This window comes from Camelus ferus, chromosome 12, assembly GCF_009834535.1.
Source record: "Camelus ferus isolate YT-003-E chromosome 12, BCGSAC_Cfer_1.0, whole genome shotgun sequence".
Classification (NCBI taxonomy): domain Eukaryota; kingdom Metazoa; phylum Chordata; class Mammalia; order Artiodactyla; family Camelidae; genus Camelus; species Camelus ferus.
Genome location: NC_045707.1, coordinates 65,524,546 through 65,590,264, shown reverse-complemented (window position 1 = coordinate 65,590,264; position 65,719 = coordinate 65,524,546). Strand labels below are relative to the sequence as shown.

Sequence of the window (65,719 nt, the reverse complement as noted above, 5' to 3'; positions counted from 1 at the left end):
AAAATATCTGGGAATAAATCTAACCAAGGAGGTGAAAGAATTATACACAGAAAACTATAAACCATTGATGAAGGAAATTAAAGAAGACTTTAAAAAATGGAAAGATATTCCATGCTCTTGGATTGGAAGAATCAATATTGTTAAAATGGTCACACTGCCCAAGGCAATCTACAGATTTAATGCAATCCCTATCCAATTACCCAGGACATATTTCACAGAACTAGAAAAAATCATATAAAATTCATATGGAACCATCAAAGACCTAGAATTGCCAAAGCATTACTGAAGAGAAAGAAAGAGGCTGGAGGAATAACTCTCCCAGACTTCAGACAATACTATAGAGCTACAGTCATCAAGACAGCATGGTATTGGTACCAAAACAGACATATAGACCAATGGAATAGAATAGACAGCCCAGAAATGAACCCACAAACTTTTGGTCAACTCATCTTTGACAAAGGAGGCAAGAATATACATTGGAATAAAGACAGTCTCTTCAGCAAATGGTGTTGGGAAAATTGGACAGCAGCATGTAAAACAATGAAGCTAGAACACTCCCTTACACCATATACAAAAATCAACTCAAAATGGATCAAAGACTTAAACATAAGACAAGATACAATAAACCTCCTAGAGGAAAACATAGGCAAAACATTATCTGACATACATTTAAAATTTTTCTCCTAGAAGAAATAAAAGCAAGAATATACAAATGGGACCTAATGAAACTTACAAGCTTCTGCACAGCAAAGGAAACCAGAAATAAAACAAGAAGAAAACCTACGGAATGGGAGAAAATTTTTGCAAGTGAAACCGACAAAGGCTTGATCTCCAGATATATAAGCAGCTCATACGACTCAATAAGAAAAAAATAAACAACCCAATCCAAAAATGGGCAGAAGACCTAAACAAGCAATTCTCCAAGGAAGACATACAAATGATCAAAAAGCACCTGAAAAAATGCTCAGTATCACTAATTATCAGAGAAATGCAAATCAAAACTACAATGAGGTATCACCTCACACCAGTCAGAATGGCCGTCATTCAAAAGTCCACAAATGACAAATGCTGGAGAGGCTGTGGAGAAAGGGGAACCCTCCTACACTGCTGGTGGGAATGCAGTTTGGTGCAGCCACTATGGAAAACAGTGTGGAGATTCCTCAAAAGACTAGGAATAGACTTACCATGTGACCCAGCAATCCCACTCCTGGGCTGGTATCCAGAAGGAAATCTACTTCAGGATGACACCTGCACCCCAATGTTCATAGCAGCACTATTTACAATAGCCAAAACATGGAAACAGCCTAAATGTCCATCAACAGGTGACTGGATAAAGAAGAGGTGGTATATTTATTCAATGGAATACTACTCAGCCATAAAAACCGACAACATAATGCCATTTGCAGCAACATGGATGCTCCTAGAGAATGTCATTCTAAGTGAAGTAAGCAAGAAAGAGAAAGAAAAATACCATATGAGATCGCTCATATGTGGAATCTAAAAAACAAAAACAAAAACAAACAAACAAACAAAAACAAAGTGTAAATAAAGGACAGAAATAGACTCACAGACAGAGAATACAGACTTGTGGTTACCGGGGGGGTGGAGGGTGGGAAGGGATAGACTGGGATTTCAAAATTGTAGAATAGACTACACTGTATAGCACAGGGAAATATACACAAAATGTTATGATAACTCACAGAGAAAAAAATGTGACAATGAGTGTGTATATGTCCATGAATAACTGAAAAATTGTGCTGAACACTGGAATTTGACACAACATTGTAAAATGATTATAAATCAATAAAAAATGTTAAAAAAAATAATAGTTTTATAATGTGATCTAGGGGCCTATGAGTACAATGTCATGCGGGGGAGACCTTAACCAAGGTTGGAGACCCAGAAACTATTAAAAACATGTAAATATATTTGAGCCTCTAAAATTAAAATCTCATGGCAATGAAACCAAAGAAAAGTTGAAAAAAATGGTCAGTTCAGTGATTAATATCTATCATTTAAAAATGAGCTCTAAGAAGTGGATAAGAAAGATAAATAACCCCAAAGGAAAATTAATTTAAAAAAATGAAACTGGCAACTTAAGTAAGTGCAAATCACAAGAAACGTATGAAGATGATACATTTCACAGAAATATGAGAATGCATATTAAAATAATAATACAATCTCTTTTCTTCCAAAGAGGCTGGAAAAATTTCTAGCCCTATCTTTAATTGTTATTTGGATTTGGGAGATACACACTCCCAAATGTTGCTGATGGTGATAGGAATATGCTGTAACCTTTTAGAAATAAATCATTGAATAACTATTAAAATCAATATATATAATTTATAATTTTTAAACTGTAATCTATATAAATGCATAGTGTGCATTGTTTATATTTATAGTATGTATATTTGAAAAAAAGAGAAACCACATGGCAAGCAAAGAAACCAAACAGAACACAGCAGGAGCTTTTCTCCAGTTGGTGACTGAGGAAAAGAGGGCAGAGATGCGGTCCCGCTGGGCCTGGAAGAAGAAGCAACAGCATGTTGTGAACTACCCTATGGGGGCCACGTGGCAAGGAATGATGGTGACTTCTAGGAGCTAAGAGAAACCCTTGACAAGGAAGTTGAGACCTCAGCCTGACAACCATTGGAACTGATCCTGACCAGCAACTTCAATGTGTTTGAAGTGGATTTTTCCCCCAGAGCATCCAGAAGGGAGCACGGCCTGGTTGACACTTTGATTTCAGCCTCATCAGACCCTGATAAGAGACCTCACCGTACCTTGGCTGGACATCTGACCTAGAGAATTGTGGGGCTGGTAAGTGGGTGCTGTTTTAAGTCTCTAAGTCTGCAGTAATTTTTCACCAGGCAACTAGCCTAGAAAACTAACACAGAGGGAGAGTGAGGACAGGTGAGAAAGCTCAGACATGAATACCTCGTGTTTCTGTTCATAAATAATAGAAAGATTAGTGGTCACACAGTGCACAGGCTAAGGGCTGAATGGAGCGCTGATGGAGAGGGCTGCCGGAGGCCAGGCGAGGGGACCTGTGGCCTGGGGCAATGAGAAAACGTGCCCTAGGAGAGGTGGACCATGTGTTTCCAATAATGGAAGGTGGAGTTTGGTAGCTAGAGAGAACAGGGAAAGCCTGCACAGCTTTCCAGACCACCGTGGAAAGAAGGATCTTCTTACGTCCTATTGGTGGTCCCATTCCATCAACAGCTTTTACAGTATTTTGTTGGTTCCTTGTTTACCCCAACTATTTTCAAGATCTCAGACTAGCTGTGATGTTGGCCTTTCCTGGTCATTGGATACTTAAAGCACTATTATTTTGACAGTGCCCTGAGCATGAACTTTTCCATTTACTGCTCAATGTTAAGGCAACCCCACCTGATACCAGCCCTCCTTGCCTGCCCTACCTTGGCCGAACGTCTGGCCACAGAGTTGAGGGTTAGATGGCAGGAGCCCCTGGTGAAGATGCCATAGGTTGTCACTGTTCTTACTGAGATTCGGTGGACTTTTTGGAATAAATATTTCTTAGTTAACTTTTCTTACTTTGTTTTATACTTTGGTCATTTCCCAGAATTTTAATTGTTTGCTTTTTGGCAATTTGGTCCAGTTTTATGTTGCTTTTTAAAGATTGCCAAACTATTCCCAAGGTCTCACTCTCAATTAAATTTTTAACTTCGGTTCACCTTGGCAAGCAGAGAGCTTGGTGGGCACATACAAGGATGTCGGTAGGTTGTGTGAACGAAAATACTGCAACCATATCAGTAAACAAAGAATGCTGAAACTAAGTCATCAGCGGCTGCCGCCACCCCCCAGTGGGGATGGGCCTGCAGCCCAGCCTCTGCAGCCACTTACAATGGTGCACTCTGAGCGGACTCAGAATAAGAAAGGACAGGATACTGGCCCTAGATGGCTAGATGCTTGTCAAAGGAATGAATTCAATGAGCCCAAATGTTTGCTTCTTCCCATACGTAGAAAAGCACTAAATTCTTTAACTTTAGATGCCTGGTTTTCTTTAGATAACAAGCAATCTTTTATTGTTCCAACTACCTGGTCTTTGTTGTAAAGCTCCTATATATCCTAGCTCCTCCCCTACCTCTTCGGAGCAGTCCCTCAGAGCCATCTGAGAGGCTATCATCCCGGCTCAAGTCCTCCCGCCAAATAAGACGTAACTCTCAACTTTTAGGCTGTGCATTTATTTCAGTCGACAGCTGACTATTATGGCAAAGCAAGAATTTATTGGATATACTGATAGTAAGGGAGAAAAGTTGAAGAAAAAGACGCATAATTCCACATATTTCATTTGCATATACAAAAAGAATTAATTATTAAAGATCACCTAAGTGAGGTACTAAGGATTACTGAAATTTTGTATTAATTAACTAAAATTAGCACATTAATAGGATTTACTGATTAAACTATACCCTACAAGGAAGTCTGGCTGAATGCAGTGTTACTTTACATAAATAGTTAGAATTACCTCAATGTTCTGAAAAGATGCCTTGTTGTCAGGGTCACAGTTTTCAGTTCCTGCTTTTTTTCTTTTTAATTATAATTTCCCATATATGTCCATTTATATCACAGTGCTTTAGGTTTATTTTATTTAAAGATCTTATATTTGTCTTATATTTAAAGATACATACATATTTTGATTCAAGTAGTAATCATTCACAACCCTAATGATCAAGAAGATGTGTATAGAATCCAATCAAATTTTGGTTTTAAAAAAATGACATTTCATCCTAAAAGCTCAGTACTTTTTTCTCGGGAAAGCAGCAATGGTAGGATGAGGTAAGTTCTGGGGTCATTTCTCCCCCCTGCAAAGTGGAGCACAGTCAAGAGAGCTGGAAGATCACCACCCCTCTTACGTCTTGGCATTAAGTCCTCGTTTCCTTCTCCCTCCCCAGCCAGTTTTTACAATTTAAAATGGAATTCCCTTTGAATAGCTTAAAAATTCTTTCCCCCACTTGCCAAACTCTTCACTTACTCCCCACTTGAAAGGGAATTTCCAGAACATACCATGATCTCTCATATATCTCCCTTAAAAAAAAAAATCTCTGGAAGATTTTGCCCCAGCATTACATGTCTCGGTTTAGAAGTGACTCACATCATGTCCGCCCACAGCTCATTGACCAAAGTTAGCTACACAGCTCTCTCCCAGGTTCAAGGGACTAGGGAATTACAATCCTCCATGTGCCCAGAAGGAGAACCAAACGTGGGAAGCCCCTGTCACAAGTCTCCCACCCAACTGCCCACAAAAACAAAATCTGTTCTTCCCCTAGTTCTCATTTAGGCTGACATGCTGGGAAGCTTTCACTGTCTCTCCCCCACGGACTTCAGGTCCCCTCCATGCCCCATCAGCCCTCTGTGCAGACCAACATTAAAACAACTATTATATTGAATTGTAATTGTCGCTTTGAACGTCCTATAAAGGGAAACAGTCATGCCCTTTCACCTTGGTATCCTCAGCCTCAATACAGTGCATCTTACATAGAAAATATTCAATCAGCTATTATTATTTATTGGATTAATTAATGAACAAATTCCTAATGTTTATAACTAAATGTGACAGGGACCTCCTTCCACAATACAGCCATTCGTGTAGAATTCCTTGACCATTACACTACACTCCCACCAACAGTGTAGCGGGTTCCCTTTTCTGCACACCCTCTCCGGCCTTTGTCATTTGTGGACTTTGTAATGATGGCCGTTCTGACTGGTGTGAGGTCATGCCTCATTGTAGTTTGGATTTGCACTTCTCTGATAATTAGCGATATAGAATGCACTTTTTACATGGTGAATTACCAACTTTATTGAATGTCTACGTTGTACACATGAATGTGTTTCTTTCTGAGAAGGCAGAGGGGAAGCCTTAAAGGACCATAAGCCTTCAAAGAGCTCATCAGGGTGAATATGAGGACAATGTGACAGCTCAGCACAGGACAGACAATGAAGTCGTACATGCCATGCGATCGGCATCTGTGTGTTACAAACCACGAGTCCTCTGCGTTCAAGGTTGGCGTGCTCTGGATGCAGGGTGGGCTGGAGGGGAGACAAGCCGGAGGTAAGACCATGTCAGTAGTTCCACCACGAAATTCAGGTCTAAAGCAGATTTCATTCACCAGAGTACATGGAGGATATTTGACTTGCAGAATTTCTTACACAAGGAAGATATTTTCAGTGCAGTGTTTCTGTATTCAGGTTTCTTTTATTCTCATTGTTTTTCACAAAAATTAGTAGTCATATGTGTATGTATATGTGTGTGTGTAAATTTTTCTATTTTAGAAGATAGTATACTTCTTAGCAAACTTAAAATTATCTTAACTTCCTAGGTGCTAATATATCCATTCATTTCTTAGAAGGTTAGCACTTACCATTCAATGTCTGTATAACATTTCTAGCATGCTAAGTTACTCTTCACCTGAAAATCATTTTGAATCAGCCGTCAAGGAAACTATTTTCTAAGATGAATGTGTAGACACTGACACCAGCCCTCACTGTCTCTGGGTTGGGACATTGTGAGATCCAGGTGTCAATGGTGCCGTGTGTGTGAGTTCAGCTCCTATTTGACTGAGTTGGAAATAGACCATTCCCATGCCAGCGAGCAGCCAGCTCACAGAGCTGTCACAGCGACGGGAGGTGGGGGGCTGCTGGGGAGAGGACGTGTGGCGACATCTGCAACAGCCTGGAGTGATGCCACAGGGAGAGCGGCAGCACCTGCAGGTCACTGTGCGCTGAAATTGTTCTGAGTAAGAGGGTGAGTGTATTATCTCATTTACTTGCTAAGGGCAGCAATAAATTGTGTGTCGAGAGGGCAAAAAATACAACCCAAGTACATGACCTTACTCCTCTCTTTGCAACAGTTTCTTCTCTCCTCACCCAACATTTTGTGCTGTTACCAGAACTCATATATACATTGAAATCACTGTTTTCTAGCCCAGTGAAGGAAATTTAACAAATACACAGTTGCATTGGCACAAATAAAAAGACCATACTGTACCTTAAACCAAAGTCACACTTAATAGAGAAATGAAATCAGAATACTCTTCTGGAAAGCGGTCACTAAAAAGGGAACACTTCTGTCTCTTTGCAAACAAGATTATGTTTCATCACATGTTTGAGAAATCAGTTACACTTCATGTAATTTCTCAGTGTTGAATGCCCAATGGTTGTGTTGGGGCTTGACCAAAATGGGAAGAGAAGTATTTGTTCATACTGTGAAAAGGGGAAATGAGATGCAGCTTAAGCTCTAACTGCATTGACCCTGGAAGTTTAAAGATGACAGAAAGAATGGTACTCAGAAAGAATTCACAAAGGTGTCGCAAGCTTTCCACAACCATCCGTCGTTTACACATCCAGCATATGGATTGTTTCTCAGTGCTGCTTGTATTCTTTTCTTTTCAATTGAAGTCCAGTCAGATTACTATGCTATGTTGATTTCTGGTGTACAGCCCAGTGGTTCAGTTATACATGTACATGTTCCTTTTCATATTCTTTTTCATTACAGGCCCTTACAGTATATTGAATATAGTTCCCTGTGCTCTGCAGTAGGACCTTGTGGTGTATGTATTTTATGTATAGTCGTGAGTGTCTACAAATCTCAAACTCCCAATTTACCCCTCCACACGTTTACCCCTGGTGACCAGTAAGTTTGTTTTCTGTGTCTGTGAATCTGTTTCTGTTTTGTAAATAAGTTCATTTTAATGCTGCTCCTGAAGCTCAGGGAAAATTAATATTTAACTTTATTCCACTGAAATCTGAGAAACCACTGATGGGGTACAGTATTTCTACATAGGGGAAAGATCAAGTTAAATGACAGAATATTCCTACTTATACGGCTGAGTTGATTCATACAGAGGAATGTTGAGGACTTCCAATAATCACCCTGTTTTTTCACTAATTATGCACATTCCTCTGTGTGTGCATAATTATTTATTATTTTGCTAATTGCAGAAGTGATTATTTATATATGCTGAGAGAAGAAAATTTGGAAAATGCCAAAAAATGCAGAGTAAATAAAACTTCTGAAAAGTATTCATGAATAACCACTGTAAACATTTCAGTGTATGTTTTTTAGTTTTTTTTCTTACATAATATATTTTTAAACTTTTAAAATCACAAAATACATGTGTATAGTTTAAAAGTCATACAAAATGTTATAAATTTAAGGATGAAAAATAGCCCTAATCTTTCTTATCTAATTCCCGACACCAGAGGTAACACCTTTTTAACTTCTTTAGCTATTTTTAGCTTCTTTAACTACACTCTAGTGTTACTGCCGTATGGCTCAGGAACAGCATTATTCTATTACTTCTTGGTTTTCAACCATGGGTATTTTCTGTTTATTTCTACCCAGGAAAATGCAGGTTTAGCTCTCTCTCACCTCCCGCTGCCCTGTTTTTCCCCTTTACACGCAGGCACAAACACTCCCAGATGAGTCTAATATGATGGTACAATTTGGTTGTATTTCCACTCAAGGCTTTTGGTTTTCTCAGAATTAATAATTGCCTTAGTTTTCTGTTTGCTTAGTTTTCCATATACTTATTTATGTTTTAATTCATTACCAGAAGTCTCAGCCAAGCTCCCTTCAATAGGTGCAGACACTCCAGGCCATCTTTAAGTTTGGATTTCCCCAGCGTCCACATGGAGCCCATCCCCTCCTGCTACAAGACGGATTGGCTTCGATTAGCCTGTAGCACAGGTGTCAGTGTCAGGCTTCACTCCTCCCTACACGTGTGTGATTCCTTCTCCTCTCTCCTGTGCTAGAGCCGTGTTTCCTGGAACCCACATCTTCTGTCTTATTGGCTCTGTTTTAAATGGAAAGTGTCCTTCAGAGGCTTCGTGAGAAACGGTGCAGAAGGAAGTTTTTTTGGTCCCTGAGAATGTCTTTGTTTTTTTCTTCTCACACTTGACAGATTGTATATAAGAATCTAGGTTTAACACTGTTGGCCTTAAATTTTAAAATTCTCTTTATCCCTGAAATTCTAAAATTTCACAGATAGTGTGCATGATATGGATTTTATTCTATAGCATTGTGCTGGGTCCTTGGTGGTCATTTCTGTCTGGAAACCTGTGTCCCTCAGTTTTGTGAATTTATTTTATATTTCCTTTTTTTGTGTATTTTTTTTTAAGAATTCTTATTAATTGGATGTTTGATCTATTTATTCTCCAGTTTATTTTTTTTCATATTTTCTCTCCTGTTTTTAATCTCTGTCTTTTTATTCTATTTCTGGGAATATTTCTCTAATTTTTCTCTTCACTTTTCTATTAAATGTTTTATGAATGAGGTAATATTTTTACATCACAAGGGCTCCTCTTTTCTTCTCTGATTGTTTATTATACAGCATTCTTGCATGTTCCATGGATGTGATATTTTCTCTTACTTCTCTGAGATATTCATTATAATTATATTTCCTTCTTTCTTCTTTCTTCTTTTCTTGCCTCTGTTTCCTTTGAGTTCCTCTTCTCGAAGTGTTTATTTTGATCTGTCTTCCACAATAGCGGCTTTCATCAAGTATCTGGCAACTGTTGCTGACTATGTATAATTAAGAGATAGGCACCAAGAAGCTGAGTGGAAAATGTCAAAAGGTTTGAACACTGATTAAATAGGATCACAAACTGTTATGAAACAATACTTAGTTATGTATTTAACCAAAGTGACAATAGAAGATATAAAAGGCAAATACAGGAAGTAACGCACCTGGAAAAAAATACTTATCTCTTTAGGTTTTGAGAAGACGTGGGTTTTTAAAGTAATCAATACCTGATGAATACCATAAAGCATGTGTAATTAATGATGTTGATAAGACCCAGAATCTTGTTTCCCAGGCAAATTACTTAACAGGTAAATGAAAATCTTTCACAATAATCCAGGGACAATTTTGTTCTTTTAACCAAGAGAAAAAATTAAATTCTCGTTTAGCATCGGCACAGTATTACTGTTAAAGCTCATTTAAAAACCCATGTCATAAATTCATTCCATTTTCATTCGCTTGACCACACAAGACAGGAATCCCTCCTCTCTCTTTCTTTCTCTCACTCATTTTCTCTCTTTTCCTAACTTGCTATATTCATGTAGGTTTGGCCCTTTATTTTCTTTTTACCTGGTCTAACATAACCTCCAAATAACCTCTAACTTAGGACAAAATGATTCTACTTTCCTTTAACAAAACTTCATCCTGATACCTCATGCCTTTACCTACAAAATATATCTCACTTCCCTTGGATACTTTGCACACAGTTTTTTCCTTTACCCTTATTATTTCTAGTAGTTTCCATTACATATATTGTTTAGAATGCTTAACCTTTAGTAACACAAATTTCCAAAAAAGTTGGGAGTAAGCAGTTGTGAACTGTCCGCCACATATTGGTACTGTGTAATAAATTAGCAAATTGAGGAATATATCATTTTGTAATGTCTAGAGACATATATGCCTTTTTATACTACAGTTTTTTAAAGTGGCAAAAAGAACATGTTATTAATGGACCTAAATGTCTTTAGTCTCTATAATAAGAAGCCAAAAGTAGGTAAACTTAAACCTATGTTTAACAATTAGTGTTTCAGTATTTTCTCTGATTTAGAAATGATATCAATATTTATGAAAAGCCATCATTTAAGGTTAAGGTTACAAAAAGGATTTGGGAACTCTCTTTAGGCAGCCTTATTTTATGAAACATGATCATGGCTGCAAAATTCATTCACAAAGTTTTCTCCCACTTTCATCCATTTAATTCATGGGTTCTTGACAATTGCTCTGGAATTGCCATGAGGATTTCATGAGATTTAAAAAATTAACCATCATTTTAAGTTATTTTTCTCGTTGACAAACCAGGCAAGAAGCACAAATCACAGAAACAAAGAATCTAAAAAGTTAAGCGTGGGTTTTGTTTTCCTGCCGTGTTGACATACATTGAGCAAATCATTTTTATTGTACACTTTGGTCTTAGGTTGAATTTACAATTACATAATGTCAAACACCTCGTAGAGATAACATGAATTTATTTGACTAGTCTTAACTGATATGTGCTTACATTTCCTTTAAGCCAATTAAATTAAGCTTTTTTACAAGTTAGTTATTAAGAATACCATCCAGAGTGAGAAATATATCACATATACATAACATATACACATAGACGTACAGACAGATGCAAACAGATTTTATAGCTTTCATTTAAACATTTTAGCCACATGTCAGGTACAACAGTACAAAACTCAGTAGCTTATAAAATAAGAGTTGGATCTAAATGGTGTTTCTGGCAGATGGAACAAGTTAAGGTTACCCACTCAGATAGCTGAAGCCTTTTACCATATCCAGGGAGAAGAGTTTTTAAGATTTTTATTTGTCTTTAATAGAAATATACGAAGGCTCTAGACAAAACTGGGGAAAAGAGAGCTTACAGAATAAATAGCAGTTTACTTTTTTAAAATCTCTCTTTTCTTTTTCTTTTTTTTTTTTTTTCCCCTGTTCCATGGTTGCTTTTGCCAACAATTCTCTCTTTGGATGCTTACATTTCAAAGATAAATTATGATTAATAGTTCCAACGGACTGAGGGAGAACTGTAGGTTTTACTTAAGAATGAACTCAGGGGATATTTGCCTAGTCTTAGATGTCTAGTGTAATTACTATAAAGTTTTTCTTTCCTGTAAGAGAAGGGTAGTCCAAGAAATTTTTTTTGGTAGAACAGGCCCAATGTGTGGGAAGGTCTGGAACCAGTGGGGTGTGGTTACAGAGTAAGGGACAACAAATCAAAATTTTCTGTGTATCTTCTGAGTCTTTGTCAAATCTATTTCCTGGTTATCAATATTTAGCTAAGTTTTACATCTGCTTCAGTGCCATCTGCGGTTCCTGACCTTTTTTCTAAGTCTCATCACCTCCTAATCTTCTTAAAGAAGTGTTTTGTTTTGTTTTTTTCTCTTTTCTCACAAGATGTTCTTCTGTATCAATTTCTCTCTCTTCTCTCTCTCTTTCTTTTTTTTCAACCTAGTCTTCCCATAGGTACCAATAAGGCATTTGTTTAAGACGAGAGCTCTCTTACTGGTGACTCCAAACAAGTAGGTCTTTTTTATGCTTAAAACCAATAAGCCAGGGAGGAGGGTAAAGCTCAGTGGTAGAGCATGTGCTTAGCATGCACAAGGTCCTGGGTTCAATCCCCAGTACCTCCATTAAAAATAAATAAACCGAATAACCTCCAGCCACACACACACACACACACACACACATACACACACACAAAACAAACCCAAAACAATAAGCTGTTTATGGCTTAACCATGTCCACAAGAAGTGTCCTTGTGAGCCCTCTCAATGCAGAGCCAGTCTGAAGATAGCTTAAAAAGCAAAGACGTTCATTGGCACAGGTGGCAAAGAAACCTCTACCTCCCACAAGTGAGACACCGTAAATCATGGACCCGCTAATCTGTGTTACCAGGAGGGTGATACTGGGATGAGAATTTTCCCAGCACAAGCAAGGCAAGAAGGCAAAGAGATGACACAGGCCCCTTATGGTCGGTGACCCTTTATTAAGACACACTTCCCTGAGAGCTGCCATGCTTGGACAAAGTTGCCTGTCACTTCATGTCTCAGGCTGCTAGCTGGCTCAGGACATAACACAAGACAAATGCGGATTCTCATCTTATGATTTCTCATCCTTATGACAAATGACACAAAAGAGACAAAGGAAAATATGACTCTTTCTGGGAGGGTAAGAATCAACACCCATAGGCATGGATTACCAAAACCAAATTCACCAAAGTCAGGATTCGAGAGCTATTTGTACAAATGTTTCCTCCTGCCATTGTGAATTTGGAGAAGAGGAGACAAGGAGAAATGTTTATCCTCCTCTTGACCATGCACTGCAAACAGAGATCTGGGAGACTGATGTGCTTCAGAACTCTCACCTTCTGCGGGTCTGCTCTCAGTTGCCCCATATCTCAGCTGTGGTCTCGCAGGAGAGTGGATTGTTCCAGCCTTTACTGTCCCATCCTCACCACCAGGAACTGTACAGGAGGGAAAAATAACTGTTCCTCTTACCCTTTTAGGTTTTTGGTGGGCTCTATAACAGAAGAGAAAAATAAACAAGTGTATTAACATGCGTGTCTCATATATACTTGGGAGAAATGCAAGGATGAGTAACTCAAAGAGATGGCTGGAGCTCAGACCTACATAGTATTTTAACCAAAGAACAACATATTTTTACAAGAGTGACGTGACAGAAGAAGGGTCTTAAGCTTCAAAGGGGGGCAAATTGTAGGCAGATAAATCTGTAAGAAACCAGTGGAAGATACTAGCTAGTCAGTCCAGGCTGTTAGGTCGTGTCCTGCAGGGCTATCTTGGGGCCGATACACGTCTAGGCTTGTAGGTGTTTGACATTTGTACAAATCTATGTTCTGCATTCGGGCAAATAGCGGGTAGACAGAGAAATTTTCTTGGATCTGCTTCTTTTCAATTGCCTTCAGTTCAAAATAATCCTTATGCTGAAGGGGTGTATTTTTTGGTGGCATTTGGTGCTATTCATCTGTAGGTTTTATTACAAGTTTCCTTGCCTTATAAGGACCCCCTTATGTTCTAACACAGAAAGGTGAAGTAAGGCTTTGTCAACAAGGAGTTGTTAGGATTGCTGTTCCCATGAGCCATATTTACAACAGTAAAACATTAATTTAGAAATTAAAACTCTACAATAGTAAACAAAGAAGTTAGTATAGGAATCTGGCTGAGCAGCGTGCTGCTGCGCTATGTCCGTATTGAAACAACAGGCAGGGTGTCATGTTCTTTTGTTTAAAGTGTATTTAAGGAAAGTTTAATTGAAAAAGATGAAGACCCCAGAGCGAAGGCACATAAAACAATTTAATGAGAATGAGTGTTAATCAAAGATTGGAACTCGTTTTCAGTTGCGTAAAATGTTCGTTCCATTTTTTTTAATTTATAGTTGCTCAAATTCATTACAAAACAGGAGGAAGTTTCTCTTTTGGCAGCAGTGCTAATCCAGATTGTTCCTGAGCAATAACTTTAAACAAGCTCATTTCATTATTTTCTGGCAGGTAAAGTCTTAGGATGTGAGAATATCCCTCTTCAAACATAAGAAAGAAAACGTGTTAAGGCAGTGGGCCAATAAACAGCTCCTGTTTTCCCCCGTATCTCAAGGGGTGGAGCTCCCGAACCCCCAGGAGTAAGGGAAGTCCAAAGGAGTTAAATACTGGGGCCGGCTCTGCCCCGGGCAGACTGCAGTCCGGGCACCTCAGTCACCATGAAGGCTCTCCTTGTGCTGGGGCTCGTCCTCCTCGCCGTCGCTGTGCAGGGCAAGGTCTGGGAGAGATGCGCGCTGGCCCGAAAGCTGAAGGAACTCGGAATGGATGGCTACAGGGGAGTCAGCCTGGCCAACTGTAAGTCATCTCTTGTTCATCCTTCCAAATAGCTGCTGCGGGCGGAACGGATAGTAATGCAGGATGAATAATGAGAAAGGGACTTTGAGCGAATGGACTTTTTAAAAACTCTCTTGGAAGGTTTGTACACTTAACAATGTTTAAAAATGTCAACTTGTTCCTTTAGAATCAGATGTAACAAGTGAAGGTTTGAGGGTATGGGAGGGCAAAACTCTATACCGCTCTAAGTAGGCCGGGACCCATGCTTCCAGTGCCACTAAATTTGCGGGATTCGGTTCCCTCAGCGGCCCATGTAAGGCTGGCTGAAAGGTACTTTTGGGCACCTGGGATGCCTCTGTCAGGCCCTTGGCATTTGACTCCAGCCACGTCTAGTTTGGAACTTGGGTTCTGCAAGCCTAGAGTAATGCAGTATTTTTCTCCTTTCTAATCATGATGTTGGGGTTTTAACAGCAAATTTTAAAAATTCTGTGGAACTCTTTTTTGGGGCGGGGTAATTAGGCTTATTTATTTTTAATGGAGGTACTGATGACTGAACCCACAACCTCGTGCGTGCTAAGGACGCGCTCTACCACCGAGCTCTACCCTCCCCGCTGAACTAACACAGGGGCTGGTAGGACCCAACTTCCCCTCAGTCAGTGTTTGTATGAGGATCCCTGAAATGCAGCAGGAAAGGACGTTTCATTATTCTTACTCACTCTAGTTGATGAAGTAGTTTTCATTTTCTTCCACAGAATTCAAGCTGTGCCCGAAGTAAAAGTTACCCTTAATTTTACGTCCAATTTTGTCGATGTAGTTACTGTATTTTTCAGGTTGAATTCAGACATTTCCCCTCAATAAGTATTTCTGAGCGATTGAGTAAATGTGTGGTTGGATGCATGGATGGGTGGATGGAATAGTCTTCTGCATTTTACAGCTCTTGTCTGGGGTCTAATTTGACATCCAAATTCACCTTTAGATATCGTAAGAAAATTCTTTCTCCCAGAAATTCCTTACTTTTCCTACTAAAAAGCAGTTTTCCATCAGCGATGTGTATCTACTGCTAAGCACAAATCCATGCTAGAACTCTGTTGATTTTTCTCTTCTAGGCGGAATCTTACCTGAGGGATGGGAGCAGGGGAAGCATAATAGAAAAAACAGCTAGTTTCATATTTTCTAAAGTATGTTATCTTATTTCATTAGTATTACAAAATGATTTGATAGCAAAAGAATTCTCTTAAGGGCCCTTTAGCACTAAGGTGTTAAAATGCTTTACACGTAAAAGTTATCTTTATAAGTACAAAGGCGTCAGTCATTAGTAAAACTGAATTTGCCTAATAGAACGTGCTTTGCCACGTAAGTCACGTGGTGTTCCTATTTACTACTGAAAATAAGTTCTTTTCAGGGATGTGTTTGACCAAATGGGAAAGTGATTATAATACGGATGCTACAAACTACAACCCCTCCAGCGAAAGCACCGATTATGGGATATTTCAGATCAACAGCCGCTACTGGTGTAACAACGGCAAAACTCCAGATGCAGTGAACGGCTGTGGCATCAACTGCGACGGTAAGACAAGATGACACTGAGTGCGGCCCAGGGGTGTCCTGTCATGTTTACAAGAACAGAGATTCAGAACAAATGATAAAGCCTTGATGGGGTCATCAGGGACCTAGGAAACCTCCATCTCAACTTCCAGAAACTCTTTATTACCCTCCTCCTGATTCCTGAAGTAAGAACGTAAAGCGCTCCTATCATGAAAGGTTGCTGTTCTCTAATACAGAGAAGTTTCTGGAGGGATCCATCAATTTACTGTGGCTGGACTGTCTGACTCTCTGTGCAGAACTATGCACTCCTCTGACTTACTCTGAGGAGCTTTAGGGATAATTTGGCGGTTCGTTTTTTTTGTTTTTTTGTTTTTGTTTTGTTTTGTTTTGTTTTAATCTATGGTCCTTTATTAGAAAATGAAAGGATTAGTAGTTAACTAATCAAGAAGGAGGAATATGTGTGGTCCTTTTGTAAACATTGTTTTTACTTTTTATCATGAAATGTTCTAAACATATAGAAAATAGAGAAATTAGTATAATACACAGAAATATATTCGTCATGTACTTTAACAGTTTTTAACATTTTGTCCTATTTACTTCTGTTATGTGTGTGTGTGTGTGTATATATATATACTTTTTGTTGAGTGATTTTAAAGTGAATTAGAAACATTATGACATTTAATTACTAAAATCTTTAGGTTACACGTTCAAAATCTACAGTTCCTATATAATCATAGTCATTCTAACAAGCTAATTTGATTAATCGGGGTGAAGCAAATATTCTATAGAATTTATTTTAAAATAGAGATAACATGTGGAATCTCTTTTGCATAAAGTATTGGGGAAATACTGCAAACTTTATATTGTTAGATTTTTAAATGTTAAAATTTCTAATAGAGAAGATTAAGATCTTAGAATATTCTTTTGTATTCAGTTAATTTATTTTTTAAAATATTTTGTATTATGTAATAATTTATGGTCATTGAGTGAAAATTCTTACTACCCAGCGATTTGTGACCACTGGTAACTTGGTATACACAAATTCTTTCAGGACATGTATCAGACTTGTCTATGAAGGTAAAGCGATGTCATGCACATACAAATGTGCAGGCAATGTGTGTTTTAACAAAAATGATACTTGCATTCTATATACTGCTCTACGATTTGTTCTTTATCACATAAAATTATTTTTAAGTCAACAAATACCAATCTGTATTAGTTTTTAAAGATGACTAGAATTCCACTACATAAATATTCTGTCATTCATCAGTTCAGCTCTTACTGCTAAGCTCTTAGGCTGTTTCCATTTTCCCCTTTATTAATTGCAATGAGATACCTTGTGCATACTTCTTTATGTGTGTTTTTATTATTTCTTTTGGAATATTTTTCCAGTAGTCGAATTGCTGAGCAAAAATATGCTAGGCCAGTTTCTGTTTGTTCATTTGTTTTAGAGTGTTTAGTAAAAAAAAAGAAACATCCATCATATTAGTTAATAATTCCACAGTTTCCAATGACTTTGGAAAACGAGAAACAGAATGCTTTATTTCATGCCAAATGGAATGCGGGAAGAAAAAGTTTTCCCTCAACATTCACAGATACATAGACTCTTGAAAAGTAATTTGTGTTCTCTCTTTAGCTTAAAAGAATAAAACTGGCTGAAACTAAATTTAAACTGAAATTTCTATGACCGTTGTTTTCATTCCTCACTGTCTCTTTTTCAGTTTTGCTGGAAGATGACATCACTAAAGCTGTAGAATGTGCGAAGAGGGTTGTCAGGGACCCTCAAGGCGTTAGAGCATGGTATGTTTTTTTTTTTCCTTCCAGTTTTATTGAGATGTAATGGACATACAGCACCGGATAGTTTAAGGTATAAGGCGTAATGATTTGACTTACATACATCACAGTAGGTTTAGTGAACATCCATCCCCTCAGACTGTTGGAGCAGGCAGACAGCTAGATGTGAGCAGAGAAGGGGGGGACACAGGCCAAATGGCAGAACTTGGCAAGAAAAGCAGGGGCCAGGGCCAAATGCAGGAAACCCTACATCATGTAAACAACAGGGGTCCCTGGGCAGAGAAAGAAAAGTAGGAACCTCTGGGCTGATAAGCGGTCACAAATTTAGCTGTGGCAAGCAACCAGGAGGTCCACAAAGAAAGGTGGGAAAAGGCAAGAACCTCCAGTGTCTAAATGTAACCTTTTGCTCATTATGCCCTCATTTCAATAAAATTAGCCTTGCAGGTTTAAGTACCCATCATGCACCAACGCCATGACATTTCCCAGCCACACTAAATAAGGACAAAAATCCCTCCTCCCTTTGGGAAGGTGGAGTTGGGATGAAAATCAGGGAATACGAACCCAAACCCTTCCCCCACAGTGAATATTCCGCCCACTCATTTTCACACTTTATGTAACCGATCTGCCAGAGAAATCAGGGCAGTAACTTCCCTGAGACTGCCTGCTGTCCCCGTGAGAGTGTACTATCTGTCCCTTAGTAAATCCTCACTTTACTTTCTTAGCTTCTCATCTCTAATTCTTTCTACCAGGAGACAAGAATCTAATCACCTGCAAAAATATGGATACAAAATTAAAGGAACAGAAGATAAAATTTTTTGTGTGTGATGCTCTTAGGAGTTTCTCTCTTGACAATTTTCATATATAAAATCTAGCAGTTAGTTATATTTATCAGTTTGTACATAGCAACTCCAGTATTTATTTATCTTATAGCTGGAATTTGTAGTAACTTTTGACTGCCTTCATCCAGTTCCCCTCTCCCTCCTCCCCACCTCTCATCCTGCCCTCAACCCTCACCTCTGGTATCCACAAATCTCTTTTTCTGAGTTTTTTGTATGTGTGCTTTTGAAGTATAAGGCACCTACCACACTCTGTTAGTTCCTGTTGCAAGCATGCTGTGTTTTAAGCATCAAAGGGGAGATCTGGTTTGCCCTCCTGTTCTGAGACAAGTCAGAGAACATTGCCAAAGACCAAAGTGTGCTGCCAAGACCTGATGACTGCAGCTCTGGGTTTACGCTGAACAGTGTGTTACCTCGAAACGATCTACTTTAACTGATTCAGAATCTTACCCTTTTACTCCTCAATTTCTTTTAGTGGATTTCTGGACTTTTTAAGATTCTCCTCACTCAAGCAGAGTTGATTTACAATGTTGTGTTAGTTTCTGGTAGATTAAGACATTAAGTGAATGCAGCTACGTTTTAACCTTATTCCTGTTTGTTTCATCTTTCTCTTCAGGGTGGCATGGAAAAACCACTGTGAGGGCCACGATGTGGAGCAGTATGTTGAGGGTTGTGATCTGTAACTGTGGAGTTTCCTTCTTCAGCTCATTTTGTATCTTTTTCATCTTAAGGAAGTCGTAATTTAAGTGACCGGTCATACTACCATTCTTTCAAGCGTATAATGATTTCCTTAATTTCATTAACTTCCTGCATTATGACTAAATTCAGAGGCAGATGAGCTTGCAAGTATGGAAATAATTGCTAATTAACCACAGATGTGAAATCACGCATGCTGTTAAAAAAATACAAACACTCATTAAAAGCTTTGCAAGTCATACCTTGTCATTCTTTTTTAGACCCTTTTAGTGTCTTTGATGAAAAAAATATGTATGTATATATTTGGGAAAAATGATTTGGCACTTTAGTATTTGCTGAATCCTCACCTGTACGCAAAGAGCTGGATACTGCTAGAGAGAAACCCCTGAGCATGCTGACATGTCTAACTTGAAACTCATAACCACAGATCTCACGTGGGCCCTCCAGTCTCCCCGGCCACCTGAATCACTTCTCTGCAGCCCTCTGTCTGAGTCCCCACTCTCCAAAGTGACCAGCACTGTTTCACTTCTCCTCTCTTCAAAGTCCCAGCACACATGCCCAACCACTCACCTTCTCCCCGCTCTTCATCTCAGTAGATGGCCGGCCGCAGGGTACCCTGGGAGAAGAGGAGCAACTCAGGCCAAGCCCTTCCCCTCCTGGCCACCATAGGAGAGGCCACATCTCCCCTGGACCCCTCCCCTCTTCCTTCCCTGCTATAACTTGGTTGAAGGGCCTCTGCCCCTGCCAGTGGCAGTGTCCCCACATGCAACCTCCACCACAGCCCCCTCACTCCTCCAATTGAGGCTGAGTGTGTCCTGCATCCTGAGTTTCTCCCTCTTTGCTGGATCAGCCCCCTCATTGTGCAAAATGCCCCGGTAACCTTCCCTCTTACAAAGAACTCTCTGTTGACTCTACATAACCTGCAAGTACCACATTGTTCTCCGCTCCCTTTGACAGCAACACTTCTGGGACGAGATAACTCTATTCACCAATCCATGTCCTCACACCCTTTCTCTTTTCAACCCTTCCTAATCTGACTGCTCTCCTCACTCAGCTGAAGACTGCTCCAACGTGACTCCTCCCATGACTCCTTGGGGCCAACTCTAGGGACCACCTGTTCTCTGTTTATCTTGCTTGATCTCTCAGCAGCATCTGACAAAGTGAGCCACTTCATCCTTCTAGAAAAGTCTTTCTCCCTCAGCTTCTCATTTACACCCTGCCTCACCGATGACTTCTTCTCAGTCCTTGGCTGGCAGTTTGTCCAGCTATTTAATTTCTAACTGTGGGTGTGCCCCCCGGGCTCATGCTTGTAACCATTTGCTAGACTACATGTTTTTCTTATGTATTTATTTGTCTTTTCTTGCTGAAATGTAAATTCCAAAAGAACAGAGCTTTCCCCCCCCACTTTTTTAAAGACATTGAGGGAGGGAGGGTAAAGCTCAAGTGGTAAGTGTGCATGCTTCCACGTAGGAGGTCCTGGGTTCATCTTCAGTGGATCTTAGGCAGAGTCCCATCTATGTAGGCATGTGACGCCTTCATCTGTTCAGTCATCTTCAAAAACAGTAAACGATAACCACTTGTTTGTTGTGCAAGGTAAAATTTTAAAAGGAACGGAATGCCAAATGACTAAACGTGAAGACAATCTGAATTAAGAATTTTGTTCCTGGGTTCAGTGGAGGAGGTACTGGGTTCCTCCACTGAAATAAGTAATTAAGTAAATAAACCTAATTACTTCCCACCTGCTAAAACAAACAAACAAACAAAAAAAAACCAAAAAAAAAACAAAGACATTGAAATAATCTCAATCTTTCCCCAAATTTGCAAGTACAGTGGAGACTTTCATTTTTTCTGAACACTTTGAGAGTACATCACCAACATGGTGCCCAGTGGCTCTGAGTCCTTCAGTGTGTAATTCCTGCATAACCTCAAAGTATCATTCTGATCAGGACGTTAACACTGATCCATTACTGCCACCTAATCATCAGATCCCATTCATTGTCATCTACTCTCCCCGTTTGTCCTTCTTAATAAAAAGATCTAATTCAGAATAATGTGGTGTACTTGGGTGTCATGTTTTTATCAGTATCCTTCCATCTAGATCATTTCTTCAGTCTTTTCTTTGACTTTTATGATTTTAGCCCTTTTGAAGATGGCAACACAGCTGTGTTGTAAAAGCACCTGAGGGTTTTCTGACGCTCTCCTGATTAGATCGGCCTGTGCATCCTTGGCAGGAACACCACACACGTGATGCCGTGCTCCTCTCCTTGGGGCTTTTCAGGTGGCACGTGGTTCTGAAATGTTCTATTAGTGATGACGTTCACTTTGATCGTTTGATTAAGGTGATATCTGCAAATCACCTCTGCTGTGAAGTATTTGGGAGAGGGTAAGTTACTTTGAGATTGCTCCTCATCAAATTTTCAATTAATGCATTTAATTATTATATCAAGCAGGCCCATGGCTTCCTATTATGAAATTATGATGAGCCATAATCCATCACTGTCATGCATTCTGTCATGCACACTGTCCCTGTTTTGGCCACTACAGTCCCTGCAATATAGCTTCTCTGTTATTTTCACACATCCCCATCATTTTTTGAGCACTTGTTTTTGTTTTCTGGCACAAAATGTTCCAAGGTTCCCCTGGTTCTCTTCCTGTTTCTGCCTGGAATCAGCCTTTGTTCCAAAGAGCCCTCATTCCTCATAGTGGAGAAGGGTATTTCGAAAACAAGACCTGGGCACTAGGGTGTCACTGTTCCCAGGCCCCATCAATGGACAAAGCTACAGGATGTGCATATTTACATGATATGTATCTCTATGCCTATCTGTTTAAATTGAATTCACATAATACCTCCAATTCCAATCCTACACCACTAGGCTCATTCTAATTTTCTCCTTTTCCATGTTTTAACTGTTTTCTATGACAGTGAGAAACCTGGTACCCACTGTCTTTAATATCCTTTAAATGTATCCTCATTACATGCATGTATTTGACCAATTTGCCTGTATGTAACCAATCTCCCAACACTGCCACACCATGGAATAGATGCTCTCCCCTCAGGCTCTGATACCCCTCATTGGGCCATCTCTTCCCCCCACATCTGGACTCCCTCTTACTGTGCTTACATCTCTGACACACCATGCTGGACCACTCTCCTTATAGGAAGGAGGGCAGAATTTTTTTTACTGTTGTTTACACCCACATTCCAAACACCTAGAACAGTGTCTGTAACATGATACATGCTCAATAGATATCAGTTGAATCGCTTTCTGATTACTTAGTATATTCCCCTACGTTGAGCATTCTGAGATTTTTCTTACTCTCGGAGCCCACATGATTGCAGTACAACAGCTTCTGGGATTCCAAGGGTCAGGTCTCAACTCACGTGAATGTAGAGCATAGACCTGCCACGTGAGGGCAGCAGAGGGCACCAACACAGGTGCAGCCTCAGGCTTTGAGGTTCTGGGATCATCTGGGTATGAATAAATGGGAAAGAATATAGATTTGTTCTTATCAGGATGTTTAGAGGCGTATGAAGATCTTGTCAAGGTAGGGGAGAGAGGCTTGAAGAGTGACAGCTCAGATGCAGAGATGGGATATATCCAAGAAGCACCAGGATAGCCCCACAGTGATGTCTGATGGAAGAAATAACCAGAGAATATGGCGAAAGTTGGCCAAAGGGGGAAAGCAATGTTGGAGATTTTGCTTAGTGTTTTTGACAAATATCAAGTCTTACTTATACCTGTTATTTTAATACAATTAAGTTTCCAAACCAAATTTCTACCCTTATTCTGGGAGAAAACAAATTCAATATCAATATTTGATTATTTTTAAAAGAAACTCAATTCCATGTTCCTTAATTTCACCCCAGGATATTATTTGAAATGCAGAGTGATGTTCCAGATGATAACTGAGCTCTTCATGTGGCACTAATTATAACTAAGCCCTGAGCACATTTCTTGCACTTCTATTCAGCAGACTCATATTAAAAATATTTTCTTAGAAGTTGCTATAATGTATATTAACTTATAATCGGGAGTGACTAAAGTCATTCATAGACACAATGTTTTTCAATTAAACACACATCTATTATACAAATTATATTTTATGAATTATATTTTAAATCATTTTTAATTTTAACAATGTTATCAATTCTCGAGGTTTACAGAGTCAGATAGTTTTACAAGGTATGTTCTGACAGATGTACCTCCCAATTTCTCCTCCTTCACATGCAGCAATTTTCTACTGTTTTAGCTTAATGTTAATGATTTTGTATTTATTCTCATGCTTTAAGTATTAGGCTTATGTTGCTCCTTGATTTTTCCATTTTAAGATATTGTTTCCCACTGTTAAGTTCTATTTCCTCCTCCCCCATCTCCATCACACATGGCACCTTTCTCCAAAATCCATATTTATAATGTAAATATATATATACACACACACACACGTATATACATATACATATATATATGATCAATAATTGGTATTTACATAGTCATGCTTTCTTATGTTATACAAGATTTTCCCTAGTGCTAATAACTTCATGATTCTTAAATTGGCTTAGCTTTCTGTTTATCTGTCATTCGTTCAACTCCCAAATGCTACGTCTTTTATTTTCCTTTATTGAGGTATAATTGATGTACAATATTATAGAACAACATAGTGATTGACAATTTTTAAAGGTTATATTTCATTTATAGTTATTATAAAATATTGGCTACACTCCCTGTGCTGTACAATATCTTCTCGTAGATTATTTATTTTATACATAGTAGCTTGTACTTCTTAATCTCCCACTCTTTAAGTTTTACATTTAAGTCTCCTCTCAGGTCTTCAGACGCAGCTACAATTTCATCAATCTCATCTTTTTAAAGCAGTAATTCCCAAAGATTTCTGACCAAATCTAACTGGGACTGATTCCTGTCTGTGTCTAATACATGGCTATCATCCTGGGCTCTTTCTTTCAGCATCATTTTGGGATTCTCTTCTTTTCTCTCCATATTTGATATTCACTGTGTTCCCTGTTTTTCATAATTTCTTCCTTCTTATTTTATTCCCTCAGTTTGTTGGACCACATCTCCAGAGTCTCCTTGAGAAAGGGAACAAGAGAGGTACTTTTTTTTGTTGTTGAGATTTTAGCATGTCTAAAGTCGTGTGTGTTCTATTCACACTATACTGGGTTGCTAGTGGGCTGGGTATGGGACACTAAGTTGGAATTAATTTTCCTTCAGAATTTTGAAGGTGGCCCATTGCAGTGGGACCACCTGGGGAACAGCCTCTAGAGAACGCCATCGTTCCTTACATTCCAATGTTGCTCGTCAGCAAACTGAAGCCATTCTGATTTTGGAGTCTTTACAACCTGGAATTGTGTGGGATCTTCTCTTCATCCCCAGAGTTCTCAAAGTTCATCGTGACGTGCCTTGATGTGGATTTGCTGTCATCTTTATCCTGGGTGCTTGGAAGGATCTTTCAGTTTGGAAACTCACAGTTTGCTGTGCTTCACTTTATGGTGCTCCTGCAGATATTGGTTTTTGTTTTTAACAAATTAAAGGTTTGTGGCAACCCAGGGCAGAGTGGAGATGGCTGATGGGGCCAAAAACTTGAGAAAACAAGAAACAATGAGATCAAGAACACAGACTGAAGTATTTTAAAGTAGAAGATTCCCTCTTGAACAGAAGAGAAGAAAGGGAGGGTGGCTATCAGGCAAACCAAAGCTCGTGTTTAGGTCTGGGGGCACGGAGGTCTGTTTTCTCCGTGAAGTAAGATGCCAAGTCACCTGATCAGAATGAGAGGGTTGGCGGTTTGAAGAGACTAGCGAAAAGTTCTGAATAGCTTCTAGTTTAAAACAGAAGGAAAGGGAGGGCGAACCTCTTAATACTTCGCTTAAATTGGGGATCATTAATTTGGCACTGCGCTAACCTGCAAAGCCGTTAGAACCACAGAAGGGCAAAGAGGGGCCGGTTGTGTCACGTTACGGGCCTTAGAATCTGAACTGAGTGGAAAAGGTAGAAAGGAAACGAAAAGGGGAGCAAATAAAAGAAGAAATCAGCGCTTCAAGCTTGGAAGTCTGGGAGGTCTAGGGGGCTGGATGAAGACAATGAAAAGCTGTCGGTGGCTGAGATTTCGCGAACTTCATTTTAGAATTGCAATGCTTTGGCGATGACGAGGTATTGCCTCCAAAAGCCAATTTCTCGGTCATTAGGAAGCTAGGCGTTCTGTGGCGGTGACAGGCTGGCTGGAGATGCCCGGGCTCCTCAGACTCAAACGACCGAGATGTGCAGCGCCATGCGCGTGCGCAGTGTGCGTAGTGTGCGCGCGTGCGCGAGCTCGTCGGCGCCTGCGCACGACGTCGCCGTCGCCTCCGCTGCCGCTGCTACCGCCACTTGGGTTCAGCTCTCCACCGGCGCGGGGCTGAATGGGCTTCCGGGAAGCCGCCCGCCGTGAGGAATTGGCGGTTCTTCAGCGCCCCGAGCCTCAGTGACTCGCCCTCCGTCAGCCAGAAACCCTCCTCCTGGGCCCGCGCGGGAGGAGCGGGGCCTCTGAGGGGAGCGGCGAGCCCGCCGGCCCCGGTCTCTTTCCCTGGCGGCGGCGGCGGCTTTCTCCGTAGGACAATATGTTCAAGAGAATGGCCGAATTTGGGCCTGACTCCGGCGGGAGAGTGAAGGTCAGTGCCCGGCCCGCGCCCCCGCTCCGGGAGAGGCGCTCGCGTCCCGATTCCTCCCTGCGCGGCCGGGGACGGCCCGCTGGTTGCCTCTCGCGTCTTCTGGCCTCGGGATGGAACCGCGGTTTCCGGGAGGACGGCGAGTCAGAGCCCCAGAGGGAGCATCACGGTTTCATTGGGCCCCAGCCTCGCGCGTCGCCACCTGCCTTCCATCCCCGCCAAAAAATCAGATACCATCAGTGGTGCCCAGGGGAGAGCTGGACATTGTTGCCAAGAAACACGGGCTGGGAGGTCCCGGCTTGGTGCTCCTCCGCTGCCAGCCCAGGTCACCTGGAAACCGGGGCGGGGTGGGGGTCTGGGTGCCTACCTATTGTGAGAATAATAACAGTAGCACATTTTCGATACTCACTTACTGAGTAAGCCCAGTAGGTGAACGCTTTACCTGATTCTCTTATTCAGACCCTATAACAACCTTACAAAGGCAGCATCAAACCCCCCTTCCCCCCAATATTCACGAGTAACTGAAGAACCGAGGGAAGAAAAGTTCAGAAAACGTCCCCAAGTTCATGGTGTTCATAAAGCCCCAAAGCTACAGCCGAAAAACTAACCAAGGCCTGCAAAGAACGTAACACTGCCCAGCACATAGGGAACATTGAGTCCATGTTAGCTTCTTTGTTTCTAATAAAAGTTATCATAGAGCCTACCGTAGTGTTTGACACTGTGACACATTTCCTCCCACTTACATCCCCTGGCACGTTAACTTTTTACGACAGGACCAGCTGGTTCCGATAAAACACCTATTTTACCCCTTCTGATTTTAATTGATCGCAGAAAGGAAATTTTTCTTTAAAAAGGAATCACCCACTTTTGCACCAATCTCTATGTTACATTGTTTTCATGTGATTTTATACTGTGTATACAATTAGCATACACAGTGCTTTAGTACTTCTTGCAAAGTGGGAGTTTTTCGAAAGTTTCAAAAGCTTCTAAAATTTAATGGAAGGGGAGAGAGATGTCGGGTAAAATTCATAGTGCCATAAGCTTCATTAACATATACATTTGCCCATGCTTTGGGGCCAGGTTTTGGACTGATAAGAAAGTACTGCTGAACAAAGTGTTACAACGCTAGATTTTGGAGACAAACTTAAAGAACTTTCTCTACTTGTAGTCATGTTGGGTTCTGAAAGTTTTCAAATCCAAAATGACTTGAGATCAGGTCTGTAGTCCTCAAAGCTTTTCCACCAAAAACGGGTGTGAGTTAGTCATGTAAAACTTTAAAATATGGGACATATTTCTCCTCCTTGCTGATTGTTATGTGGGCTTGTAAGCATCTTTTTACAATTTAGTTAAAGTTCATCCAGGTAGAGGGTGTTCTGAGGAACTCTGCAAGTTCCTAGCAACGCTGTAGCAGCTAGAGGATCTGTTAGCCACTCAGCATGGCAGTGCTCCTTCTGTGTGTTCATTCAAGCCTTGGAGCTGGGGCCCCATCTTTGGTTATCACAAAAATACCAATAGCACTGGCTGGGATTTTGTAAGTTTGCATCCAAACTGCTTCCCTTCTTCTGAACTAACTTTAGGCTAAAAGGTGTTGAGTTTATTTGTGAATTATCTAGTCAAAGTGAAAAGTTTTCCCATTTGTTCACCGCTCTTCCTCATTTCTTGCTAACCGCTGATTACACTGGCCCAGCACTTCTTACATGTGATGTATCTGCTCTTTGACCTTCAGGTTATTACTGTTGAACAATTGATCTCAGATTCATGTGCAACATTCAGCTTTTTCTCTTCACTTGAAACTTTTTCTCTCTTCTTTCCGTCATAATCTGTTAAAACTCATTGCCTTTTACTCTTACCAGATGTGATGAGTAACATGTATGTACATCTTGGAACTGAGCACAGAAGTAGCAAATATTCCATCATCCAGTGTTTACCAAGCTCAGTCATCCAAGTGCCTCTTTATCATTATCTGAATCCAACTGTAATGTTTAACAGGTTGTCAATTTTTAAAGCCCTTTCCTATGCATTACGATTTTTGATATTGTGGGTTTGAATTGCTAGTTATAGTTATGGTTTGTCTAATACAGATTAAAGTAAACACAGTCAATAATAAAGGGAAAATGTTTGCCCTAATTCCACCTAAAATCCTCTTCCAAACTGCCTTTAATTTTTGTGCTGTGCTTTAGAAAACACTGCTGTAAGTTGAGAACGAAGGACATTACCAGCAGGTGATGGCAGTCAAAACTGATGACCATATCCAGACCTTACTTTAAAGTTTTTCACTAAAGACCCTTTTTTGTTTCTTAAAAAAAAAAAAAAAAAAAAAAAAAAAACTCTCAAAGTACTTTACATGATTTAAATAGACATTTTCAAAATGGGAACATTGTAATTAATCTAGTGTTATTTATGATAATATGAAATAAGGATAATTGTCTGGAATTGATTTGTTGAGGGGAATCCATGGTTGGAGCAAACTTGGGTTGTTAGACTGCCTGCCATTCCTTAAAACAAGCTTTCAGAGCTCTCATTCTGTTCATTTGGGTAACAATACAATATTAATTGATATTGAAATTACTTTTCTTATAGGGGGTTACTATTGTTAAACCAATAGTTTATGGTAATGTTGCTCGATATTTTGGAAAGAAAAGAGAGGAGGATGGGCACACCCATCAGTGGACAGTATACGTGAAGCCATATAGAAATGAGGTAGGTACTTGTTTTTCCTGAAACTGTTTTGAAGCTACAGTTTGTTTTGCTTGAAGATAACTTGTAATATTATAGTAACCTAATAATAAAATTGACCCATTATAAACAAGTTGAAGGAATAAAGTAAAAGCTGTCATCTTCATATAATTGTTAGTAGAAATCAGTTTTTCCAAATAATTTTTTTAATTAAGTTATGGTAACAAGAAGTATGCTAGAAACACAGTACGTCTTCCAATCACCACACCTTAAGGTAACCTAGTATATAATCAAGTGTTTCAGGAACAGTAAATTTAAGTGATAATTTGATAATAAGACCATCAGAGATTATGAAAGACAAAACTGTTATGTAATCTAGCTGCTGGTAATTTTATTTTGCTGCTGAATCTTCAGTGCCTGGAATGCAGCCAGTACATAGTAGGTATTCAGCAAATATGCACTGAGTGAATGAACTATTGAAAACCCTTCATTCTGTATTTCAGTTATCATTGAGCCAACATAGTGGAAGCAAGAAGACTAGTGAGAATTTATATTATCATTGTAATCATTTGTCACTGTTTGGAAAGTCTGAAAAATCATTTAGAGATGTCATGAAGAGGTGTTACTTAAAAGAGGAAAACGGTGGCTAATAGCCCAGGGGTAAATTCACAGCTCAATAATGATGAAGGCAGTCTGCTTCAAACACTTTGGATTATATGTAGGAGATTAGAATTTTGGACATACATTTAATTTATCAAGAGGACACATTTTGTGAATGAATTTAATAAATATTCAAAATAATTCTATAAGTTTTAAGGGTGGAGATGCTGACTTATCATTCAGAATTTCTTCCAATACTGAAATACACTTTCTCCCCATGTAACCCCACAATATGTTCAGCCACATTTAATAAATTAAGGGATTACAAATGTAGAGGTCAATGAGAGGAAGGGCAATATGCCACACATTAAATTGCCATGCAGAACTGTGACTGAACTGAGGGCAGCAAATAAAAAGATTAATGAACATTACTGTTGAATGTGACTTACTCTGTTTTGCGTTTTCCTATTTCTCTATAATGAATTATTTGTGAAGAGGCCATCTTCACAGGGAGAATCCCTTTTATGTGCAGGAACTAATGAATATGTTTCTGTGCTTCACAATAAAATTAAGAAAAGGAGGGGTTTTATATCCAGCAGTTTTAGGTCGCTTAGTTTAGTTGACCTTTGTATGGTGTAGTTTTGTTCTTTGAAGTTGCTTAGTTCTTAGATTTGCTTTGGTTTATGTGGTTATTTCTATTAAAATTATTGGAAACGTACTGTGTTTCATGGAAAAATCAAAATTGATTTGAGTATTGTCTACAGAGATGTATAAAAACATTATTTGCAAAATAAGTGAATTAGGAACATGTAATTTTCTATACATTATGAGTTATGAAAATTCAGCACAAGCTTCCTTTGTTTAAAATTAAAAAACTTCTGAGGTATAATTCATGTTTTTAGAAAATTGATTTCCATAAAATTTGAGGGGAAGTATATTTTATAAAATTAGTATATATACTCAGAGTATTTCTCTCCCAGTTTTATATGTGGATGGCAGAACCAATTAATTCCTCTGTATTTTAGGATATGTCAGCATATGTGAAGAAAATCCAATTTAAATTACATGAAAGCTATGGCAATCCTTTAAGAGGTACAGTAGTTTTTTGATTCATAATACATAAATTTAAAAAGAGCTAGGAAACTGTATCAATAATTTACAATTTATAATTGTTTTATGTTTTCTTTCTCTTAGTTGTTACAAAGCCTCCATATGAAATTACTGAAACAGGTTGGGGTGAATTTGAAATAATCATCAAAATATTTTTCATTGATCCTAATGAAAGACCTGTGAGTAATGCTAATCTTTGCAAATGTAAAATGGGTATTTTCTTAGTAATTGTGAAAATGGAACAGTACCTAATGAATAGCTTGTTATATGTTGGCATTGTTATTCAGATATACTCTATGTAAGCTTATGGCGTGGTGTATCTTGCCGTGAGTTATGATTTTTCATTTTTAAGTGAAGTGCCTTTCAAAACTCTTCCATTTTTCAAGTATAAAAGGAAGGGATACAGTGTGAACAGTTATTTGAAAGAAATCATGGCAGTCATATGCTTACTACATCAAAAAGTTTAAAAGTCATTAGTATCCTTTGGTTATTAGTAATAAACAGGTTGAGTCCATAGGATCTCTGAAATGGGAATATCCAGTGTTTTAGTTAAAAGGCCTTGAAACAGTCTTACTGCTTTTTCAAACTCCCATCAGTCCTAGCAGCTTTATATCTTATTCATGAATCCTTATTTAAAACCACTGATGTTTTCATCTTTTGACCTCTTCTTCAGATTGTTACTTGATAATGTGAAAAGTCCCTTGAAGCTTTCGCTTTGACCCTTCAGCAGTTTGTGGGGCTGATGAGGGTACGAAGGCTCAGAGATGAAGCCACACGCTCAAAACACAGAGCTGATTGTGGCAGAGCTGGTTTTTGAGCCCAAGTATTTGCATTCAGACCTCACACTCTTGGGGGGGGGGCGGTTATTAGGTTTGTTCACTTATTTATTTACCGGAAGCACTAGGGATTGAACCCAGGCCCTCAGGCATGCTAAGCGCATGCTCTACCACTGAGCTATACCCTCCCCACTTAGACCTCACAGTGCTTTAAATATAGCATTTGATGCATACACTTTATAATGAGTTTAGGTAACTTTTTGGAAAATTCTTTGAGGTTCTAAATAGGTTTCTGCAGCTTCAACATGAACTCTGATGTTTCACCAGCTAGGTTTTATTTTGCTCAAGTAATCGCACATCGTGCTACAAAGCTTTTCCTTTGATGTCTTAGCTGTATCTGTCTTTAAGTATTTTGAAGACGTGTTGCTCTTGCCAAAGTGAATTAGCACTGAGTAACTTTTTGTTTATTATACTATTTGTGTAATAATCTTATTGTTACATTAGAGAAATTATCTTGCCCTCAGTGAGCATTTTAATATTGGTCATTCCTTTTGAAAGTATTAAATCTTTTTTCCCCACAGTACATTTGTAAACTTTAATCTTCACAGAGTAACTGTCACCGTTAATCTAACTTCACTTGTATAATTAAAAGACTTCATGTCTTAGTGATTCCCCGGTTTAACTTCCATAGCTGTGTCTTGTGTGACTTTTATATACAGTCACTCTCTAGAGATGTTTTGTAACAGATCCTTACCCTCTTCAAAACATTTGTAGTTAGTAGATGTGGATGGATAGTAATACCTAATAGAAGAATAAAAGTACAGACCTAATAGAAGAATAAAAGTACAGAGAATTTTGGTGATCTGCCACAGTAAGTTGTTGAGACAAGGTCCTGAATATGGTATGTTTACTAAATCAGTTACAGAAATGATGATGTCTCATGATGATGATGAAAACCATTGCACAGCTACCATGTCTGTTTTTATTTCACAGGTAACCCTCTATCATTTATTAAAGCTGTTTCAGTCAGACACCAATGCAATGCTGGGGAAGAAGACAGTGGTTTCAGAGTTCTACGATGAAATGGTAAGTAGATTTAATGATGAGAGTTTGTAAAGCATCTTAAATGGTACACTTTGAAGTTATTGGGCTTTTTTTTCATTCTATCCCATTAGATATTTCAAGACCCAACAGCGATGATGCAACAGTTATTAACCACATCTCGTCAGCTTACCTTAGGCGCCTATAAGCATGAAACAGAATGTAAGTGCCATGAGCTCATAATTAACCCTGAAAAATAATGTATTCTTTAATGGTGAAAGGATTGTATGATTAGTGACTATTAAATTATAAGGCAAAATATGTATTGCTATATAGGAAGGATCTTTTAGATGGTTCTCAAAGTAGGCCTGCTTTCAGAATGGTAAAGACCCCTCACATACTCTGAAATACTGTTTGCCTTTTATTCACTAATAACATTTAAACATAGCTTTTCATTAATCTTGCTTAACCTGTCAGTCAATCATTTTCTCTTTACTAGTCTTTACTCACAAAATTGGTTTGAAGAACTTTGCATAACATTATTATAGTTTGCTATACTGTGACAGTTTTATATTAATTTTATATAGTTTTATATTAATGCTGAGACGGTGAAAACCAGAATGCCTCACTGCTAATCAGTCATGGTGTATTTTCCCTCTAAGCTGATGTGGCCTCAGAATCCACTGCACAGGATTTCATGCAACTATTGGCTGTCATTTGCAGTTGGCATTCAAGATGAAAATGAAACCTGTTTACCAACCCGTGTTGATATTTGTCACCATTCCTTCAGTTATTCCTTTGATCTTTCATTCGTTTGAAGGGAGAAGGGAGTTATACCCCAAGTCTGGTATTCAAGGAGAGGTCTGGGCTAAAGATAAAAATTTGAAAGTTAATACAGAGATGGATTTGTAAATTGTGAGACCACATGGTATCATCAAAAGAGTGAGTAAACATGGAAGAGTTCAAGACAGCCCTGAGCACTCCAGCACTTAAAGATTATGAAGATGACCAACATGGGAAATTAAGAAAGAAAAATGAGTGTGAAGGGAGAAAAGCTAGGTGCACGTAATCCTAGAGCCAAGTGAAGAAAGTACATCAAGAAATAGTCATTAACTGTATCCAGTACCTCTGAAGTCAGGTAAGATGAGCCAGGAAATGGGTGACAGCAAGGTGGAGGTCCTTAGTGATCGTAATGGGGGCAGTTGAAGGAGAACAGTCAGGACAGAAGGTCAGTTGAAGTGGATCAAGAGAGAATGAGATGAGAGAAACTGGGGACAGGTGCAGTGGACAGCTGTGTCTTGGAGCTTGGCTGTGAAGGGAAAGTAGTCCTTGAAGCAGTAGCAGAAGCAGGATATGAGGTCAAGAGGGCGGTGTTTTCCGGGGGAAATAGACCAGTTTATTTGTAGGCTGGGAGAAGGGATCTAGTAAATGGGAGTTGGGGACGAGAATGTACAGGAGAAAGAGGTTGTTGTCTGACCATTAATGGTTATACATAGTGTTTTGTTTGTATTTTCATGAAACCCGTGACTCGGAGTTAAAAGATCTGAATACTGATTGTAATTTTGTCACTTGGTAGTTGTTTAAAACTTAAAATCACACTCATTTAAAAATTTTATGCTTCAGTTTCTACATCTGTAAAAGTATTTACCTGGTCTACTTTGTTGTGAACGTAAAGCAGCTACGTATGTGATCACTTTGCGAGGTCTGAAGCAATATGCTACCGTAATCTGTTACTGGTCATTTTCTTTCCATTATGGATCTTCTTTCTCCCATAAATGTGGCCAATTCTTAGAGGAAGCTTCTCTTTTAAAATTCAAGTGTCCACATTTTTGTGTTTTCAACAAAACTAATATTAATACATTTATGTATAATATAAATAATGTGTGTTATAAAAAGGTTTTTCTATACATTAATTTTGATTTGTTAAAGCTTTTGTATGGAGCTTTATAACCTTGGGAAGCTTTTATCAGTAAGTTGCATGTTTTGTATTATTTTCAGTTTATTTTCTCAACAGTATCAAATCCATAAGGAAGAAAAAGGTAATTCTGTAAATGCTATTGGCACAATAGATGAGCTTTTGGCAAGAAAACTTAATTTAGATCATTGCTTCATAGCAGTTACCAAAACAAATTCTAGTTTAATTAATGACAGTTAACCTGCTGTTTAAAAAATTAGAAAAAAGACTGTCTTTTCTGGCTAGGGAAGAATTTCTAAATTTGAGATGTTAAAAGAAATTATGTTAAAAGAAAGACAAACTTGATTTTGTTAAAAAAATTAATTTCTGCATTTCTAAAGGGCAAAAAGAAAAATAAATTTGTGGAAAATATGGCAAAGAATTAATATCTTTAAAACCCTAAAATAAATAAAATAGAAAAAATATTTTTAAACTTTAGCTGATAAATAGAGAAAAGGCATGGATAAACAGATGAAAAAAAGAGATGACTAGTAAATAAAAAGGGGAAGTATTCGACACTGCTAGTAATTTTTTAAATGCAAACCAAACAGTAGTGGGTGGCTATATATATTTGTATCAAATGAGCAAAAGGAATCTCTAATAGTTGTACTATTAAGGATGTGGTGAACCTTGCGTTCTCATGAATTGTTTGTGTGAGTAGGCCTTTATGAAAGCAACAGGAATATTAGAGGTCTAAAAAATGTACACTTTTACCAATTTGAGAGCATTGTGCTCAATATTTGGTAATAATATCAGATATATTGATATTTACTTACTATTTGCACTGTCCTAAGTCTGTACATGTATAAACTGATTGAAATCTACAGTAACTTTATTAGTTAATCCATTTAGAAAAGGAAAATGAGGCACAGGGGGGTTAAGAAACTTCCCCAAGTACTAGTTAGAGGTAGAGCCAGGGACTTGATCCCAGATCCTTAGAACTTAGGATCGAAAAACAGTAATATTTTTAGATAGAGTAATAGGATAGAGGTTGCTCATTATACAGCACATTAAAAATTTATAAAGATATTTATACTAGTAAGCCATGGAAATTAAGCACTGTTGATGTAGCTTTTAATAGAAATTGATTTTACAAGGAATAATTAAAGTGATAACGAACACTTAATGAGAGCGTACATGTACTAGACAAGTGCTTTACATTTCTTAACTCACTGAATACCCTTCAGGGTACTAGGAGGAGGGTACTGTTAGCCCCACTTTGTAGGTAAGACCACAGATCATAGAGCAATTTGATATCTTGCCCCAAATCACCCAGCAGAGCCAGGATTTAAACCCAGATAGAGTCTGTGTTCTTAACCAATATGTTGTTCTATCTCTGTATAAAAGCTTTACAGTCTGTGCTTCTAACCTGCAAGTTACCTTGGCTTCATGAAAGTAGTTCTTTTTCTTTGATTGATTTACTCTAAATTGAGGCTTCATTTGAAAATTTAAAACAGGAATTTTTTTTAAAATATATATGAGCGTTTATATATAGGAAGCAGAAAACTAGAACAAGCCAAAAGAAGTTTTTAAATATTTTTCCCTAGGATCTCATTGTTAATTAACCCAGTTCTTCTTCCAGTATATGGTTCCCTTTGCAATCCTATGATTTGTCAAAAGTAAAGTAAAAAGACTAAATTAAACAATAAGAATCTGTAGTGAATGCTGCCCTTCTGACAAATGAGTTAAATTAGGTCTTCCTGACTCTATTTAAAATTACCTGTTATAGTCATATGGGACTTTTTTGTTTCCCAAATCTTTATTCTAGTTTCCCAAATCTTTTTTTTTCCCAAATCTTTATTCCAGTTCACCTGCCTAATTCTTTTCTCAGTCTTTAAACCTCAGTTCAGATTTTACTGCCGCCTAAAAGTCTTCCTTGATACACACACACACATGCCCTTTCCCAATGGTGTAAATCCAGTCTGCTCTCCTAGCTCCTTGTGATTACCTCATGATGCTGTAGTACATTTTTCTTGTCTGTCTCCTACTTCTGCATCTTATCATCTAACAATGTGCCTTTCACTATGTATTTTTAATTGATGAGGAGAGAGGGAGCAAGGAAATAAAAATTTCTGCATAGTAAAAGCATTGTCAACAAAGCCAGGAAAAAACATTGTACTCATGTCACAAATGACTAGTGTCTTTAATATATAAAGAGCTCCTGTACATCATTAAGAAAGACCAAAAACCAATAACTAAAAAGCTTCTGCAGAACAAAGGAAACCGTCAACAAAATGAAAAGACAACCTACTAAATGGGAAGAAATACTTGCAAATTATATATCTGGCATCTGGCAAGGGCTTAATATCCAAAATGTATAAACTCATACAACTTAATAGCAAAAAAAAAACCCAAAAGCATACAATTTGATTAAAAACTGGGCAGAAGATCCAAATAGACATTTTTCCAAAGAAGACATGCAGATGGCCAACAGGTACATGAAAAGATGCTCAACATCACTAATCATCAGGGAAATGCAAATCAAAACCACAATGAGATATCACCTCCTGCCTGTTGGATTGGCTATTATCAAAAAGACAAGTAACAAGTATTGGCAAGGAAGTATAGAAAAGGGAACCCTGTGCACTGTTGGTGGAAATATACATGGTGCAGCTACTGTGAAAAACAGTATGGAAGTTCCTCATAAAATTAAAAATAGAGCTACAGTATGATCCAGCAATTCTACTTCTGGATACATATCTGAAGAAAACGGAAACACTGACTCAGAAAGACACATGCATCTCCATGTTCCTTGCAGCATTATTTACAGTAGCCAAGATAGGAAAACAATCTAAGTGTTCATCCATCCGTGGATGAATGTATACAGAAAATGTGGTGTATATATATGCATAAACATACAGTGGAATATTGTTTAGCCATAAAAAAGAAGGAAATCTTGCCATTTGCAATAACATGGATCAACCTCAAGGGCATTGTGCATTGTGAAATAAATCAGACAGAGAAAAACAAACACTGTATGATCTCATTTATATGTGGAATCTTAAAATAATAGCTCATAGATACAGAGAAAAGGTTGGTGGTTGCAAGAGGTGGGCAAAAAGTTACAAATTTCTAGTTATAAAAGAAAAAGTCATATGGATGTAATTTATAGCATGGTGACTATAGTTAATAATACTGTATTGCATATTTGAAAGTTGCTAAGAGAGTAGATCTTAAAATTTCTCATCCCAAGGAAAAAAAATCTGTAACTGTATATGGTGATAGATGTTAACGTCAGACTTACTGTGATGATCATTTTGCAATATATACAAATACTGAATCATGATATTGTACACTTGAAACTAATATGTTATATGTTAGTTTAAAAAAGCTAACTCAAAAAAAAAAGAAAAAATGGTTGAGGGGTGGAGTGGAGAGCCAATAACCTAATAGAAAAATGAGCAAAAGAAAAACAATTCATAAAACGAAAGGGAGAAATGTCCCCAAAACATGGAAAGATTGTCAGCCTCAGAAGTCATAGAAATGCAAATTAAAACTACTCTGAAATATCATTTTCAACCTTGATGCAGTAGGAAATTGGACATATAATTCTAGTGAGATTCTAAATTTAATAGACCCTCGAAGAGTTACTTGGCTTTCTTCCAAAATTACAAGTGCAAATATCTTTCAACCTAACAATTACTGTTTACAGCAGTGTATCCCCCAAGTATACCGAAATGATTATGCACAGCATACACATTATTGCATTGTTCGTTAACAGGGAGAAAAATGGAAATACTCCAGCTGTGCGTCAGAGGGGACAGATACATGAATTTCGTGTGTCCATTCAACGAGGTTCTCCGTAGCCATTGAAAGAGTGGGACAGCGCTTTGATAAGGAATGAGCTTTCAGATACAGTAATGTTAAGTGAAAGGGCCAGCTGCAGAGCAGTGTGCATAGTGAGTGTGACACTACTTGTGTTGGGGGCAAGGAGAGGAAGTCACACTTAGGTGCATGCTTGTCTCTGAACAGATTACTTCTGGAAAGAGACCAAAGAAACGTAACAGTGATTATCTCTGGGAAGAGCACTTGTTGCTGGGAGGCAAGGATGAAAGGAGACATTTTTTTCATTCTCTACACTTTTCAGCCTTTTAATTTTGTATCATGTGTATGTATTGCCTATTTTCAAAAACAATCTTAAAAATAAAAGCAGTGAAAGAAATTACAAAGAAAAATATGGGTTGTTTTGGCAGTATAAAAATTTACCTGTGTTACAAAATCTATCACAAAAAGAAAGTTACCAGCAATGGGCAAAATAAGGAAACATTGCTTGTTTTTAATGTGCTAGATGCTTTACATATATTACTTAATCCTCATAAATCCTCTGAGAAATGTTAAGTTTTAACCATATCATACAGAAATGAAGGGAGACTTAGAGATACCAGCATTCAGCTAATAAGGGGTCAAGGGTGTATTTGAGCTAAAGTCTTCCTCATTTCAAGGGATTTGGGGTTTTTTCTTCACCGAACCATGCTGCTTCCAGTCAGTGATCATCTTACATTAACAGAAGTACAACTATGCCTTTATAGTCATCAGCAGCAATTACCTGAAATGTCCACAAGGTGGAAATGTTGGGTGGTAATAGCCATTTTTCTTTGTAAAACATACTGTTACACTATCCGAGTGGAATATTTAAATAGATACATTCTGTTTTGCAGTAATGATATTTTTTCTTTAGTAATTTTTATGTAGCCAGCTAGAATGTCTTGAATATCATTTAGTGATCCTCTGTCATAAGAGTTGTTAATATGGCTTTTTATGTGCCAGTTATTCTAGATACTTTATATACATTTCATTGAAACTTTTCAACAAATAATATTATGAGGTGTTTTCTATTATAATCTTCACTTTAGAAATGAGGAAATGAGCACAGAGATAATAAATAGCTTATTCAAAGTGGCACAGTGAATAAATAATAGAGTTGGAATTCAAACCTAGATGGTTAATACTGTCTTCTTTTGAAAAAAGATATAGATCTGTTTTACCAGTGTGATTTTGTTTATGTAAGTTTTACCTGTACATAAATTACAAATTTACACATTTACAAGTACTCTGTTTAGTTAACTCTTATTAGTTGGATGTCTCTTGGATTGCATGCTCCCTTATTTCCAAATAAATATGTATGTGGAGAAAAACAAGAACATTACGTCTTAAAATCTTAACTGTGAATTAAAATTAAAATATTAGTGGCCAGAATTTCATTCTTTTTGGCAGAAAACATCTTAGATCCTCTCTTGACAGTTGAGAATTTCTTTCCCATGCCCATGTTTAAAGTTCCATATCTTAAGTTATCCTCATTTCGTCGTGGGAGCACTAACCTGAGGAAATGCTGCATTTATTACTCTGTGACATATCTTAGACATATGAGAAAAATGAAATGAATCAGTAAAAGTGTGTATTTTCTTCAGTTGCAGAACTTGAAGTGAAAACTAGAGAAAAATTAGAAGCTGCGAAAAAGAAAACAAGCTTTGAAATTGCAGAGCTTAAGGAGAGATTAAAAGCAAGTCGTGAAACTATAAATTGTTTAAAAAATGAAATCAGGAAACTCGAAGAAGATGATCAGACAAAAGAAATATAAAGAGTTCGGAAGAAAACTTGATAGTAAGCAAAACTGAAAATAAGGGACTTTAAAGAAGAGATGGACTGCAAATGCTGGCATGTTTCTCGGGAACTGCATTTACAGTTGTTGGCCGTAGATTTCTCAGCAGTGGGGTCAAAGTATTTGAGCTTTTCAAGCGATCTTTAATGTGAAATACATATGTGTATAAGGATGAATGCTGTATAGCATTGTCATCAACCCATTTCAGGGTAGTTCTGTGTTAAGCACAATTTTAAAACATTTTTATTGCATTGTATGTATAGCTTATCTTTTTAACAGGCATCAAATTTCATTGTAAGGTATAACTTGTACAAATTTTGCACCTCCCTGGTAGTTAGAATTAGTGGTAAAATTAGTGTGTATATTAAATTTTTTAAGTTCTTTCCTGCCCCCATCCTAACTCTTGTATCTGATGTGCCCAGGGCCCAGTGAGCACTCAATAAACGTTGTTCATGGATGCTGTTTCTGCTCCTGATGTGTTTCTTTGTCTTGAAGACCTGGAACTCTTTCTCTATAGTACTGTGACCACACATCTCTTATTGGCAGTCCTCATGGCATAAAGAAGCTCTTTGACAGCGAAAATCATATCTTAAATATTGTTCTGCCTAACTACCACAGTGTCATTAGTTTTCACTTAGAAAAATATTTAATCTCTCACGCATGTTCCAAAGACACAAGATGCAGCTGTGCATCAGTTTCACACACTACCTTTAATTTCTCTACCTTCTCCTCAGGCTGTCTTGTTCAGATTCACGTGGTGAGCCCTCTTCTTTTGAATCCTCTAATTTGAGCACTAATTTTTAAGGCCGTGTTGGCTGAACCATCTTGGTAACCTAGGAACAACAATAGATAGGAAAGTATTTGGGGAAAACACATGTAACATTGATATAAGTTACAAGCTCCTAAAAAATGGCAATCATGCCTTTGCCTAATGCAGATTTATACTCTGGAGTCGTAACTAGCCACTCTAGTACTTTAAAACACTTCTATCTCTTTGCCCTGGTGGATTGGTTACTTTTTACTTTTGCTTAATTTTTTTAGGTTGTGACATTTGTAAGCATTGTAGAGATTGTGCAAAACTCTCTGTGGTCTAAATTTTCTGCCGGGGCCCCTGGGGATTGTGCCAGGCATCATTCAGCTTTCTCCTACCTCCTACCCCAGTGTCTACATTGTAGGTTAGGGCTTGGGAAGAGATCAGAAAAAAGGGATGATGGAAAAGTCCCTTTCTACTTAAGGAACCCTGACATAGGAGACCATCCCTCCATTATTCCAGTCACATTAGCCCCCATGAATGTATTGGTTCATAAAACTAAAGTTCATGGAGGTAATTCTGACTTTATGCATGGATGAATACAAGAGTTCAAAATATGTCGTCATGACTCAGTCTTGCCTTCTGTCAGCTCTTATTTGTATGTTGGTTTTAATCTAAATAAGATCTCCCATAAGTATGCAGAGAACTAACAAAACAAGAACAGCAACCCAATTTTAAAATGGGCAAAGGATTGAATAGACATTCCTCCACAGAAATACAAATGGCCAGTAAGCCCATGAGTGCTTCACTAGTCATTAGGAGAATGCAAATCAGAACTACAAGGAGGTACTACTTCACGCCCACCAGGGTGGCTGTGATTTTAAGCAAAACAAAAACAAAGTAAGTTGACGAGGATGTGGAGAAATTGGGAGGAACCCTCATACATTGCAGCCACTTTGAAAAATAGTTTGGCAGTTCTTCAAAAAGTTAAGCTTAGTTACTCTAATGACCCAGTAATTACACTCCTCCCAAGTGTATACCCAAGTGAAATGAAAACATGTTCACACAAAAACCTGTACGTGTATTTTCATGGCAGATTATGCATAATACCAAAAAGGAAACAACCCAAAACAAATATTCATCAACTGACGAATGAATAAAAGTAGTCTGTCCATACAGTGGAATATTATGCAGCCAGAGGAAGGAAATAAGTACTGATGCTACTACAAAATGAATGAATCCTAAAAACACGTGCCAAGTAAAAGGAGGCAGACACAAAAGCCACATATTACATGCTTCTATTTATGTTCGATATTCAGAATAGGCAAATCTGTTTTAAAAAAAAAATGAATTAGTTGTTGCCAGGGGATTTCCATTTGGAGTGATGAAATGTTCTAGAATTAGTAGTGGTGATTGCACAACTTTGTGAATGTACTAAAAACACTCAGTTGTACATTTTTTAAATGGTTTAAATGAATACTGTGTGAATTTTATCTCAAAAAAAATTTAAACATTTAAGTGACAAATTTTGCTTAGAATTATAAAAACCTTGAAAATATTCTATAAGGTCTTGATTTCTATTTCCCTATTCTGTAAGTGGAAGAGAATATTTACCAAGGTTTAGTAACTTCATTGAGATAAAGACTAAGAGTAATTAAAGGAAAGGTGTCTAATTAGGCAGCTCACTTCTTTAAAGACAAAATGTTAAGTCTCATTTTTCTACACAGTGTGGGAGGTAGGTAGTGGTGCCAGCCATATTTTACAGATAGATTAGGGACTATAGCTAGATGTTGAGTCAACCAGCAGTGTGGCTCAGACTAGTAATGTTCCTGCTTCACTAATTCTTAACTCTTCTCATGTTCAAAGCATTAGCATTTTTAATTGTCTGATGCTCATGCCTAAATACTTCTCAAATCTCCTTTTAACTAATTGGAGTAATTTAAGACTTTATCAGATACGAACATCAGGTGGCATGAATGTGAAACACTGAGATAAGACTCTTGGTAGCCATTAGTAACTTGTAAGAAAATTCTGGTATTAAATCCTGTTGGTTGGAATATTTAAAAATAGGTATTTGAAATCTCCTGTAGAAGACATTTCGGGTACCTAGTCCTTAACATTACCTCAAATGTCTCCCGTTTGATTTTAGTCTTTGTTGTTGTTTAAATAATAATAGACTTCAAACTCTTGAGACTGAAACCAGAGAAAATGAGGTCATACAGGTACTTGCTTGAAAAAGTATCAGTGAATACTTTGCTGGAGTTGGAAAGAACTTTTAAAGCACAGTGGGAAACCTAGAAATCATAAAGTTATAGATCTCAAATTGATTGAGTTTAGGAATCTCCTGGGATTTGCTTTAAAATAATCTGGGGAATGGGTGATGGTAGGGGGAATCCAGCATGTAGAGGAAACAAAATTGGCCATGTTGATCATTTTTGAAGTTAGGAAGTATTATTCTCTCTACTTGCATATATGCTTAAAATTTTCCATAAGAAAAGGGATTTTTTTAATGTTAGAAAAAAATTGAAATTCCTTTTTTTCTCCCTGAAGTCAAGAACTAATAAAGACTAAGTCATTTTCATCACAGTGCACTCTCTCAGAAGATAATAGCTTCCACTTGCATTGTTTATGTGTTTACTTCTATATTTTTTATTTTAGTAATTCTAGCAAATTTTTCACTTGATTATTGAATAGAACAAAAGTCTGGATGGATGGGTAGGAGGAAGGGAGGGAAGGAGTTAAAAAGAAAAGATGGAGATAGAAAAAGAGAAAGGAGAAAATCTCCTACAGAGATTTTAAGTACAGAGTTCCAAGTTTCACCCCCAGAAATTTTATTAGCTGGGTCTGGAATGGAGCCCAGGAATTTGCATTTATACAAGGCATTCAGGTGATTTGAGGAACTGTCATATTGGTACAGCTTGATAAGCTGGACTACATAAAAATGTAACATTTCTAGATGAGGGGAAAACAAAAATATTCAAAGGGGAAACTGGGTCATATATAACATGGTCTATTTCCTTAATATAAAAATATTCTTGCAAATCATTAAGGAAAGCAAATAAACTACTGGCAAAAGGAACAAATGATACAAACAGGTAGTTCACTAAAGAGGACATAAAAGTGGCCAATACATATGCTTATTCTCACTAAATCTTAAGAATGCGCAAATTTAAACAGCAAATATTTCTTATTTAGGATGAAAAAAAAGTTTCAGTTAATTGTTGATAATCAGAGAAAACAATCACTGATGATACCAAAGGAGAGACCAGAAGCAGAGCCAGTTCGCAGGTGGAGATGGGTAATCTCTTTTTTGTTGTTTGTTTATTTGAAATTCATGTTTAATTAGACATTCTTTATTTTTACTTGCTGAATCTGACAACGCTACATCTACAGGAGATGGGAAAGATTTAAAAAAAGAAAAAGAAAGAAAGAAAAAGACTGCCCAGTGCTAGCTAGAGAGTGGGGAAACAGCTGCTTTCATACACTGGTAGGATTATAAATTGAGTCAGCATTTTGGAGGACAGTTTGGCAATATCTACTAAAATATCCTTTGAGTCAGCAATTTCATTTTTTAAAATTTACATTTGTTAACTTTTTACTGAAGTAAGCAATTAGAGTTTTAAGTATGTATTATTGAGAAACAGTTATCCAAAGATGTGAGACATATACAAGAATGTTCACTGTAGTATCATTTATAAACCGAAAAATTAGAAACAAGGTAAATGTGCATCAATGGAAGCTGCGTAAATTATGATACAGTGACGCGGTGGACTCCTCCGTAGTTGTCAGAATGGATAAAGCAGAGCTACATGCTCTGACATGGAAAAGTGTCTGAATTATGCTGGTTAGTGAGAGAAACAAAAGGTCCCTTGCAAAACAGTGTTCACGGTTCCATTTTTGTACATAATGTTACGTTAGGATAGACAGAGAAAACATTACTTGGAGGAATTGTCACCAGTCTTAATAACAGGAAGAGGAATTTGAGGGACTGCCCCTATCCACATTATGTGCATGAATGTTAGAGGTTTTTTTACATTGATAGTGCATTTCATTTGCATGAAAGAGAGTTTAAAAATCATTTTAAAATGAAAAGGAAAATACGATGTCTTTTGATTATCAGAACATTGCCTCCTATGAACCAGATCATCGTGAAGTGTCACATGACAGCCCAGGGACGTGAAACGTGGCCTGCGAATGATGGGAGAAGCTGATGGGCCAGGACTTCAGGACGTTTACTGGAGGAGCTTATGGGTAAGACCTGTGCTCTACAGTGCATCATCCAGTGAACAGGGATAAGTGACATCTTGATCCTGATTTTATCTGTGTCTTCTGTCCCAGGCTGGACTCTCTGATCTGGCTTTTTAATTATTTTTAGTTATCTTCAATTAAAATGATTTTTAATTAATTGACCACCTAGATACCCCGTGATATCCACAACTCTGGGTAGCCTCTCCCAATCAGTTTACTTTCTCACTTTCACGGGCTTCCCCCCTCCCCACCAGCTTAACTGCTCTCTGTCTCTGTCTCCAGGCTTCATTACTTTTCAGTAATTCGTTATCTACCCTTAGTGAATTCCAGGTCATTGCTGTTTGAAAATTTCCAGTCCACTGAATCACCACTCTGCTTATTCGCTAAATTAATAGGGTCATAAAACTGGAAGGTAGCTTAGAGAACATCTAATTCAGTTCCTTCATTTGATGGGGGAGTAAAGTCTTGCAGAAATTAAATGACTTTCAAAGTCACACAATCCATTGGGGCCAGAGGTAGAACTTGAACTCAGCATTCTCTGGCTGAGCAGTCATGGCACATCATTGTACAGCTCCACCAAGGCTTCGAGAAGAGTGTGTGAATTGGCAGTCAGCTTGGATAAAGGCTTTCCAAGAAAGGAGTCTGTAAGTTGGGGTGTACTGTTACTGACACAGTCAAATCCCTGTCATCAAAATTTTTGTTTAGTCTCCTTCTAGCTTATCTGATCAAATCATGATCTCAAAATTAATGAGAATTGTCACCCCTACTTGGTTTAATTACATGCATGAATTGAAACCACAAGTCTATTTACTCTTATTGTGCACATCAGCAGATTACCTCAGTTCTTATGTCATTGAGATTACGGATGCCATTCAAATTGACCCTGTAAACTTCTAACCATACAAAGTTTCTCTTTGTTCTCACCAAATCCTGCTTCCTTTCATCTCCTTTATGTTCTTCCCATCTGTAGTTTTGATTTCAATTTATGCTATGTACTATACTGCAAATTAGGGAAAAATCATTTCACTTTCCCGAGTCTCAGTTTGCTTTAGTGAATGAGTATCTAACCACCTCATGCATTCTGTTTAAGGGTAAGTTGAAATAGCACATGAGAAAGCATTTTGAATGTTAGGAATAAAGATAACAATAGTGCTAGCTGTTCATAGAAATCCTCAACAAAATGCTAGCAAACTGAATCTAGCAACATGTAGAAATGATTAAGTGATCTCCTGATCAAGTGAGGTTTATTCCAAGAATACAAAGTTGGTTCAACATATAAAAATCAATCTGTGTAATGCACTGTTACAGGCTGAATGGTGTCCCCTCAAAATTCATATGTTGAAGTCCTAACCCCCAGTACTTCAGAATGTGACTGTATTTGGAGATAAGGTCTTTAAAGGAGGTAATTACATTAAAATGAGGCCATTAGGGTGAGTCCTAATCCAATATGACTGAGTTCTTGTTAAAACAAGATGAGGGAGACCACGTGAAGACACAGGGAGAAGAAGGCCATCTGCAAGCCAAGGAAAGAGGCCTCAGAAGAAACCAACCCTGCCACCGCCTGGTCCTCGGACTCCCAGCCTCCAGAACTGTGAGCAAATTTTCTGTTGTTTAAGCCACCCAGTGTGTGGTACTTTGTGTTGGCAGCCCTCGCAAACAGTACCTGCACCATATTAATAGCATAAAGGACAAAAACCACGAGGTCATCTCAACTGATGCAGAAAAAGCATTTGGCAAAATTCAGTACCCTTTTATGATGAAAAAAAAATCAACAAACTAGGGATATAAGGGAACTTCCTCAACCTGATAAAGGGCACTTAGGAAAAACCCAGTTAACATCATGCATACTTGTGAAGGACTGGGTGCTTTCCCCCTGAGATCAGAAACAAGGCGAGGGTGCTTACTTCCACTGTATCTGTTCAGTGTTGTGCTGCTGGAGATCTAGCCAAGGCAATTAGGCAAGAAAAAGAAAGAAAAGGCATCCAGATCAGAAAGGAAGAGGTGAAACCGTCTCCATCTGCAGGTGACATGATCCTGTACCTAGAAAATCCTAAAAAATACACACACAAACTACTGGAGCTGATGTATTAGCATGGTTGCAGGATACAAGATCAACATACAAAAATCGGTTATATTTCTATGTAACAGTGAAGAACTGAAAGTAAAATTAAGAAAACAATTCCACTTAAAATAGTATCAAAAAGAATAAAATACTTAGGAATATGACACCTAAAGCTCAAGTAACTAAAGAGAAAAATAGATAAATTAGACTATATCACTAAAACCCTTCATGCTTCAAAGGAAACTATCAAGAAAGTGAAAAGACAGCCCACAGGATGGGAGAAAATACTTGCAAATGATATATCTGAAAAAGACAACCAGTGAAAAATTGGGCATAATGTTTGAATAGACATTTCTCCAAAGAAGAAATATAAATGGCCAATAAGCACATGATAAGTTGCTCAACATCATTTGTCATTAGGGAAATGCAACTCAGAACCATGGTGAGATATCAGTTCATACTCACTGGGATGATGATAATAAAAAGAATTAGACAGCAAGAGTTTACAAGGATGTGGAGAAACTGAAACCCTCATACATTGCTGGTGAGAATATAAAATGGTGCAGCTGCTAAGGAAAACATTTGGGAGTTCCAGAAGAGTTATTATATGGCCTAGCAATTCTCCTAGGTACATGCCTGAGAGAATTGAAAACATAGGTCCACACAAAGACTTGAACCTGATAGCAGCGTGATTCGTAATAGCCAAAAGTGGAAACAACCCAAATGTCTATCAACTGATGAATGGATAAATCAAGTGTATATCAATACAATGGGTTATTTTTCAAAATAAAAATGAAGTGCTAAAACATTCAACAATATGGATGAAACCTTGTAAACATTATGCTAAATGAAGAGTACCAGACACAAAGACCACATATTGTATCATTCCACTTATATGAACTGTCTGGAACAGGCAGGTCCAGAGAGGTAAGAAAGTGACTAGGGGTTGCCAGGGGATGGGGGGATGGGAGGTGGGGGATGATGAAAATGTTCTGACATTAGTGGTGATGGTTGCATAACCTTGTGAATATACTAATATACACTCTATGGTATGTGAATTATATCTAAATTTAAAAAGTAGTAATGTTATGTGTTACCATTTACTGAATACTTAATGGCCCCACACTTAGCTAAAGACAGTGTGTGTTATTATCCCTCTTTAACAAATTAAAAAATCTAGGTTCGAGGAGATTAAGTGCTTTGCCCATGGTCACATATACAAGGAAGCTCTTGAGCTGAGGAGACTCAGATCTAACTCCAAAGCCCCAATGTTTAATTGCTCCCAACACCAAGCTGCCCTGATCAAAAATCACTAGTAGTTTCCATTACATATCTGATGATACCCAAAGGAAATATTTATATGTGTGTATATGAATACTTCAATATATATGCCATATATAGTAATACAGAGAAAATATATAGTAATAGAAATGCAGTAATGTGTATATTATATATACTATATAATTTGTAGTATATAATAAATAATACAATGTAATAATATAACTATATTACCCACAAATCAATTTAAAAAAGTCAAGTCAGCTCCATAGAAAAATTGGCAAAAAATATGATCAAGTAATTCACAAAAGGAAAAATGCAACTGGTGGCCAATAAACATTTGAAAAGATGTGTGAACTCAGTAGTAATCGGAGAAACACAAATTAATCCAAGACCATTTCTCATTCACTATAATGGCAAAATGTAAGGTTTCTAATACACAGTGTCACAGGAGGTGCTCAAATGGTTACTGGCGTTGCCGTGTTCTCTGCCACTGCCCTGGGTCTGTTCCACACTGAGGCACAAGTCTGGTTGCAGGTCTTGGCTTTCCCTTCATCTGCTCTAGCCTGTCCCAACACCAGACACGGAGTCTTTCCCAGCTGTGTCCCAAGATACCACAAATAAGTACAAATAAGTCAAAGCTGAAGACTACTGGGTTGGGCCTAAAATGGGGGCATTCACGGGGGTCTCCTTACTCCAGGGTTGTTCCTTTACTTAAGACTTTAGGAGATCAGACAAATTTATAGAATGTCTTTATTGAGCTTTGATGACCAGAACTAAGCTATTTTTATATCTCTAAAGAGCAACCTAAAGACCCAGGACCACTCTGTCTAATCTTCTAGGGTAGGGGTCCACAAACGTTTTCTGAAAAGGACTAGATTGTTTTAGGCGTTGTGAGCTGTGCATCCTCTGTCACTGCTCCTCAGCTCTGCTGTTGTGGAATGAAAGCAGCCACACCCAAACAAGTGAGCGCTGTGTTCCAATGAAAATGCATTTAATGACACTGAAATTTGAATGTCATACAATTTTCACATCACAAAATATTTCTTTAGAATTTTTTTTCAAACATTGAAAAATGTAAAAGAAACATCCTGAGTTCACAGGCCATTTGAAAACAGGCAGAGAGCCAGATGCAGCCCCAGGACCATAGTTTGCTGATTCTTTTAATATTTCCAAGACGAGGACTGTATGAGAATCGCCAACCCCAAGAGGGAGCTCTAGGATCTGCTCTGCGAATTCCGAGTGAAAATTTGAGATTGGGCCTTTGTAAATACCCCAGCTGACTAGGTGAGTCCACGTCATCCCAGGAGATTTGCAGAACAACCGTGAAGCACAAGCACATGGACTTATTCCTTCTAGTTAATCTCACCAAGGCTTGTTGCCTTGCTGTTTCATAAGTGGCTACAAAAGCACTCAGTCATGAAGAATTCATTTCCAGACCTCCTAATCTCATCGCAGTTTGGTTTCTTCCTTCACGCTGATGCACCCATAATCAGAGACCCTGGGACCATATCTAACTGGGCAGTTTTCAGAGTTTTCTTATCTAACAGAATTGACCACTTTCTTCTTCTTGAAACTTCTCTCTCCTCTTTCAATGACTTTTTTTCTGTGCCACACCCCCTACCCACCCATCCATAACCTGGTCCTTTGGGGCCAGTTTTTCTGTCTCTTCTGGTGTTTCCTCTTCCTTTGTTTATTCTATAACTATTTTTTACTCTCTAGAGTTCTCTCATGAACCAGCATTTTTTTTCTTACTTACCCATGTTTCGAATACTGCTTTTATGCTGTCTTAAGGCTGGATTTCTAGTCCAAATTCCTATTGCTGAACTCTTACTTTTTTTCATTCATTTACTTCCTAGACAATTTCTTTGGATGTTCTGTGAGCATCTCAATGGAACATGTCCAAAACTTAAGTTATCATCTTCCATTCTGGCCCCATCTCCCCATCCTGAATTCCCTGCTTTGATAGAGGGCATCAGTACCAACCCAGCTTCCCCAGTTGTCAAGGATGGGCAGGCTCTTCCCAACCTAGGCTCCCTGATGAGAACTGTAGTGTCTGTTCACAGAGGCGAGTCCTGTGGCCCTTCCCCCTGGCTAGAGAGAATTGGATTGGGGTGGATGCTTAACCCAATCTGAATCAGTTTATCTCCTGGGATTATCTTCAACCATTACTGATGCTTGAACTAGAGCTGGTGCAGCTTTGTGCATGGAGAAGAGTTTGAAAGTTGTTCTATCGAGAGATATTAAAGTTGACAAACAAAGAGAAACAGAAAGAGCAGAAGAAGTGGACTTAGAGTAATCTTGATTCTGCCCTCCCAACTCCCCTCCTGCCTGTGCCTTGCCTGCACAATTATAGTTTTCTCCAGTGATAAGAAATTATCACTTCATTTTTAGCAATCCGAAGGGGAAAAGATTGACAAAAGAGACTATGAGGGAGAGTGCTTCTTTGAACTGCAGGAGGATGAAGATGGCCAGGGAAGGATTTCGGGAGATCTGCTAGTGAGAAACTGTTTCTCCTCGGTGAGACCTGAACTGGCAAGCTGGTCCCCAGAGCCGCTCAGGCACAGCTGGTAACTAACTTACCAGGACATTTCATCAAGACCACTTTTGCGAGGCCACACCCAGAGGGCAGAGCATCCAAACAGCCAAGGACTCGGGGGATAGGGTATAGCTCAAGTGGTAGAGTGCATGCTCAGCATGCATGAGGTCCTGGCTTCAAGTCCCAGTACATCCTCTAAAAATAAGTAAATAAACAGACAGCCAAGGACAACGTGGAGGCTGCACGAAGATGGGGCTTTGGACCACATTTAGATAAAATCTGTCTAGGGTATTATGTCAAAACTGCCAGTGAAGAAGTCTTTGCTTTCCTCATTTAAAAGAGTTGGCCCCTTGTTAACCTTACTAACCCATAGTAACTATAAACCAAAACTACGTATAGGTGTACATATGCACATGTATGTAGCCATTTATTCAAAAATACTGAGTGCCTTGTGTGTGCCACGTGGTACTGCTCTAAGCACTTGGGAATATATCGGTGAATAAACAAAGGTCCCTGCACTTGTGGTGCTGGACAAAATAATCACAAAACATAGTGATAAATAAGTACACTACGTGTTAAGCCAGAAGGCGTTAAGCTAAAATTAGGGCAAAGTAAGGGGGTTGGGAGTGCTGAGGGTGAACATGGATAAGGTTGCAATTTTATTTTTTCACTTCTTTTAAAAACCACTTTTTTTGTGGTATAGCTGACATACAAAAAGCTGCACATATTTGATGTCTACAGCTTGATGCATTTGGAGGTATATATGCATCAGTGAAACCATCACTACTTTCTGTGCCATAAACATATCTATCACCTCCAAAAGTTTCCTCCTGCCCTCTTTTCTACTTCTTTTCTTTTTGTGTGTGTGTGATGAGATTGCCATTTTTTTAATTTAATTTTTTATTGAAGTGTAGTTGATTTACAATGTTAGTTTCAGGTGTACAACAAAGAGGTTCAGTTATACATATACATACATTTTTTTCAGATTCTTTTCCATTATATGTTATTACAAGAAATTGAGTAGTTCCCTATGCTATATAGGAGGTCCTTGTTCATCTGTTTTGTATATAGTCATGTGTAGCTGTTAACCCAAACTCCTAGTTTATCCATCTCCTGCCCTTTCCCCTTTGGTAACCATATTTTGTTTTCTATGTCCATGAGTCTGTTTTTGGTTTTTAAATAGCATTTGTATTATTTTTTTAAGATTCCACATATAAGTGATATCATATGTTATTTATCTTTCTCTGTCTGACTTACTTTACTGAATATGATAATCTGTAGGCCCATCCATGTTGCTGCAAGTGGCATTCATTTTTATGGCTGAGTAGTATTCCATTGTATAAATACACCACAACTTCTTTATCCAGTTGTCTGTTGATGGACACTTAGGTTGTTTCCATGTCTTGGCTATTATAAATAGTGCTGCCATGAACATTGGGTTACGTGTGTCTTTTCGAATTATAGTTTTCTCCAGATATATGCCCAGGAGTGGGACTGCTGGATCATATGATAAGTCTATTTTTAGTTTTTTAAGGAAACTCCATACTGTCTTCCATAGTGGCTGCACCAATTTACATTCCCACCAACAGTGTAGGAGGGTTCCTTTTTCTCCACACCCTCTCCTGCATTTATTGTTTGCAGACTAATTTAGTGATGGCCATTCTGACTGGTGTGAGATGATAAGAGGTTGCCATTTTAAACAGATGATCTGTGTGGGCCTTATTGAGAAGGTGGCATTAGAGCAAGACATGAAGGAGACGATGGAGTTCATTAGCAATGATCTCTGGAAATAGTGGTCCCAGGCAGGAGGAACAGCCGCGGTAAACTTCCTAAAGCAAAAGCATTCCTGGTGTGTTCAAGGAGCATCCGGGAGGCCAACATAGGCTGGAGCTGAGAGAGTAAGTGGGGAGAGGAGCAGAGATGCGGTCAGGTGGGTGAGAGGGACTCAAGCCACGTGGGGTCTTGGTGTCCCTTGCAAGCACTTTAGTTATTCCAAGTGAGATGGGGAAGCAGAAGAGCAGCAGGGTCTGACTCTGGCTGGGCTGGAGGGGAGGAAGGACAGAGCAGGAGCGCTGGTCAGGAGCCTCTTTCAGAATCCAGATCAGTCAGGAGCGGTGGACCTGCCAGGTTTGTGCAACTGGAGATTCATTTATCCAGCAGGTGGTCATAGGCACTGTGCTCCGGGCCAGGATGCTGCGGTGACCAGCCTCGTGACAGTCCCTCCTAATAGTATAGCCTATTACTGTAAACAGTTAGTGGTCATTGTGGTTGACACATTGTAACTGAATGTACTTCAATAAAAAAAATTTTAAATAATAAATTAAAAAGCCCAGTTAATGAATGGTAATACTGAACATGGACAAAGGGCTCGCTGCTAAGCAGGTCAACTGAGAGGTATTTACTTTCTCAGTTAACATGGACCTACATTAAGAGCTCAGGTGTCACTGTTGTCACCATTTAAAAGGTGAAGAAAGTCAAACATTAAGAGGGTTAGTGAGTAGCCTGAACTTGCACAATCAGGTAAAGCAGGATTTAAGCGCACAGGGTTGGGCTCCAGAGCGTCTCCCTTAGAGACCGTGGGTGTGATGGGGTTAGCGTAGGATGATGCGGGAGAGAGGAGGTGACACTGAAGCTGAGACTTAGCCAGAGTTTGCCAGGGGGAAGGGCGGAGGTAGGGAGAGGAGAAAGCAAGGATGGGAAGGGGAGTGGTCCCCATTCAGGGAAGAGCATGTACAGAGACAGACCTAGAAGTGAGAAAGCAGGACTTTGGAAAGACTGAAAAAAAAAAAAATCCCACAATGTTGTTGGAACCCCTAAGTGTATGTGGGATGACGATATAAAACAAATCAGGGGAGGGTATAGCTCAGCAGTAGAGTGCATGCTTAGCATGCATGAGATCATGGGTTCAATCACCAGGATCTCCATTAAAAAAATAAGTAAATAAGTGAACCTAATTACCACCCCCCCAAAAAAGAAACCAAAAATAGAATAAACTAGAATGAACCAGAAAGATAGGCAGAGAATAGAACTGTGGCTTAATAAATTTGTGGGTCAGTAAGCTCTAATTACATGTTTTGTCTTTAAATTATTCTTCCTGGGATCTTGTGTAGCAAATACCTCAATTGAAAGAGAGTGGATGGAGTCAGAGAAGCAATGGCAGCCCAAAAAGTAGCTTGCAGTGAGGATGCTAAAAGCCTCCTGATCTCCATCACCCCCTTGATTTAACCCAAATATATATATTAAGTAACACAATGAGCTAGCTATGCAAAGGCAGCTTCAAGAAGTCCCCTGCTCGCATTTCCATCAGACAGCTGCTCCTAACCCTCTAACACAAACGTTTTAGAGCCTCTGTTACAGAGAAGCCTCACTGAATCCTGCGCTAACATTTATTAGCTTTGAAAGAGCGTGAATTCTTTCACATCTATAAAGTTCATTTGTCTGCTCTGTAAAATTGACATATGACCCATCTCCTAAGATCATCCACACTCTCAACTGAGCTAATGCATACAGATTACGTATTTGACACTTTCTATTCATTTGCAAAACTCAAGTATCTAAACAGTGGCATATTCTGGTAAAGAGTGCTTTTTTGATTATTCTACAGTTGGACAAATGGTTTAGTCTTTAGGTCATCCTGAAATAGGAAAAAAGAGTCAAATGTTTGATTTCCACAAACTCGATCCACTTGTCTCTAGAACTTTCTATTTCTTTTACGTCGAAATAAGGGAAATTTCTTGACATATGATGTGTGGAAGTAGGAGAATACACTGACTTCTCAAGCAGAGAATCCCGTGGACTTCCAGGGTGAGAGCTAACTTGGCCCACTGAGAAGTGTCCAGACTCTGAAACCAAACTGGTCTGGGATTCAGTGGAATGATATTGATTGCTAAGGAGTAGTATTAGCAATGAATTTGCACTGCCTTTCGTTTAAGTGACTTTCTTTCTCAGGGGAAATGTTGCCATCAGTTGCTTGGTGAGGTATCAACAACTTGGCAGAGAAGAAATTCTTTGACAAAGTCTTGTAGCTATCGGAAGGGTGAAACTTTGGGGAACCCCACCCAAATTCCTGCAGGATGCAGACAGGTGTCCACAAAGAGCAAAAGCAGAGCAATTCAAAACCCATGGACTCATGAGTGGTTCAAGGCCACATGAGCTGCATAAACAGCAGTACTTTACCCTCAGAGCCAGGGGCCCTGGAGGAGTAAGAGGAACAGGAGAGCTCGTTTCCCCAGTTAGCCTTTGTACCCTCTGTTCCAGTATTTCTAATTCAAGTCGTTAACTGGACAAAAGTCCAGTGTACTCAGTGATTCCAAACCAACATTTAGTATCACGAAAGTATTTGGAGCTAGTAATGGACCCAGTGACAGTGACCGTTTCAAAGCAAGTATGGCCTCAGTGCTGAGTAAAAGTGGTACATCTGTAAAAGCCAAGGCCATATGTGTAAGGGGACAGACGGGCAAAAAGCATGTGTGCAGGGAGGTGACCACAGGTGAAATGGACTCGGAGGGGAAAGATGTCTAAAAGGCAATTCAGGGAGGGCGGGGTGGGAGGAGAACGGACTAGGGGACCGTCCGCAGGGTCCCAGGCAGGAACAGCAGCCCTTCTTTAAATGTCATGTGTGTCACTGCCTGAAGGTGGCATCTCTCACGCTGAAGGATTCCTGTGAAGATTAAGAAGCCCTGACATACATTTTTGGAAGGTCAGTTCACATCTGTTTTCTATTTGTCATGTTCTGTCAGCACTTCTGTGAGAACAGAGCCATTACAGTAGCCTTGGAAGCCAGAGGCAGCTGGGTCCTCCAGGCCTGGCACCTTGCAGGCCCTTGGTCCCACTTCAGCGGAAGAAGAGTGCATCCCAGCTTCCATTTCCTCTTTCTGAGAGCCCCACCCCACCACTGACTCTCACCTGCACGCTGTCCTTCCAAGAGCAAACAGATACAAAGAATTCAACCTGGGTGATCAGTTGTTCTCCCGCCCAGAAAACAACACGACAGTAAGCAACTTAGAGGCTTTCTGATCCTTTAATGGGTTATGTAGTAAGCAATCAAAAAGAAGACGAAATTCTCCTGATTTTTCTATTTACAGTCCCCTAGCTAGGGAACTGGAGTTTGCGCCAAAAGGCATGTTGCAAAGTGATTGTCTGGTCCCAGGGAAAGACCCAGAACTCCATAATAATCTCAGTGACCTTGTGATGTTTACTAGAAGGGTGAAGATTTCCAAACGGTGCTTATCAGTATGTGGGGGAACTTGTCACAAGATTTCCACTGATCTGGTTCAAAGGGCAGCCCAAGACACACAGTGGGTCACATTCGCTGCCACCCTCCCACCGCCATCAGATGACATAGGCAGGCTTCCCCCAAGGTCTGGATTTGATATTACAAGGCACCTAGGATGGTCCACTTCCCTCTCAGGTCTATGTGTAGTGACCGACTCCCTGTGCTTAATTTTGATGGTGAGAATGCGCTTGGTGGGAGGTGGACGGTTCGTACCCAGTTTGGTCAGAGCTAACCAGATCTTGGCTGAATACCTTTGAAACTTGGGAGCAGATGAGGCAGGATGACCAGCTACTAATGCTTAAAAGCTGCATGGGCGGGAGGTTAAAACTCCTGTGACTATAAATCCTTTGCTTTTCAAGTATAATTATCTGTGTTTCTCCAACAGGAATTTTGTGATGTCTCTTATCTGGCTTTAAAATGGAGAAATATTTAATTTTATTGATCACTATCCATGTTGCTGTGTTTCTAGGACTGTTTATTATGGATATTTCTGTAAAAACAATAGCAACCACTTGTTATTGTGGAAACAGTCCCAGTGGAAATCAGCAAGGCTTAGTTTGATGTTGGCATTTTTTGTTGCCTGCCTCCCCAGAAATGCTTTACTTAATATTTTTACAATAGGGAAAAAAAGGCAATAAAACCTTTGAAGCCAGAAGTTCCTTTAAAAGACTGTTGATAGGAAACCTTTTCTCGGGGAGAAAGATGTCAGTTAAGATGTTCAAGGAAAATCAGTTGCATTTAAAGTTTCTGCCTTGTTTGTCTATCTCAGTCAAATAAAGCTGTGTATTTTAGCAAAGAAATCAAAGGTCATTCTTCTGACAAAGGTACTGGTGATTGTCTTGTATTAGGGAAGCCATGGTAGCAGTGACTTCAGCCTTGGCATGTTCCATTGTTAGCAGGTCCTCCCAGCATCTTTCAAGGGACAATGCTGTTCAAGTCATATTCAGAAGATGAGAGAGTCCCAAAATCTAAGTCAGATTTGGACTGCAGATACTGACTTGCAATTTGTATTAGGCACTTTTTACTAGTTTTCTGATCTTCACCAAATCTTGATTGACGACTCTCTAGCGCTCTCAATGTTTTTTTGAAGGAAGGATTTTTTAATAGGATTTTTCTTTAATTTTATATTTTTTAATGGAGGGACTGGGGATTGAACCCAGGACGTCGTGAATGCTAAGCATGCGCTCTCCTGCTGAGCTATACCTACCCTCTTCTCTATCCCTCTTTTTAAAATGTCAGTAGTAAATAGCTGCTAGTCTAAAACATTTACCTGTCCCCAAAGTGATGAATGTGTCAGAGGGAGTCAGCAACCAAAAATTAGAGTAACTTCAGTTGGTTTTCCCGCTCATATTTCCCTTGGTAGAATCTATCCTTGTGTGAGAGTTAACGTTTGATTTCATATCAAAGTAAAACCAACATAATCTCAGTGCATTTGGGCTAATCCTTCAACCTGGCTACCTTTCATCATCATATTTGCCAAGAAGTTGCAAATACAGCTGACCTAAGTTTCACTGCAATCATTCCTCCCACCCACCTCTCTGACCATCCTTTCTTTAGTGCCTGATTCAAGTGTCACATCCTCTGAGGCCTCGTTTTCCCATTCTCAGTCACTCTTCCACGAATAAATCTTCCCTTACCCTGCATATACCTTGGCTGGGCTCAGCATGCTTTACAGTTATGTGCTTCTGTGTCATTCTCACTGGCTCAGTTAAGAACCCCATCAGGGCCGGGGCTGTGCCTCATCCAGCTTTGCATGCGAGCACCTGGCTCCGTGTCTGCCACCAGAGAAGGCTTGTCTGAATGCTTGTTCTTTTTTGTTTTCAAATTGAAGTACAGTCAGTTACAATGTATCCATTTCTGGTGTACAGCACAATGTCCCAGTCATGCATATATATACATTATTCATTTTCATGTTCTTTTTTATTCAAGGTTATTACAAGATATTGAATGTCTGTCTAAATGCTTGTTGATTGAAAGGATACCATGTGATGGGCACTCTGATGGGATGAAAGATGGAGAAAGATTCAGTCCCGACTCTCAAGGCGCTTACATTGCAGTGGGTCAGAGAAGGCCTGACCATAAATATAAGGATGTGTGTGACAGGTGGCGTTATCAGTGAAATATTTGAGAGAGGCCTTGAAGGATGCTAGGAGGACCTTCCAAACAATGGACCTGCATCAGCAAAGGGGGAAAGCAGGAGGTAACTTCAAGTTGTCTGGTGAATTTCAAGTTGTCCAGGTGACATTAGGTGGGTGTCAGGAAGCAGTGGGAGGGAGATAAGGTTGGAAACCTAGTTGAGCCTTGACAGCTGAAGGTCATAAATTTCGGTCATTTTCTTTTTCAAATGATGGAGAACTGCTAAAAGTCTGATCCACCAAGAATGGTGTGGTGAGGGTAGACTGTCGTCGCTTTGAGGTTTAAATATAACTGGTTTGCCGAGAAGAACATGGGCAGGAATCTTGACTCATTGCATGTCTTGTCCTTTCCGCTTCTGAACGTAGAGCAGTAGAGAGGCATCACCACAGCAGTGTTTTAGAAGGATGATCTCGCCAGGGTGTAAGGAATGAGATATGAACAAGGGGCAGGAGGCAGGGAGGCCAGTTAGGAGGCCAGGAATTTTGAGGACCTAAAGAAATGCTTTGGATGTCAAAGGAAAGGGGTAAAGTGATTTGCAGCCTGGGTTGCTGTGAAAACTCCGTTAACAGTTAACTAGTCAGGAGCCACCTGGTTTGATCAGGAGGAGGGGGTGGGAGGCAAGATGATGAGTTGTGTTTCAGATGTATTAAATCTGAGGTGCTGGAAATATATCCAGGAAATGTTTCCAGCAGACCATTGGAGATATGTGAAAAGAATATGAGGAGGAGACATTAGAGACAGTTGACATTTGGCAACTCTTCATGTAAAGGGATGGATGCAAAAGCTACCTGACCTGGTGAGCCTGTGGAGGTGAGTGGGGTCCTAGGCAGAAAGTTCTGAAAGTGAATCTCAGGAACAGCTTTCATTTAGGGAATAGGAGTCAAACCACAAACAAAACTGGCATGGGGGAATCTCTCAGAACCAGGAGCATAAGGTGCTAAGGAAGCCAGCTGGATGTGGTCTCTAAAGAGGTGATAGATGCAGAAAGGACCACGAGAATGGAGCACACACCTGTGTATCTCGTAACTGGAAAATCACAGTGACTTTAAAGAGGGAACTTCCTTTTGAAAGATAGGGACAAAACCAAACTCTAGCAAGGGACTGCAAACTCAAAGGCTTACAAGGACCTGACAGGTAATAAAAGTGAGCAAAGAGCCAGAGGAGACTGTGATGACCTACTGATCACGTGCCCCACCCAAAGGTAGCTGTACCCAGACCATTGCTGCCACATGGAAAAGGTGGCCCAGGGCAGCCAGCTGTCAGACCTTTACAGAGAACACCAAAATCTTTATTTTAAAGTGAAATTTCCCAATTAAAAAAAACACATGAGAGTCATGTGAAACTCTTCTATCTGTTGTATCTGGTATTTGAGCCTCCAGTTCTAACAACCTCTGCTCGGTTTGAAGGCATTGATGACAGAACAGGGATCTTTTGAGGTGTAAGGCAATGCAAGAGTAACCAGTCTGTTGGGTGTAGAGACCAAAGTGCTTGCTGATGTCAAAGGGAAGATTAAAGATTCTGGAGCAAGGGGTCCAAGTAGCAGGTGGGAGGCATGAAATCCTTGGGGAGAAGGATTTTCCTTTCAGATCAGAGAGATGAAGAGAGTGAAAGACAGAGGGATGTTCAATGTTGGGAACGAGCGTTGAATCTAACGAGGGAATGTTAAGGATATTGAACTTAATGTCGTCAGTGAATTCTAAGAAGTAAACATTGAGCTTACCTGTTAAGGGTAAGGGAAGTGAAGACTGCACTTGGGCCTTGGGAGAGTAGGGAGTGCTTGCAACAGTCCCCAGGGTCAGGATTCACCAAGTAACAAATCAGGCAAAGGCCTGACTGAGATCCATAGCTTATGTCCACAGGACCAAGCAACTCACTGTTTTCTCGAGAAACCAGAGCTGGTTCCTTAATGTGCTACTTGTGTTTGCTGTTTCTCCATCCCCGATTTTCTTCCTTTTCACTCACTCATGCCGCTCTGGAATCGTATCCCTTTCTTTCCAGTTACAAGAGCATATACCCTGGCCTCAGCCTTGGTTTTCTAGGCTAAGACAAAGATTCTGTTGTTTAGAATCAGTTTTCTTACTGTATGTTTGAAATACGTATCTTGTGTGTCTGTGGCTGCCACTTCAGTTGAAATTTTCTTTCAAACCTAGGCAGGGATGCACCTGGTTTTCAAAAACTCTTTTTGTTTTAAGTAAATCAGTATCAATGAGGGGCATTTCCATTTTTAAGCAGTCTGTTATTTATTTATTTATTTACTTACTTACTTGCTTACTTACTTACTTACTTACTTACTTACTTACTTACTTACTTACTTACTTATTTATTTATTTATTTATTTATTTATTTATTTAGAGGTACGGGGAATTGAACCGGGACCTCGTGCATGCTGGGTGTGATTTTTAACCACTCTTAAAGAAGATGAAACAAGGTCTCAAGGGCAGTAAATTAACTCCTAGGATAAGCAAATATATAGTTGTCCTTGATTTTAAACATTAAGTTGTCAGTTTGAGCTTGATAATGAGTTTTTATTTTTAATTGGCATTATTTCTCAAGGCATCAAGCCTGTGTTGACAAGTTTCTTGAAAGAGAGTTGAAAGAATAATTGAAAGAGGCAGCATAATCGTCTTGAATTTATGAACTCTTCTTCCTGTAGGAGTCTGGAATCATTAGCAAGATAAATAAAAAACATAATTTACAAGAAGTATATTAACTTACATAATCTTATCTGAGATAAGAAACCAAGTCCGAAAATTTTAGCACATTGCTAAACTACCCAAAACAGAAACCCATATGCAAAGAAAAAAAAGAATAAATATTGGTTCTGCTCTGGGAAGGACCAAGAGGGGAGATGTACAAGTTGAAATGGATCCGTCAAGAAAAAAAAAAAAATAGAATATGATAAATCTAGCAAAGATTATATTATTTGAATTTCAAATTATTTAATTATTTATTGAGACTAGAAAAGCCATCAGAACTCCCCCAAATGAGATTGGAAACTAACAGCATTCATAGTGAAATATGTGCATGTTAAACACAGTCCACCACCAACCATCCTATTAATGGACGAGGGTACAGTGGACCCTGAATCAATCAGAAAATGTTTGTTAGATGCTACCTGTGGAGATTTGCCCAGAGACCCCCACACTAGGTTCCTGCAGCTGTGTCCCCTGATCAGACTGGAAATTGCCAGCATCATCCACGACCTGCTTTATAACTGAGTTTGCCTAATTATCAGGCCCCTTGGAGAAGAGGAGATAATAAAGCGGGGAAGGAATGATAAAGAGGATAGGATAGTTTAAGGGAGGAGAATTTTGCAAAGACTGTGACCCAAATATTGCCCCAAGAACAAGAGGAATACGGAAAAGCCTTTGGAATTACTCAGGAGAAGTTACTGGTGTTCTTCAAAAGAATAGTTTCGGCCGCTCCAACGTCTGTTCACAGTGAAATCATCAGAACTGGAATTAGCCTTGAACAACTAGAAAACTGGACAAAATGTATGAAACAACTGTTTTCAGACTTTGGACAACAGGTAGCAGGGGACTGTCATCCCTGAGAGAAGGTGGCCCTCAGATGTCCCCGGCTCCCTGCCCTGAGACACACACCGGGCCACGGAGCAGGGAAGTGGATCCCAGGTGAAAACATGGTGATTGTGTTGAGTTGAGACAAACATCAGAGAGTTCAGGAGGCCTGAAGCTGCAAGTTGTAGCACAGAGTTGCAGGGAGGAGGAAGCTACCTAGAAAGTAAGTTCCAGAAACCTTTATGGGCTCATTTTGAGTCTTCGTGGAATGCAGTGAAACTCCACAGTTTGGACGAAGAAGAGGTTGGGGAACTGTGAACTGAATAGTTGTTGAGCTTACGCAAAGCTGGGGTTGCTCAGATTCTGACTCGCCAGAGACTGAGTGTCCTCAGTGATCACCAGGAACACTCAGCAGAGACCCTAGAAAGGCCATGCTTTAGTAGTGTTACTAAATTATCCCTAGAATAAAGGCTACTTTATGTCTGCCCTTAAAAGGCTTAAAAACAAGCCCCCAAAGTATCACATGCCCTTAACTGCCTGTCACAACAAAATTCAATAGTCTTTAAAGGAGAGCAACAAAATCTAGACACTCAACAATATAAAACTCACAGTGTCCAGTAAAAACGTACTAAACATGCCAAGAAGCAGGAACATGTGACCTGTAACCAGAAATAAAATTACTCAAAAGAAACAGACCCAGAAATTATAGAGATGGATAGAATTAGCAGACAAGAATGTTGAAACAGCTCCTTTAACTGTGTTTGACTATGTAGATGAAAACATGACCAGTGAGGAGAGAAATGGAGGACATTTAAAAAAAAAAGTGACGTTTCAACATAGCAGTGGAGGGGGACAAAAAATGCCAAAAAGGGAAAAGATGAAGAGGACAATGTGAAGTTAGTGGGGAAACACCAATTATTTAAGAAGTATGACTACAAAGACAGACAGAGGCAGCAAAAATTATCAAAATCTTGGGTTGTTGGTTTCCTAGAAGAAGAAAAAAAACGAGACACTGAAAATGAAAACTAAAGAGAAGGAGGCAGTTGAGAAAAATATTTAATTGTTAGAAGAAATTTATGTGAAATTGATGGCTCTAGGAAGCTTCAGGAGAGAAAACTTACCTCTCAAGAGAAGAGGGATGATCTTTTTCCCTCTGGGATAATGGAAAGAAGGTGAATATAAGATAGAGACAGAAAGTTCAAGGGAACTCAACAAGGCCAAGGTAACTGATGGAGTTTCAGGGAACGGTAGGGAAAAGCATTCACGAAGAGGCCAAGGGAATTAGGAATCCAATGAGCAAGAAAGGCGAAGAGAGAGCTGGAACCAGTAACTATGGAAAAGAAGACTCAGAGAAGATGTAAGATGGATACTTACATCCACAGGATCCATGCAAAGGTGCCCCCCCGAACAGACCCATTTCCCCCAGCACTGTGTGTTGAATGGATGTCAGAATGAGTAAGAAGGGAATTGTGAAATGCAAAGCAGGAGGGAATTGAGTTTAAATGTTAAAAGGAAAAGGATGTCTCTTTTTCTTTTAGTATAGTAAATCCTAGTGAAAACTTTCTGAGAGAGTCATCATGTTGAGGGGGTAAGAACTGTGAAGAAACTGGCCTGGGATAAAGGAAGGAAAATGGGAGGCAGGGAAAACTTTGAATGAGTTGGACAGGAATAGAATGGCTGTGGTCTTCAGACTACTAAATTTTTATTTTTGAAAGTACATTTGTAAACTTGGATCATAACTATGCCTACATGACATTTGGTTGCAATAAAAACTGCAAAGTCAGTTGCACGTTTGTGTTGTGTGATGAGGTGAGAGATTCAGGCCGGGAGTCAGAAGACATAGTGTTGTATCTGGTTTCTGACACTGACCATCTTTATGGGCTAGTCATCTCATCTCTCTCAGTCCGTTTCTGCATCTGTAAAATGGGCAGAATGCCAGTTATGCCTACTCCAGATGAATTTGCGCAAATCAAATTTGAGTATACATGAAAACATTTGTATGCTGTTAAATGCTATAAAACACCAGGTAAGTGTAGACTTTTTTTGTGTGCTCTCTATCCAGCTCACAATGACTCGTCTTTCTCTGAGAGTTTCCTTCCCCCCTACTGGGATGATGCCGGTCCCCAGGTGGATTTACTGTCTCATTCTGCCCACCTACCCACAATTGATTGGACCAGAGTTGAACACCTAATCCTAGATGAGCCAGTCAGTTGCTCTCTTCTGTGAATTTAGAATTAAGAGGAAGAACGTCCAATTTGTACTGGTCATTTGAACAGAAATGTGAAATCTGGAGCAACAGGTTGGCCGTCTGCTGCCTCCTGAGGGCATGGAGATGAGAGAAAGCCAGTCTAGAGAGAGAATGAAGCTGACAGGCGGGAAGAAATTGAGATAAGAGCAAGAGCGAGAGTTTAATACTTCTTTTTTATTTCATAGAAGTATAGTTGATTTCCAATATTGTGTTAGTTTCAGGGGTACAGCAAGGTCCTCCCCCCGCCCGCAGCCCTGCTGACACCTTCATTTCAGACTTCTGGCCTCCAGCTCAGTAAGAGAATAAATTTATGCTGTTTCAAGCTACTCTGTGTGTGTTACTTTGTTACAGTACTAAAACTAATCCAAGAGGATGGCAGGGCAGTGTGCCTCAGCATTGCTGTTTTCCAGCTTTGTTATGGACAGGGCCAGACTCCACACTAAGGAGAAGCCCTTGAAGCTCTTTGATGCCTTTCGGGCCCACAGCTCCCTTCTGACAAGCAGGCCCCTTGCGGTTTGTTCTGCATAAAGTTGTTCTGTTTCTTGCCATGCGAAACCAGCCCTGCTGCTCCAGCTCCACCTGGTTGGGAATGGACTAGTCAGAAGGAGGCCAAAAAGCGCTTGGTGTCAAACGGCCTAAGAAGGACACTGTGTATTGGACAGTGACAAATGGCCCCAACCGGGAAATATAAACACTAAATAAACAGAAAGTAGGCAGCAATCCCGTCCACGCCGAGCCTTTGTTTCATTTCGCCATGAGCCTGTAGACCATCCCTGTCTGGGGAGCTCTGTGACTGAGAAAGGCTGCCCAGGTGCCAGAGGGCACCCCCACGCTGCCCCGTGAATCCCAGCAGTGACCCCCGCCGTCAGGGATCTCTGGACCTGCTTCCTGTTTCAGCCTGTTTTAGTCTGCTCAGGCTGCTCTAGCAAAACTCTGCTGAATGTGTGACTTAAACATACAAAATGTACTTCTCACAATTCGGGAGGCTGGGAAATCCAACATCAATGTGTCGGTCAGTTAAGTTCCTAATGAGAGCTCTCTTCCTGGCTTGCAGGTGACCACCCTCTTGCTGTGTCCTCATAAGGACTTTCCTTTGATGGGTGCACAGAGAGGGAGAGAGAGAGAGGGAGAGAGAAAGAGAGAGAACCTCTCTCTCCCTCTTCCTTTTTTTTAATTTTTTTTTAATTTAATAGACTATTCTTTTAGAGTAGTTTCAGGTTCACAACAGAATTGAGCAGTAGATACGGAGTTCACACATAGCCCTCTGCACCCACACTTGTATGCTCCCCTACCCTCAACATCCCTCATCAGTGTGGCATATTTGGTACAATCGATGAACCAACATGGGCACGTTATTATCAGCCAAAGTCCATAGTTTACATTAGGGTTCACTCTTGATGTACAGTCTATGGGCTTTGACAAATACATAATGATGTATTTTTATTCTTAATTTTTATTGAAGTGTAGTTGATTTACAATGTTAGTTTCAGGGGTACAGCAAAGCAATTCAGTTATACATATACATATATATTTTTTCAGTATCTTTTCTATTATGGCTCATTACAAGAAATTGAACATATTTCCCTGTGCTATACAGTGGGTCCTTGTTATTTACCCATTTTATATATAGTAATGTGTATCTGTTAATCCCAAATTCCTAATCTATCCCTCCTCCCCGTTTCCCCTGCTGATAGCCACAGTTTGTTTTCTATGTCTGCGTCTCTCCCTCTTCTTGTAAAACTACCAATCCTATCAGATTAGAACTCCAACCTTGTGACCTCATTTCATCGTAATTACCTCCTAAAAGCCCTGTCTCCAAATATAATCACATTCGGGCTTATGGCTTCACCATATGGTTGGACGTGAGGCTCAACTTTTTTCATAGCCAACCTTAAAGGATCTAACTAACAGAGGCTAGGCTTACAATACTCCCATATGAATATGATGATCACAGAGATTTAATATGCATTTTGAGGGATGGGGAAGCAAATTAAAAACTTGTCCCAAACTTT

At 39.2% G+C, this 65,719-nt stretch overlaps 2 protein-coding genes across 2 annotated transcripts; both read left to right on the top strand.

The window, feature by feature from the left end:
- The first annotated feature begins 14,210 nt into the window (after window positions 1–14,210).
- On the top strand, window positions 14,211–19,479 carry LYZ (lysozyme). Its single transcript, XM_032493803.1, has 5 exons — window positions 14,211–14,388; window positions 15,770–15,934; window positions 17,634–17,712; window positions 19,159–19,254; window positions 19,371–19,479. The coding sequence occupies exons 1-4, from the start codon at window positions 14,253–14,255 to the stop codon at window positions 19,223–19,225; spliced, it is 447 nt and encodes a 148-aa protein (XP_032349694.1). The 5' UTR covers window positions 14,211–14,252; the 3' UTR covers window positions 19,226–19,254; window positions 19,371–19,479.
- A 6,084-nt stretch (window positions 19,480–25,563) lies between these two features.
- YEATS4 (YEATS domain containing 4) lies at window positions 25,564–40,114 on the top strand. The gene is made up of 7 exons (XM_006191927.3): window positions 25,564–25,899; window positions 28,477–28,596; window positions 30,198–30,264; window positions 30,367–30,461; window positions 32,052–32,144; window positions 32,234–32,321; window positions 39,462–40,114. The coding sequence occupies exons 1-7, from the start codon at window positions 25,849–25,851 to the stop codon at window positions 39,629–39,631; spliced, it is 684 nt and encodes a 227-aa protein (XP_006191989.3). The 5' UTR covers window positions 25,564–25,848; the 3' UTR covers window positions 39,632–40,114.
- Window positions 40,115–65,719: the final 25,605 nt, after the last annotated feature.

What these genes read in the sequence shown, in the direction of transcription:
- YEATS4 (XM_006191927.3), top strand. Translation starts at nt 25,849, where the DNA reads ATGTTCAAGAGAATGGCCGAATTTGGGCCTGACTCCGGCGGGAGAGTG. An exon ending in TGAAGCCATATAGAAATGAG is followed by an intron (nt 28,597 to 30,197) that starts GTAGGTACTTGT and finishes TCTGTATTTTAG; the next exon opens with GATATGTCAGCATATGTGAA. An exon ending in CTATGGCAATCCTTTAAGAG is followed by an intron (nt 30,265 to 30,366) that starts GTACAGTAGTTT and finishes TCTTTCTCTTAG; the next exon opens with TTGTTACAAAGCCTCCATAT.
- LYZ (XM_032493803.1), top strand. Translation starts at nt 14,253, where the DNA reads ATGAAGGCTCTCCTTGTGCTGGGGCTCGTCCTCCTCGCCGTCGCTGTG. An exon ending in GGGAGTCAGCCTGGCCAACT is followed by an intron (nt 14,389 to 15,769) that starts GTAAGTCATCTC and finishes AGTTCTTTTCAG; the next exon opens with GGATGTGTTTGACCAAATGG. An exon ending in CTGTGGCATCAACTGCGACG is followed by an intron (nt 15,935 to 17,633) that starts GTAAGACAAGAT and finishes TCTCTTTTTCAG; the next exon opens with TTTTGCTGGAAGATGACATC.